The 60,948-nt window shown below is 45.8% G+C and overlaps 2 protein-coding genes across 6 annotated transcripts; both read right to left on the reverse strand.

The window, feature by feature from the left end:
* Nucleotides 1–1,285: 1,285 nt before the first annotated feature.
* Nucleotides 1,286–36,724, reverse strand: LRRC66 (leucine rich repeat containing 66). 3 transcript variants are annotated; one of them, XM_070068208.2, is made up of 5 exons: nt 36,443–36,724; nt 33,666–34,160; nt 12,228–12,397; nt 6,524–6,713; nt 1,286–4,638 (listed from the first exon to the last, which is right to left on the reverse strand). In XM_070068208.2, exons 2-5 carry the CDS (start codon nt 34,153–34,155, stop codon nt 2,891–2,893), a joined length of 2,598 nt encoding a protein of 865 aa, XP_069924309.2. In that variant the 5' UTR covers nt 34,156–34,160; nt 36,443–36,724; the 3' UTR covers nt 1,286–2,890. The 3 variants fall into 3 exon arrangements, with proteins under 3 accessions (XP_069924309.2, XP_089181548.1, XP_069924308.2); XM_089325422.1 differs by lacking the exon at nt 36,443–36,724 and adding an exon at nt 34,414–34,550; XM_070068207.2 differs by lacking the exon at nt 36,443–36,724 and adding an exon at nt 34,406–34,520 and having other exon boundaries at nt 1,287–4,638.
* Nucleotides 36,725–36,860: 136 nt separating this feature from the next.
* Nucleotides 36,861–54,283, reverse strand: SGCB (sarcoglycan beta). 3 transcript variants are annotated; one of them, XM_089324430.1, is made up of 7 exons: nt 54,221–54,283; nt 49,618–49,827; nt 45,339–45,524; nt 44,222–44,413; nt 43,773–43,904; nt 42,632–42,677; nt 36,861–40,122 (listed from the first exon to the last, which is right to left on the reverse strand). In XM_089324430.1, the coding sequence occupies exons 1-6, from the start codon at nt 54,251–54,253 to the stop codon at nt 42,660–42,662; spliced, it is 771 nt and encodes a 256-aa protein (XP_089180556.1). In that variant the 5' UTR covers nt 54,254–54,283; the 3' UTR covers nt 36,861–40,122; nt 42,632–42,659.
* Between the last annotated feature and the right edge of the window lie 6,665 nt (nt 54,284–60,948).

Consider the following 60,948-nt stretch of genomic DNA (forward strand, 5'->3'; position numbering starts at 1 on the left):
GGAAGACCTTTCTCTCTGTCTCTCTCTCTCACTATCCACTCTGCTTGTCAAAAAAAAAAAAAAGAAAAAGAAAAAAAAAAAGAACTGGGGACATAACTGAAAGGGGTGGAACTAAGGCTGGAAGTGGGACAAGGGACTCCATAGAACTGGGGTAGTTTAAAGCTGAGGGCAACTTAGGGGCAGACCTCAGATGTGAGGTATTTTGAAAATTGGGAAGCATGAGGCCTTAAATCTCACTCTTTTTAAAAAAAATTTCTTTTTTTTCTTTAAAGATTTACTTATTTATTTGAGAGGCAGAGAGAAAGAGAGAATGAGAGAGAGAGAGGTCCTCCATCTGCTGGTTCACTCTCCAGATGGCCACAATGGCCAGAGATGTGCTGATCTGAAGCCAGGAGCCAGGAGCTTTCTCTGGGTCTCCCACACCAGTGCAGGGGCCCAAGGGCTTGGGCCATCCTCTGCTGCTTTCCCAGACCACAGCAGAGAGCTGGTTCGGAAGTGGAGTAGCTAGGACTTGAACTGGCGCCCATATGGGATGCACTGTAGGTGGCGGCTTTACCTGCTATGCCACAGCACCAGCCCCTTAAATTTCACCCTTATGAGCAATTATTAGCCAAGTGTACAGCAGGCATTTTGTGAAAGGTTTTAAAAATTCATTTTTATATGAAATGAGGGGCTTACTGAGAAATAGAGCTGCTTAGCCTAACACCTGTGATGTTTATACTGTGCTACCGGAAGCTTTCTTTAAAGTCTGAATGCAGAGAAAAATATTAAAGATCATAGATGTACTTTTTTCTATACTGGAGGAAGAGAAAGTAAGTTTTCACTTTGTGAAATAACTGTCAAATGTGAGGTGACTTTCATAGTCTTGGTTACACGTTGGGACTGAATTTTACTCAAATATTGGAAGTTGGCCAATAGAAGAACGTAGTAGATCTCCACAAGCCAGGGGAAGCCCTCTCTACCTCCACAAAATACGAAGAGCACAGTGGAAGCCCGCTGCGAGGAGGAATGCTTGTTTCTACTTGCGTGGGATGAGGTAAGACGGGCTCACAAAGGAGGGGACCCTCAAACTGAGTCTTGGAAGAAGAGTAGATAATTCCAGGCAGATGAGGCTGGGCTTACTTGAGAGGTCAAATGTGCCATCCAGAAAACAGGCAGAAAGCAGTCAGCCATATGGGCCTCGGCACAGTGGAGTGGCACATTGCAATGCATCTGTAACTGCCAGCACTTCGGTATGGCTGGCTCAAACTTCGGCAGTCGGGGATGGAGCAGGGCCCAGTGCATTGCAAATTGGATATGAGCGGGGCCAGACCAGGGATGCCATTGTTTGCTGCACTAAAGGGTTTGTTCATTCATTCATTCATTTATTCAGTAAATACATGTGTTGAAAACCTAAAAATTCCAGGCCTTGAAGAGACAGACATGTTTTTTTTTCATTATATAGTATAAAAGGGACAAATAGACATCAAATCTATAATCACCCAAATTGTTTTGTAATTTGACCTGTGATAAGCTCACCCATATGAAGAGCAATGCTAAGTCATGAGAGAGTTAGGAATAGGGAACTCTAACGTAGTCTGGGGTCCAAGGAGTTTTCCCTGGGGAAAATGACAATAAAGCTAAGAGCTAAGTATGAGCGAGCCAGCTAAAAGAGGACTTGTTTGAGTGGGGTTGGAAAGAGCATCTTGGGCAGAAGCAACAGAGACAAAGACGTGGGCACAGATGTATGTGGAGCCTCCCAACAAGGCTCTCAAAGCAGCGGTCAGTGGCTTCTCTCCGTTGTCTCTGGTGCTGTGGTCAGCTGGCTCCCTATTCTTTTAAGCTGAGACAGAAGAAGTCACCAGCATCCTCCAGTTGCCACCTGCCAGGGACTCCTGTGTCTCCGTCAAAGGAAACCTCTGCAGCGTGCGGCTCTGTCTCGCCTCTCCCTGTATGTAGGTGCCATGCTTGCATTGCTTCCATCCTCTCAGTAACACTAACATAAGACCTTGGGTTTAAATGTCTGCATGATGCGGGACACAGATCATGTTCAGGCTCTGTGCTGTCTTTTAGAGGCAAGCAGAAGAGAAGCGGCAGGAAGAAAAACGAGAAACTGTCAGAAGTGGAAAGAGAGAAGAACACAGCTCCTAAGAGCCCAGGCCGGAGCGTCACACCAAGGGCCAGGCAAGGATAATGGCAGAACACCTTTTTCTTTTACAGAAAACATCACTTCTTTTCTTTAAAGTTAATGTTTAATTTTTGTTCTAGGAAATGGTCCCTCTTTTAACATAACTTATTAAAGATAGTTACAATAATTAAAAATATTTACAATTTTTCTGAACCCTTCCAATTTTGCAGTTTCACTATCAACCTCCAAAAACATTCTGCCAGTCTTTGTGCAGAATTCATTAAAATCTGTTCAGCACTTCCATACAAGGGCCTTGTAGGTATCAAAGATGTCACTTGAGCTCCTCTGATGGCAAGGTGAGCTCCTTGTCTTTGTGGTAGTAGAGTTGATCCTCACACAGAGAGCCAACTCCCTGCCAATCGCCCTGGGTCTGCGTTTGAGTGTACAAGTTAGAATCACCTTCTAAGTGCAACAGGAGATGTCCTCTGAGTATTTACCCCAGTCTCCAGCACTGAGTTGTTCCTGTGTTCTGAGTGAAATGGTTTGAGGTGGAGGCGCTTGGTTTTTGGAACTGTCTTCCCCACCTTCTACCCCGTACACACTGAGAAATACTTTATCACTGTAGGATTTTAACAACTGTTCGGGATCATAACCTTCAATGGACATACAAACCCCACATTTGCCTCAGTTTCTGTCTGGTCAGAATTCATGTCGCCCCCTTTAGGATTTTGCTGTGAGGGTCTTAAGAGGTGACCTTGAAAGGAACGTCTTTTTGAGCTGTGTTTATTCCCTGAAGGAAAGTTTCCTAGTTGCCTTTCTGTCTGAGTCTCCTTCCTGGCAATCCCTCTCATCAGGCGCTGTGGGAACCCCAGCACTTGCAAACAGCAGGTCTCTAAGCGAGCAGTGCCACTCCACTGCCTCGGGTTGAGGAGCTGTGTCATAATCGTAACTGAACGTGCCTGGAACCTCACCGCTCACACGGCCACCGCCCAGCGAGCTGGGCGAGCTGAATGGATTTTCACATTCGTGGGTGTCAGACACACTTTCCAGATGACTATCACCCAAACCAGAGTCTGGCCCGGAAATGAGAAGTTTTTCAAAATGATCCTCCCGATTCTCATATTTTCCCAGAATCCTCTGGGAGGGGGTGTTGTCCTCAAGACTTTCTTCTGATGTCATGTCCCTGCTGTGCCCCGAGTGCATGTCCTGTAGGGGCTCCCCGACCCCAGAGCATTCCTCCCCACGTGATTCTGCTTCAGTCACCTCCCTTGCACCTTCTGAGCTTGTCGAACTTAGGGTAAACAAAGACCCTTCATCGGAGTCGTAGTCACTCTCCAGCTTGTTCTGAGGGTCGGAAAGAGCAGCCTGCCAACTGCCCCATCTTGGAGGAAAGATGGGAGGGTCTGCGCCTCCTGGGTCACCGTGTGTGACCCCACCGTTATAATAGGCTGAGGGATCCGCTTCAGCACCGGCCCCCTTGACCCTTGGCTGCGGTGCGCTCGGCAAATTCAGGTGCCAGCCCGGTTGCATTCCCTGAGAGAATTCCATCGGTAAGGCTGGGGTTTCTGAAGGTGACTGGGCAGTGCCCGCTCTCTCCTGATTCTCCCCGGGCCTCTGTGCATTGGTGGATGGTAGCGTTCCAGAGACCGAAGCTGGCATTTCTTTCCAGCGTGGCGGGTCTAATGGATTCACATTCTGGGTTGAGGCAGACAGAGTCTGTAACGTGCCGGCTCCGGAAGGGACGTCCACGGAGCGCTCCCTGGGAGCGTGCTCCTCGGCCACGCTTTCGTAGTGGAAGTCTCCGAGGACGTCGTTCCCGTAGGTCGGCGCTGGTGCGGCTGAAGCGACCTGCTGGTTGCGGGCACGGGCCGAACTGCCGTTCAGAAGCACCTTGTCGTACCTGCTGCCAGCTCGGCTGTCGCCGCCGCCTTGCTCGGAGCTGCGCCAGCGGCTCCTTTGCTGGCTTCCGTCTGGAAGGACAGTGAGGTATAGGTGTGGCTCTGTCGTTGAGAGAGCGTCCTGGTTCTCATAGAGGTCTGGATCGTGAACCCCTTGGTGCACATGTGTCCTGGGGTGCTGCGTGTTCCTGGCAGCCACTGCGTCGTCGTAGAAGCCCTCGTTTGCATAGGCATTGCCTGGACCAGGAGGGCCCTTGGGGCGGCATCTTTGGAGCCACAGTCTGTCAATGTAGGGCCTTGCCAGAGCTCCCAGGGAGAAAGCCACAGCGAACGTCAGGAACACGGACAGGCAGACGGCCAGGGTCAGGTCCGGGTGCTGTTCGGCATCCTCGTCCTGTCTGTACGCAGCGTGCACGTCCCTCACCCTTCTTGGCGGCCGGCCATGCTGCTCCCAGAGATCAGAGCCCGAATGCGCCGGCCTCCCCGCGGTGGACAAGTGCATGCGCCTTCCTTCCCGGGGCCTCTCCGCCTGGCTCCTTCCGTGGTCTTCCCCGTGACTGCGATCGGTGTGAGGAAGGTGGGTCTCGCTGGAAAGTCTGCTGCGGGGAGTCTCCCTCTGGGCCGCCTCGTATCCTGCAGGTGCGGGATAAACACACACATGAACAGACTCGAAATAAGGCTCGAGGGGTTTCAAAGGCCTCCTCTGGCTATATCTCAATGTGTATGTCACGTGGTGATAGCATCTCCTCCTTGTGCGCTGCCAACAGTGTGCCTGGGGCTCCGTGCACATTCACACAGGGCTGCCAGGCCTCGGTCTGCGGAGGTGTATGGTTCTTGGGCTTCCTGCCTGCCTGCTGCCCGTGGACGAAGTGGCCAGCCTGCAGGGACAGCCACACAGCTTCTCCTTCGTGGCCTCAGCTACTTCACAGTTGCCCAGATTGCACCAGCCTCCTGCAAAACCTGGCTCGCTCCCGCGGGTTTGCAGCCTCATTCCCAGCCATTCCCTGTGCTGCGGAACACAGAACCGTCCGGTTGCCCATACTGCTTCCGGACGGTTGGCCTCCTGTGCTCAGATGCCGTTTGTGGCTTTTGTAAAGGAGTGAAACACGTGTGGCTGGCAACATTCAGACTTCTCTCTGCTCTTCACGGATTTCTTCCAAACCTCTAAGCAAGCCCATGGTCCTACTTTAAAGGTGGTCCCGAATGGAGCAGAGGCTAAGACTGACTTAAAGAAAGAAATCTGACTTATTTTTTCCTAGTTAGGAGTTTGAGATCTACCCAACATAGTTAGTAGTGCAAACAATTAAAAAAAAATTTTTTTTAATTAAAAAAAGAAACCTTCCCACCTTCAACACCAGTAACAGATTCTAGAACTTTGGGGGGCTGGTGCTGTGGCTCACTTGGTTAATCCTCAGCCTGCAGCACCAGCATCCCAAATGGGCGCTGGGTTCTGTCCTGGTTGCTCCTTTTCCAGTCCAGCTCTGTGTTGTGGCCCGGGAGGGCAGTGGTGGATGGCCCAAGTGCTTGGGCCCCTGCACCTGCCTCCTGGCTTCAGACTAGCGTAGCTCTGGCCGTGGCAGCCATTTGGGGAGTGAACCAACAGAAGGAAGACCTTTCTCTCTGTCTCTCTTTCACTGTCTAACTCTGCCTGTCAAAAAAACAAAAACAAAAACAAAAACAAAAAACAAACAAACAAAAAAAACACACAAAACTTTGGGAGAGGGGCCAGGAACAAATTGAAGGAAGGTAAGGCTTTTGATGTAACAGTGTTTGTTTTGTGTATACAGAGGACCAGACTTCCAGGGGGTGAGCAAGCATTTAAAATAATGATGTTTCAGATTTTTATAATGATTTTTAAAAAAGATTTATTTACTTATTTGAAGGGCAAAGTTACAGAGGCAGAGGCAGAAAGAGAGAGAGAAAGAGAGAGGGAGGTCTTCCATCTGCTGGTTCACTCCCCAAATGGCCGCAACAGCCAAGATTAGGCCAGGTTGAAGCCAGCAGCCAGGAGTTCCTTCCAGGTCTCCACGCAGGTGGAGGGGCCCAACTGTCTTCCCCTGCTCCCAGGCCATAGGAGAGCTGGATGGGAAGTGGAGCAGCCGGGACACGAACCAGTGCCCGTATGGGATGCTGGCACTGCAGGAGGTGGCTTTACCCGCTATGCCACAGCCCCGGCCCCTTAAGTGATTTCTTTAATCAATTGTTGGTTAAGGATAGGGATAAAATTGTGACATTTAGGGGCAACAGGGTAAAACTCTATCTAGCAAAATGTCTGTTCTTGACCAAATCCAATTGACTCTGAGTGACCGGAACTAGATTTGATTACGTGAAAAAAATCATTCATGACCTGAGGAAAACAGTGAGGCACCACCGACAGGGGAATGCCGCAGTGCCACGTGGAGCACCGCCGGGGAGGAGCACTCCTGCTCCCAGGATTTCAAACAGGACCACGGTCTTGTGGGTGTGCACTCTACTCTCAAATGAAGCCATGCAGAAAGCAGAGGCCCCGCTGGCGTACCCGTGGATCTGTTGCATATCGCACTCCACTTTTCCCTCCAGGATCCAGCAATGGAGTTTTGGAATTCCGGCACGCTGTCATCACACTGCCAGGGGTTGTCGGCCAGGTCCACGTCCAGATGCGGGAGTTCCAGGGCGATGCCCATCATCGGCAGGACAGCGGTCAGAGCGTTGCTGCTGAGGTCCACGACCTGCTTGAGAAGGCACACATTTAGGCTTCTCTGGGAATAAAGACGGTTAGAGTCTAAGTAAGAGTTACTGGAAGCTACTGTTTACATCTCTATGGAAGCAATATAGTAAGGGTAATTCAAAAAGTTGAAGCAAAAATTAATTTAAAGATACCTTTATTTTGGTGCAAAATAATTTTGAAATCCTTGCACAGTCTTCATAAAACACATTTCCCAGGAACTTTTGGAATGCCTTTTGCAAGCTTAGCATAGGTCTGAGGATCAGAGAATGCTGGGTTGAAACCTCCCCTCTTCCCCAAAACACTCTGTGAGTCTTGACCAATTGTTTCTGAAACTCCCTCCCAGGGGTGTGAAAGCTGAGTGTGGTGCCTGTATTAGATGTCCAATCATGTTCCTTTCCTTCTTTCCTGTGAGTTGTAATTTACACTATTAAATAAAACCTAGACTCTCATGTGATCAAGGCCTAGAATTGGTAACAGGTCTAGAATTTCTGGATACACTGTGATCTTGAAGACTGTCAGATACACGATGACGAGACACAGAACAGAGAATTGTGATGCGCCAGAAGCAGCAAAGAGAGATCTTTCGTATCCAATATTATCTCAAAGGTGCTAGTGCATTTCTTTGCATCCATGGTTTTCAGTACACACAAAAGGATTACTTTTTCTGGTCTAATAAGGAAGATAGGGAGAGCCAGGGAACAGATGGGGTTCCTGGTTCTAGGGTCTCGGGGCAGAGACTGTTGAGCAGGACACGGCAGGTGCAGGTGCTGCCGGGAAGTGTGGCTGTGTGGTCGGTGTTTCTCGGGGCCCACTTGCAGGCCATGGCTGGGTATCAGGGATCTGCTGGGGGCTTTAGGTATATTTTTTCTAACCCTCCCAACAACTTCATTCTCCTCCTTTTCATGGAGGAGGGAACTTGGCTAAGCCACATTAGTATAGCCCACATTAGACCCTGGCATAGGGGCCTGGGACCTAGCAGGTTCTTAGTAAATGTTGGAAAGGACTGGCAGAGTTGAGATTGGATCTGGCTTCTCAGCTGTGTGCCCTCCACTACAGAATACACCCTCTCAGAGCCTGAGCCTCCGCAGCACCAGGGTGAAGGAAGTGTTGGGTGGGGGAGTCCTGGAGTGTGCGGCAGCCAGGGTGGAGTCGTGGGGTTTAGGGCAGCATGGGAGTGGAGTTACTAAGAGGAGAGAAAATCATGAAAGAGAAAGTGCAATTCTAGCTTTTAAAAAAGAGGAATATGGATGAAAACCAGAAAGGCTGAATGTTACCAAGGCCACTCAGCTCTAAAGATTTCTGGAAAATCAGCATTTACATCTTGGGTTACATAAACTTGCAAGAAGAGCTGATGCAAACAAGTGGACAGCGGCAGAGACGACAGCACTGCACACGAAGGGCAGCTTTCTGTGAGTTCAGGTAGACAGGCGACCTTTCCAGCGCCGAGCAGCCCGTCTTCACTCTGGAAGGAAGGCAGCCAAAAATAGAAGGCAGGCGACTGTGGGGTGGGGAAGCAGAAACACTGCTTTGGCCCGGCCTTGCCTAAGATTAGTAGCTTTCTTGGGTACCCCAGTGCCTCAACTGCAGACTGGAATATTCTGATGCTTTTCTGGTAGTTATTTGGCATTTTTCTCATCCTAGCATCTTTTTCTACTACAAATCATGGAACAGAAAGCAGGACTGGAGGAAGGACAGAAAATTAATGAAATGATTCAGGAGGAATAATATCCGAGAAAAGATGAAAACAAGACAGTCCAATTTGGCTAGAGAAAGGACCCATCCACTAGCATTTGAAAGGGTGTACATCGAAGAAAGATTGGGAGAAGCATACAATACTGCTTCACAAATCACTGGATCTAGGAAGAATGGGATAAAATTAAGAGAAGAAATGCTAATTTGAAATGTCGATGAAACTTATTTCATTCCATTTAAACTCAGTGACAAATTTATGCTTTGGAAAATCATTCTGGCTTCTGAAAAGACTCCCACGTGGGAAGAAACATAGAATAGTGTAAATATTAAATTCATGTCCCAGAAGAAAGACAACATCCATTTTGATATTCAGCTTTCTGATATCAAATAGGTTCATCATATTCCAAAACTAGTTTTTTGAGTTGCTGCCAGACGTGTGGAATGGATAATAAAGAAGGAGAAGTTGTATGGTTCTGGGCACCTCCAGTGAACTGGGAATTACAGCTGGTTTTAAAACACTCGCAGAGCTGATTTTTGTTTTGCCTCTTGCATCTATTCCCTGTGAGCTGCAGAAAGTCTTGTAAAGCGTGATAAAAGAGCAAATAAAATTTTAAAAAGAAACATAGGGCAAGTGGCTTACACAAATATCCTCGGAATACAGGATCCCAAAGAGGTTTCAGACAGTTGCCAACCTATTTATGGTGAACTGGGGAGCACTTCCACCTGCTGTGACCACCACTGTGGCAGACGGACTTAAAGACAATCTCCAGTGATCCTGCCCCTGGGGGTACTCATGCCACGGAACAATCTATTCCCCTTGAGTGTGGACAAGACCAGTGATTTGTTTCTAGCCAGAAGACTCCCGCTAAAGCAATGGGATGTCTCTTCCATGACATATTTCATAAAAATCACAAAGATCTTGCCAGCCTCTGTCCCTTGTTGGCCCTGGAGCAAGCTGCCATGGTGGAGAAGCCCACAGGGCACAAAACTGAGGAGAGGCTCAAGCCAGGAGCCAGGGAGGAAGTGAGCCCTTGGTCTGACAGCCCTCCAGGGCACTGAAGTCTGCACACAACTCAGTGAGCTCGGAAGCAAGTCCTTTGCCAGCGGGGCTGAGGCTCCAGCCTTGGAAACACTTTGGCTACAGCCTCTTGAGAGACCCTGAAGCAACAGCCCCAGAGAAACCAGCCCTGGATTCCTGACCAACAGAAATTGTGGGATGATCTATGTATGTGTGATTTTTTTATTTTTTAAGATTTATTTATTTGAAAAGCAGAGTTACTATGGAGAGGCAGAGGGGGAGAGAGAGAGAGAGAGAGAGAGAGAGAGAGAGAGAGGTCTTCCCTCCGCTGGTTCACTTCCCAAATGGACACAATGGCCGGAGCTGAGCGGATCTGAAGCCAGGAGCCAGGAGCCTCTTCCAGGTCTCCCACATGGGTGCAGGGGCCCAAGGACTTGGGCCATCTTCCACTGCTTTCCCAGGTACATTAGCAGGGAGCTGGATCAGATGTGGAACAGCCGAGACTCTAACCAGTGCCCATATGGGATGTCAGCGTGGCAAGTGGTGGCTTTACCCACTCCACCACAATGCTGGCCCCTAGAGGATGATGGTTAAACAAAAGCTGGAGGGATTTATAAGCACTAGCTCTTCTCAGGCCAAGGATGAGCATAGGGGAGGGTTTGTGGTGAAAATAGAGATAGGAGAGCAGGAAGCAAAGAAGAGTGGCTCCAAATGAGACCACAGAGGCAGACAGGAACCAGGAACTGGCTGTGAACTTCCAGAAGGGTTTTCACCAAGGAATGGCATCATCAGATTTGTATATTAAAAGAGTAGGATAGCCGGTGCCGCGGCTCACTAGGCTAATCCTCTGCCTTGCAGCGCCGGCACACCGGGTTCTAGTCCCGGTCGGGGCGCCAGGTTCTGTCCCGGTTGCCCCTCTTCCAGGCCAGCTCTCTGCTGTGGCCAGGGAGTGCAGTGGAGGATGGCCCAAGTCCTTGGGCCCTGCACCCCATGGGAGACCAGGACAAGTACCTGGCTCGTGCCATCGGATCAGCACGATGCGCCGGCCGCAGCGTGCTGGCCGTGGCAGCCATTGGAGGGTGAACCAACGGCAAAAAGGAAGACCTTTCTCTCTGTCTCTCTCTCTCACTGTCCACCCTGCCTGTCAAAAAAAAAAAAAAAAAAAAAAAAAAAAGAGTAGGGTAACTGTGGACACTCTAAATTTCTATATGTAATCTACTTTTATAAGGAGCTTACTAAATTCCATGTAATGTCCTGAGCACTTTGCATAGATGAAAACATTTCTCATAAAACTCAATGAGAAAGAGGGATTGGCCCTGTGGCGCAGTGGGTTAAAGCCCAGGTCTGCAGCACCAGCATCCCATATGGGTGCCGGTTCGAGTCCTGGCTATTCATTCCTCTTCTGATCCAGCTCTCTGCTAATGCACCTGAGAAAGCAGCGGAGGATGGTCCAAGTCCTTGGGTTCCTGCACATATGTGGGAGACCTGGAAGAGGCTCCTGGCTTCTGGCTTCTGGCTTCTAGCTCCTGGCTTTGGGTCAGCTCAGCTTTAGCCGTTGTGGTTATCTGGGGAGTAAACCAGCAGTTGGAAGACCTATCTCTTTCTCTCTCTCTCTCTCAACCTCTCACTGTAACTCTATTTTTCAAATAAATAAATCTTAAAAAAAAAAACCCTCTATGAGAAAGGAACCAAGTTTTCTCCATTTTCAGATAAGCAATTAAAATGTGGGTGGTCCACACTGGAGCATGCAGGGTAAGTGTAAAACATGCATCAGAAGACAGTCTGAAATGTAAAGTATTTCATTAATAATTTCTATGCTGATTACATGTGTAACAGGTATTTCAGTATCTTGGGCTAAATAATATGTATCACCAAAATGAAATTCACCTGCTTAGTTTTAAACTTAGTTTCAAACTTTTTTAAAACTTAGCTACTAGAATATTTAAAATTCCCTGTGTGGCTCATGTTGTATTTCCACTGAAGATGTGGCCTGTATGCAGAATGTGGGGTGGTAGAGTTACAGAGACGGGGACTAATGACTGACCCCAACCACTGTTTTTGGTGCCACATTGGAGGCCCGTGGTGGGGGTCTTACAGGACCCTCCTCAAGGGAAGGGATGCACAGGAAAGCGATTGGGAGAGAAGGGGCGGCAGCTGGCCAGCCTAGGGCAGGGCTTCGCGGCTCCTTCCCCTCCCAGCTGTCAGGACTTAGGGAGATTATGCTAAGTGACAGGCAGGCACTCTGGCTCCACAGTGGGACAGGGTGCCCCCAGTTGGCGTATGGAGTTGAGAACCGTATGTGGCATGTGGTAGGTGCTATAGAAGCATGAGCTATAGTCATTGCAGGCATTCATCGGCCTGCAAAGTCCCCTGCAGTCTTGCAGAGGGACTCCTCTGCATGGGCCAGCGTGGGGCAAAGGATCTCCCCAAGTGGTCCAGCTTGCACAACAGCCCTGGGACCTCTGACTGAGCTCACAGCGCAACGAGGTGGCCTCACAAATAACTAAAATTTAATGTCTTGCTAACTGGTAAATGGAAACTTCGAGTCAGATTTAATTTGATTTAGAAAAAAATAATGTTGCCAGTTCTTGCTGCTGAGTATTATTTTTAAGTCCAATTCAGCTCCATTACTGTGGGCTTTGAATTTTGAGGGAAGAAAAACTTTTTATAGGATCTTAAAATACATTTATAGTTTTTGATTAATAGCCACTCCAACTGGACATGAAGGAACTCTGCAATGGACATATTCTTCTAATGTTGCCCATATGTTTCATACTTGAAATATTACAAAAATACTTTTAGAACCTGTAAGTTTTTGAGGTCCTTGAAGGCATCTGGGTGAATTTTGAATATCTTGTTGCTCTTTAAGTAGAGGTTTTCCAGTTGCAGGCAGTTATGGAAATCAGACAGCCCGATTTCCAATATCCCATTGAATGAAAGATCCAAACTCTGTAATGACTTCAGTCTCCATAATCCTGTGAAAAATTAAAAAGTAAATTAAAATATAAACTGGTGTTGTCTACTGCAGCATTGTTTGTAATGGTAGAACTAAAGACAACACTCATGGTTCTCCATTGGGAAACTGTTAAAGTAGGGTTTACTACAACTGTGAAATACTAGGGCAGCCTGAAAGGAAAACAGTGTAGATCAACATGTGAGCTGACTGAGCAGGAAGGAAACAGTTAAGATGCAGAGCACTAACATATTGAGCATTGCCTAAAATAGTCCCTAACAATACAGTGCCTGGCGGATGTTTGGGGGGCGTGTTTGCAGCCGCTGCGGTTAAGTCACGGGAGATCAGACCACCTGCAGGGATAGGTCCGCTTTAGTTCTGGACACGTGGACAGTACATGACCCCTATATGCCCCTGTGCGTGGTCCACCCATGCCTGCATGACCTTTTTGTTGACTGGCTCCCCTACTGCACACGTCTTTTGTAAGCCTTATAAACCTGCACACTTCCTCAATAAAGTAGTTCCCGCTTAGACAGAGCTCACGGGTGCTTGCTGCGGTGTGCTTGACCTGTCGACCTTACCTCTCCCGTTCACCTTGTTGAGGAGTGCCTGTACTGCCCCTGCTGGTCAGGGGCCAGCCTCAGGCTTAAGACCCCAACACTAACAGAGTCCAATTCCAGACTTCTTAGGAAAAAAGCACTGTACACAAACATATGCATATGTTTTGAGTGAGCAGAACGAAGGGTCTGAAAGGAGATAACAAACTACTGGAAATAGCCATACTTAAGAGTGGGATCGGGGCTAACGCTGTGGCATGGTGGATGAAGCCACTGCCAGCGGTGCTGGCACCCCTATGGGCACTGGTACGAGTCCTGGCTGCTCCACTTCTGATCCAGGTCTTTGGTATGGCCTAGGAAAGCAGTGGAGGATGGGCCAAGTCCTTCTTAGGCCCCTGCACCCACATCAGAGACCTGGAGGGGGCTCCTGGCTCCTGATTGGTCAGCTCAGGCTGTTGCAGCCATTTGGGGAGTGAACCAGCGGATGGAAGACTTCCCTCTCTCTCTGTCTCTCTCTGCCTCTGCCTTTCAAATAAATAAACAAATTAAAAAAAAAAAAGAGTGCAGTGGTCGAGGGAGGCAGGCAAGGATGTGGAAGGAAACTTTGTATGTGTGCTCTGGTTTGGATGCGGGTAGAGCATTCACAGGTTGGGGACTTGGTTCCCAGGGTGGCAGTTCTGGGAGGTGGTGTGGATCTTTGGAAGGTATGGCCCTGTGGGAGGGCCACAGATCAATTGCAGACATGCCCTCAAAGGGATTAAGGCATTTCTTGTGGGACGCTTGTTAGTTCTTCCGAGAGGATTGTTAGGAAAGCCTGAGCCTGGATCCAGGCCATCTCTGGCTTCCTGCATCAAGACGTGATCAAGATCTGTTCCCCTGTGCTCCTGCCACTGCCACCTGCCAGGAAGTGATACAGCTGAGAGGGCCCTAACCTGAGCTGAGCTGATGCAGGCACCATGCCCTTGAACCTCCAGAACTGCCAGCTAAATGAACCTCTTTTCTTCCTGAGTAGCTTGTCTCAGGTATTTCATTATGTAATGAAAAGCTGACCAATACAACACTCATTTGAATCTTTTCTTTTAATGAACATGTGCTACTTTTAGATTATAAACAGCAATGAAAGCTCTATCCTTGATTAAACAATCTGATAAGTAAATAAGTAAATATTTGATTAAACTGTAGGTAAAAATGAACACTCTTGCTATGATAATAAAGGAAAAAGTTGTTTTGATGCTTTCTTACATGGATGATTCTTCCAGTTTTAAGACTTTTCCCCTTATTTTTGTGGCCATATCCTTTATTATAATTTCTTATGTTTGATATTATGACTATTTTCTAGGCCTTATTGTATTTCTCAATGGTAATTAACTTATATCTAGGTTTTGTTTTCCAGCAAAATAATTGAATTGAGTTTTGGTCCCTGCTTTTGCATTCTACTTGATTCCACAGAGTGACCAGGAGGTCCATTTGGCACTGAAAATAAATAAATGTCGAGAGTGAGGTGCCAGTCACAGCATCGTCCCAAATCTGATTCCCACATGGTCTCTCAAGGAAGTGCCTGCATATTTACATCATCTTCTGCTGTCTCTAACCAACTACTACAAAGAAGAACCCCAGTTGGTCCCATTCCAGAAGGGTTTATTCCTACTGTCTGCAACATACTTACTGTAAGACTGATTCTGCAGAGAGGTGATGATTCAGTAGAAATTGCCACACTATTTATGTTGTCATATGGGCATTTAGTTGTATGGATTAAGCAAGAGACCATTAAAGTAATAAATCCATTGGAACACTAAGAGTAAGGCAGTTGGTGCTGGGGACAAGTAATGCACAGAATCCTCACCCTTACACGAGTTTAGCTTAGGCAGTGGTAAGACATACCCAGAAGAAAAAGTCACTCATTATACAATGCAGTTCATCATGTGCGCCATCTCATAAAATTATTTGTTATTTGCCTGCCTGCCTGTCAATAAGATGACCAAGTCTCTTCAGAGCATAATCCACATCTTGGAACTCTTGCAATGCCTGGTATAATAAAATACATTCAATATACCAGAGACCACAGTGCTTGGTTGCACAGGGATTTCAAAATCATTGACCCCCACCCCCCAATTAAAAATTCAGTACAGAAATCTGCATTTCTGGCTTCTCCTGGAAGTTCCAACTGACAGCCATGCTATTTGGTTGTAGCTGAATGCAGGCTGCCTGCTTTGGATAGGGGGCATTCGTTTGTAGAAGAGTATTGTTTTTTTGTACTCAAGTTTCTATCAAAAATAGGAAAACAAAGAATCGGCCAAGAATACTCCATGTTTTAAAAAAATGAGAGAGAACCCATGCTGATAATCAGCTGGCATGAGTAAGAGATGCTTCAATATTGGTTTTAAATAGCCATTGCCCAAGCCTCTGTGTGCCACCCCCTGCTCTGGGCAGTGCCAACTCCCAAACCCTAATCCAGTAGTATCCTGATGCAGCACCACAGCCAAGAGGTGTATAACTTGGGGTCACAGGCTGAAGGCTAATTGTTAAATACTGTGAATATAACCCTTGGATGAAATATGTTTCTTTGTAGAGAATATTCCTGTGACCACACAGGGCTATGAGAGAAAACACAACAGAACCCATCAATGAAAGAAGCTATAGTTTTCTGAACATTTTCATGGTATCTGCCTGTCCCATACAGAGATATATAACCATGGTCCTAAAATATCTTAGTGCCTAATTGAATTGAATATGTACCCCAGGAGATCAGTCCAGGGAAAGATCATGTCTAGCTTTTAAGAGAGGGAAGGAATTATTTTAAAACTCTATTATGTTCTCATTAGCTCTAAGCACTTCACAGATATCTACTTTTAATCTTCACAAAGCCCTTGGGGTTATCACCATTTTACAAATGAAAAAAACAAACAAACAAACAAAAAAAAACAAAAAACAAAAAACAAAACCTAGGCCCAGCCAAGCTAAGAACTTATCCAATGTCGTGGTAGGCGGAATGGGGATCAAATCCCACATCTCTCTCTCTCTCTTTTTTTTTTTAAGATTTTATCTTATTTGAGAGTTAGAGTTATAGACAGTGAGAGGGAGAGACAGAGAGAAAGGCCTTCCTTCCATTGGTTCACCCCCAAAATGGCCGCAATGGTCAGAGCTGTGCCGATCCAAAGCCAGGAGCCAGGAGCTTCTTCCTGGTCTCCCACGTGGATGCAGGGGCCCAAGGACTTGGCCATCTTCTACTGCTTTCCCAGGCCACAGCAGAGAGCTGGACTGGAAGAGCAGGACTAGAACCAGCACCCACATGGGATGCTGGTGCCGCAGGTGGAGGATTAACCCACTGTGCCACAGCACCAGCCCCACAAACCCCACATCACTTAACCATGACCGTTTAACCATCCCCATCTTTTTAATTGAAAAAGAAGAAGAAGAAGACATGAGCTGGGCCTTGTGAGAGCGTGAATTTAGAAAGGAGAAAAGAAGGCTGAGAGGAGGTTTTTCTAGGCACAAAGGATGGTCTGGGCCATGGGACACACAGTGCATTTGCAAAGGTATTGGTGGTAGTTAGTTATCCTGCTTGTGTTAAGGAGGCAATTAGGGTTCTGGAGATAGATTTAAAGAGACCAAGTTTCACTGCATCTTTGTGATTTTTTTATGCGAATCAGGGAATGCCACTTAAGGTTTCTATGCCTCAGTTGTCTTCCTTTAAAGTGGTTTCCCATAATTGAGATCTGCCTTTGACTATTATGATCTTCAAGACTTCTGAGCCCAGTGGAAGCTACGTCCTAGCCTGAGTTATTGTTCAGCAAATATTCACTCTCCTGTGGACAGAATACACTTCCTGTCCCACTGAGCTGAGTCTGGCCATGTGGCTTGCTTTGGCCAATGGAATGTTAGCAGAGCTGGTGTGAGCAAAGATTCAAAGCATGCATATTTGATAGGACTTGGTCTGCTGGCTTCTGGCAGGGCCTTGGAAACAGCATGGTCTGGCTGGCCTTCCAGTCCATAGGAGGGACATGCGGAACAGACTTGTACCAAATGGGCAGCCTGAGGTTACAAAAGGTGCAGTCCATTGAGGAGTCACAGCTAGCTGTGTAAGCACAGGGCTTCCACATGCTCTTGGCTCCCGAAACATTTTCCCTTCTTGCAGAATCAGTTGTTTGGTGAGAACAGCCTCAGGTGACTGTGTGTGGAATAGTAGGACTAAGTTTCGAAGGTGCTGGTGCATTATCCTGGGATGGGATGGAACGGCAAGGACAATGCTGGGATGAAGATGAAGAAAGAAACTGTTGATAGCCGGAGTCAGACATGGTTTACCAGTTCTGGTCTATGGAAAACCCAGGGCAGACTCCGCCCCGCCCTGGCGTGCTCTGGGGTCAAGGTTTCTGGAGAAGAGCTCCTGATAAAGTGATCTGACCTGGGTGAAATCCAGGGATGAACTGCACTCAGTATTCTGATCCCCACCCAGCCATTCCAGTTGGAAGAAAGGCATAATCTGCCTGAGAAATCTGAGTGTGAGACACACATAAATCAGCTTGGTGGAGCTGAACTTGGGAGAAGCTGTTTTTGAGAGTAATAGTAAAGTAAACAATGATCATTTATGACAATAATAAGGAAAATATTAATGTAGTTGACTAAAAATTCAAATTGAGTATATGTTAGGAGCACTATAAAAGGAACAAAGGTAAGGATGAGAGCAGATTTCTTGTTGGAACAGAGCAAATTGAAGATAGTGGGGTAGCATTGTAAAATGTTATTAAAAATTCTTTAGTAAGTAGAAATGTTTTTCAAATGAAACACAAATAAAGACTTTTTTCACATACCTAAGATTTAAAAGAATTTATTAGCAGTAGACCCACACTAGGAAAAATGTTGAAGGCAACCATCAATTGGAAGAAAAATGAAAACACATAGAAGTCCAGATCTACACAAAAGACATGGAGTTCTAGAAAAGGTAACTATGTAAGTTAATGCAAATAATTTTCTTATTATTCAAATCTCTTTAAAAAGGTAATCAAATGTTTAAAGACAAAATGTACTATGGAATTTATAACACATGTAAGGGTAAAATGTATGCTAATAGTTGCACAAAGTTCAGAAGAGGAAAAATGGAACAAAACTGTTTTACGTTTCTTTCATTATAGGCAAGCACTGTGATATCACATCACAATGGGCTGTGATATTAAGATATGTGTTAGATAGACCAAAGCAACCACTCAAACAATAACAAAGAAGTATGGCTGTATCAACCTACAAAGGAGATAAGGTGGATTAATAAAAAAAAATAATTACTGCAAGAAAGAAGAAGAATGAGGAAGAGAGGAACAAAGAGCAGAAATAACAAATGGAAGAAACTATTGAGATAGCAGATTTGACTAATGGCCTATAAGCTCCCAGGTAAAAGGCAAGGATTTTCAGTTTGTGGAAAAAAGCAAGAGGCAACGATATAATGCCTAAAAAAGAACCATCAGGCATAAAATCACACCTAGGATAACAGTAAAAGGACAGCAAAAGGTAGCCTTTTAAACAAATGCTGTAACCATTGGATATCCATATGCAGAAGAAAAGAAAAAGGAAAAAGAGAAAACTTGGGCCTATACCTTATATACAAAAGTTAACTTAAACCAGACTAAAAGGAATACTTACAAACTACAACACTTCTAGAATAAAACACAAAATTTGTGAGACCTTGGGATAAGCAAAAGCTTTTAGGTATGAAAACAGAACATAATCAATAAAAGAAGTGAACAAATTAGACTTCATCAAAATAGAAAACATCTGTTACTCCGGCCAGCACTGTGGCGTAGTGGGCTAAGCCTCCACCTGCGGCGCTGGAGTCCCATATGGGCACCAGTTCAAGTCCCAGCTCCAGCTCTCTGCTATGGTCTGGGAAAGCAGTAGAAGATGGCCCAAGTCCTTGGACCCCTGCACCTGTATGGGGACCTGGAAGAAGCTCCTGGCTCCTGGCTTCAGATAAGCTTAGCTCTGGCCGTTGTGGCCAGTTGGAGAATGAACCAGTGGATGGAAGACCTTTCTCTCTCTTTCCCTCTCTCTATAGTTCTACCTCTTAAATAAATGAATAAAACTTACAAAAAAATAAAAAATAAAACATCTGTTCCTCAAAAAATGCCGGAAAGAAAATAAAAATACCAACCATAGAGAGGAAGAAACACTTTTGGGAAGGATGCATCTTGAATCCAGTAAATAAATAAATCTTAAAAAAAAGAAATACAATGGAATAATATATAAACTAAACACCATGTACCCTAATGGATTAATCTCAAAACAGAAGCCAGACAGCAGAGTATATGGGTTTACTTATTTATTTATTTATTTATTTTTTGACAGGCAGAGTGAATAGTGAGAGAGAGAGACAGAGAGAGAGGTCTTCCTTTGCTGTTGGTTCACCCTCCAATGGCTGCTGCGGCCAGCATGCTGTGGCCGGCGCACCGCGCTGATCCAATGGCAGGAGCCAGGTATTCATCCTGGTCTCCCATGGGGTGCAGGGCCCAAGCACTTGGGCCATCCTCCACTGCACTCCCTGGCCGCAGCAGAGAGCTGGCCTGGAAGAGGGGCAACCAGGACAGAATCCGGCGCCCCGACGGGGACTAGAACCCGGTGTGCCGGCGCCGCCAGGCAGAGGATTAGCCTAGTGAGCTACGGTACCGGCCAATATATGGGTTTACTTATATAAACCCTAGGAAATGTGACAATCTATAGTGACATAGAGCAAATCAGTGATGGCTTGGGTCTGAGGGGATAGTAAGGGAAAAAGGGAGGGGATTGTAAAGGGGCACGAGGAAACTTGGGAGTGATGGATGCATTTACTATTCTGCACAGTGATGGTTTCACAGGTGTGTATATATATATAAACATATCAAGCTTTATATGTTATACAGTTTATTATATGTCAATTATACCTTAATAATGTTGTTTTTTTTTAAATAAATAGTGACTGCTAATGTTCATGGGGTTTATTTTTGGGGTGATAAAAATCTAAAATTAGATGATAGTTGTAACACTTTGTGAATATACTAAAGAACACTGAATTGTACACTATTGAATTTGTATTGAATGCCATTGTAAAAAGAAGTAGAAATATGGAAAAAGATATACTATGCTAACATTAATTTTTAAAAAACTAAAGTGGCTATATTAATATAAAAATACATTTCAGAGCAAAGCACATTACCAGAGATAAAGATGATTATTTCAAAATGATCAAGAAGATGATTCATTAAGAGTACATAGTAGGCCGGCACCATGGCTCACTAGGCTAATCCTCCGCCTTGAGGCGCCGGCATACCGGGTTCTAGTCCCGGTCAGGGCGCCGGTTCTGTCCCGGTGCCCCTCTTCCAGGCCAGCTCTCTGCTATGGCCAGGGAGTGCAGTGGAGGATGGCCCAAGTGCTTGAGCCCTGCACCCCATGGGAGACCAGGATGAATACCTGGCTCCTGACATTGGATCAGCGCGGTGCGCCGGCTGCAGCGCGCCAGCCGCAGCGCGCCAGCCGCAGCGCGCCAGCCGCGGCGGCCATTGGAGGGTGAACCAACGGCAAAGGAAGACCTTTCTCTCTGTCTCTCTCTCTCACTGTCCACTCTGCCTGTCAAAAAAAAAAAAAAAAAAAGTACATAGTAATTTAAACATTTATGCATATGATAGAACTTCCAAATACCTCCCCCTCCAAAAGGAAAAAAAAAATCCTGGTAAAACTGCAGAGAAATAAACAATCCACAATTGTAGTTAAAAAAAAAAAAAAAGTTGATACTCCTCTCAATAACTGATAGATGAGGCCAGCACTGTAGCACAGTAGGTTAATCCTCCACCTGTGGTGCCGGCATCCCATTTGGGCGCCAGTTCTAGTCCCAGCTGCCCCTCTTCCAATCCAGCTCTCTGCTATGGCCTGGGAAAGCAGTGGAAGATAGTCCAAGTCCTTGGGCCCCTGCACCCACATGGGAGACCAGGAAGAAGTACCTGGCTCCTGACTTCAAATTGGCACAACTCTGGCCATTGCGGCCATCTGGGGAGTGAACCAATGGAAGGAAGACCTTTCTCTCTGTCTCTCCCTCTCACTGTCTATAACTCTACCTCTCAAATAAATAAATAAATAAATCTAAAAAAAAACCTGATAGAACAAGTAAACAGAAAATTAACAAGGCAAAAGGAAACATGAATAATACTATCAACTACTATCAATAAAACATTTCACCCAACAGCAGTAAAATACATTCTTTTCAAATGCACATAGGCACACAGACTACTTTGGGCCATGAAACAAGTAATAAACTTAAAACAATTCAAGACATACAAAATAGGTTATTGGACCAAGATGACATTAAATTAGAAACCAGTAACAGAAAGATCTCTGGGAAGCCTATAAGTAAAAGGAAACTCGTAACATACTTATGGAACAAAGAAGAAATCATAAGGGAATACAACATTTTGACTTGAATGGAGATTGAAACACCACATACCACTACTTGTGGACTGCAGCTAAAGCAGATTTCTAGAGGGAAATTTATGGCAGTAAGTGCCTGTATTAGAAAAGAAAAGTCTCAAAAAGTGACCTCAATTACTCCCTTAAGAAACTTTGAAGAGTGACTGAAAGTGAAAGTAAGCAGAATAAAGGAAATAACAAAGATCAGAGAAGACATAACTGAAATAGAAAATGGAAAAATAACAGAAAATCAATGAAATTGTGCCGGTGCTTTGAGATGAACAAAAAAGGCAATTTTAAAAAATATAGCCATGCTGATCAGATAGCAGTAATGAGATAAATGGTATTACTACAGAGTCCATAGATATTTAAATTACAATGGAATATCATGAATGAATTTACGTCAATAAATTTGATAGCTTAGATGAAATGGTCAAATTTCTTGAAAGATACAAACTACCAATACTTGGCTCAAAATGCAATCAATATTCTGAATACCCCAGCAACCAGTTAAAAAACTAAACTGTAGTTAACTTCTCATAAAGAAAACTCCAGGTTTAGATGGCTTCACTGGAGAATTCTACCAAACATATATGGAAGAAATAAAACCAGCTATGAACATATCCTTCCAGAAAACTGAAGAGGAAGGAATATCTTCCAATTCATTTTATGAGAGCTGCATTACTCTGATACCAAAGCCAAATACTGATATTACAAGAAAACAACCCAATATTCTTCATAACCATAAATGCAAAATACGAACAAAATTGAAGAAAATTGAATCTGACACTGTATGAAAAAGATAATACATAATGACTAAGGAATGGAATTTTTGTTATTAATATTAGAAATTTTATGTAATTCTTCATTTTAACAGATTGAAAAGAAAAACCATCTGACAAAATCCAACATCTGTACCCAATTCGGAGCTTCTATGAAAAACCTGTAACTAACATCACAGTGGAGGAAAGGCAGATCCCCAGGGCTACAATCAGGAACAAGTCTCCTTCACTGCTCCTAGTCAGCTCTGTACTGGAGGTCCCAGTCAGTGCGACAATGTGAGAAAAAGGCACCCAGAACAGAGGAAGAAGTAAACCGCCCCTATGTACAGAAGCCACAGTCATTTTCATAGATAATCTTGTAGAATTTTAAGACCTGATGGAAACTAAGAAGTCTGGCAAGGTTTCAGGATAAAAGTTGTCAGTTGTAGTTTTATATACCAGGAATGCAAAATCTGAAATTGGGATTTTAAATATAATTTCATTTGAAACAACATCAAAAACATAAAATGCACACAAAATATGTGTGATACATGTTTACTGAAAAATCCAAGATGTCATTGAGAGAAATTAGAGATCTAAATAAGTGAAGAGATAGCCTGTGTTCAAATATCAGAACTAGCAGTTGCAATGATGCTGATTCTAGTCAAACTGATTTACAGGTTCAACACAATCCAAATTAAAAAAAAAATCCCTGAAGGACTTTCTGTAGAAATTGACCAGCTGACTCTAAAATTCATAAGGAAATGAAAACAACCTAGAAGAGTTAAAATAACCTTGAAAAAGAACAAAGTTGGAAGATTTACATACCTGGCTTCAAAACTGACTACAAATGAACAGAAATCAGGATACTACAGGGGCTGGCACTGTGGCCTAGAGGGTAAAGCCACTGCCTGCAGTGCCAGCATCCCAAATGAGTGCTGGTTCAAGTCCCAGCTACTCTACTTCGGATCCAGCTCCCTGCTGATGCCATTTGGGGAGTGTACCAGCAAATGGAAGTTCGTTCTCTCTCTCTCTCTCTCTCTCTCTCTCTCTCTCTCTCTCTCCCTCCCTCTAACTCTACCTTTCAAATAAATAAATAAATCTAAAAAAAAAGAAAAGACACTCCAGTATTGGAATCAATGTAGATACAGAACTCATTAGGAAAGAATAGAGTTCAGAAATAGCCCCTCCCATACTGGTTTTTAACAAAAGTGAAAAAGCAATTCAGTGATGAAAAGATAACCTTTTTCACAAATGGACCTGGAAAAACTGCCTACCTGTCACCCTTCTATGTGTTACTTGCACTACACACAAAAATGAACTCGTGGGGCTGGCACTGTGGCATAGCAGGTAAGCCGCCTGCAATGCTGGCATCCCATATGGATGCCAGTTCAAGTCCTGGCTGCTCCACTTCCCATCCAGCTCTCTGCTAATGTGCCTGGGAAAGCAGTAGAAGATGGCCCAAGTGCTTGGGAGACCCGCATGGGAGACCCAGAAGAAGCTCCAGGTTCCTGGCTTTGGATTGGCCCAGCTCCCGCCATTGTGGCCATTTAGGGAGTGAACTAGCAAATAGAAGACCTCTCTCTGTCTCTGTCTCTGCCTCTGTAACTCTGCCTTTCAAATAAATTAATAAATCTCTTTAAAAAAATGAACTCATAACTGATCATAAACTTATATGTAAAACCTCAACTTATAAAATGTCGATAGAGAAAACACAGTAAAATCTTTCTTTGGATTAGGCAAAGATTTCTTATAAAAGACACCAAAATGCAATCTATAAAATAGCAAGTTGATGAATCAGACTTCATAAAATTTTAAAACTTCTGATCTTTGAAAGACAGTGTTAAGATAATAAATACTAAAACTGAAGACCAGGAGAAAATATTTAGAAGCGACACTTGTATCTAGAATATGTAGAGAACTTTCAAATGTCAATAATTTGTAAAGCTTTTATATGAGCCAAGGACTTGTAAACATCATCAAAGATAGACAAATGGCAAACAGGCACACAGAGAGATGCTCAGTACCAGTATTTAGCGACCCCTCAATCGCACAGTGATCTATACCACTGTGCACTGATTAGCATGACTATCATGAAAAATTTAACCACACTTGGAATGGGTGAGGATGTAGAACAACTGAAATTTTCAGAAAATACTAACAGGAATTTAAAATGGCGCAACCACTGTGCAAAACAATTTTGCAATTTCTCAAAAAGTTAATATATATGCTCAACATATGACACAGTCATTCTAATTCTAGGTTAATTGCCCAGTTAAAATGGAAGCATATGTCGCCACAAAGATTTTATTATTTTTAAAATGTCAACGGGAACAGTGGTGATGATTATTCCTTCATCTCTGCTATCAGTCAGATTTGTGTCTTCTTTCACCAAGGGGGCAGACTAAGTCTGCTTTAATTTTTATTATTTCTTCTTGCTTTTGGTTTCCAGTGCTCTTTTTTCTCTAATTTCCTAGGGTGGAAACTTAGGTTACTGATTTTAGATCTTTCTTCTTTTTTAATATGTGCAATTTAATGCTGTAAATTTCCTTCTGAGCACTGTTTTTATTGTATCCCACAACTTTTAATAAGCTGCATTTGGATTGGCCTAACATATTTTAAATTACTCTTGAGACTTTGACCCATGTATTATTCAGCAATATGTTTTTAGTTTCCAGAGATTTCAGAGTTTCCCAGTTCTCTTTCTGTTACTAATTTCTCATTTAATTCCACTGTAACCTGAGAACTTACATTTTCTGATTTCTATTTTTATAAATATGTTAAAATGTGCTTTACTGCTCAGAATATGGTCTATCTTGGTAAATGTTCCATATGAGCTTGGGAACAGTATGTATAAGGGTATATCAAAAAGTCTGGTGAAATGGAATTAAAAAGTAAGTTTATTTTGGTGCTAATTTTTCTTTGAAATCCATGCCTGGTTTTTTAAATTTGCAATTCCCATGAACATTTCGAAGATCTCTTAGATTCTACTGTTGTTGGGTGGAGTATTCTGTACATGTGAATTTGATTAAGTTTGCTGTGTTAGTGCTATTTAAATCAATTCCATCCTTAGTGATCACTTGCCTGACAGGAAGGCTTTAAAGTCTCTAGATGCAGAGTGGACTTGCCCATTTCTTCAGTAAGTCCTATCCGTTTTTTCTCCTAACATATTCTGATGCCCTATTAGGTGCATTTATGTTTAGGATTATTATGTCTTCTTCAGTAAGTGGCAATCCTATTGTTAGGTAGTGATTTATTTACACCTGATCATTTTCCTTGTTCTGATAACAGGTTTGTCTGAAATTAATGTAACTATTCCACCTTTCTTTTCACTAGTATATATTTAATGGTTTGTCTTTCTCCATCCCTTTCGCTAATAGCTTTATTTCTAGTAGACAGGAAAAAGAAAAAAAGACTAAATGTCCTTCAACAGATTAGTAAATATCCACACAATGGAATTCTACTCAGCAATAAAAAGGAACAAACTTTTTGTATTTTTGACAATTTGGAAGAATGTCAAAATAATAACTATGCCAAAGGAACTCAACCAAAAATAAACACATATATAGATTCTCCTTAACTTATGATGGGGTTGCATTCCAATTAACCCATCATAAGTTGAAAATATCATTAAGGCAAAAGTATATTTAGTACACCTAACCCACTGAGCATCACAGCTTAGCAGCGAGTGTGCTGTAGAGTATCAGTTGTTTCCTGTTGTGATTAACAGTCATCACTGACCCACTCACCATAGCAAGAATCTGACCATGTATCACCAGCCCAGCAAAGCTCAAAATACAAAATTCAAAGTACAATTTCCACTAAATGTGGCTCACTTTCACACCACTGAAACGTTGGAAAGATGTTAATCATAGGCTGAGGGCTGGGCTGTCTGGATTGTTTGGTTCCATTTATATGTTGTAGGATACAAATGAATCTGTAGTGACAGAAAAGAGATCAGCAGTTACCTGGGATCTGAGAGAGGGCATGGGTGGGAAAGACAGATTACCAAGAGTACCAAGATTACCAAGAGGCATGAAGAAACTGATGGTGATGGGCAATTCATGACCTCGAGGTTGTGATGGCTTCAAAGATCAGTGTGTGTCAGCCAGAGGACAGATCAGAGTGCTCAGAGAGGAAGAACAGGGACCCCCAACATCATACACAAACAGGAAGAGTGATACAGAACAGCCAATGTATGTTCTGGACTTCATATAAACTCAGAATGAACACTTATCCTGTACCTTAAATCAAAGAAATGACTGTTGCTGGCGCTGCGGCTCAGTAGGCTAATCCTCCTCCTTGCAGCGCCAGCACACCAGGTTCTAGTCCCGGTCGGGGCACCCGATTCTTCCCAGTTGCCCCTCTTCCAGGCCAGCTCTCTGCTGTGGCCAGGGAGTGCAGTGGAGGATGGCCCAAGTGCTTGGGCCCTGCACCCCATGGGAGACCAGGAGAAGTACCTGGCTCCTGCCATCGGATCAGCGCAGTGCGCCGGCTGCGGCGGCCATTGGAGGGTGAACCAACGGCAAAGGAAGACCTTTCTCTCTGTCTCTCTCTCTCTCTCACTGTCCACTCTGCCTGTCAAAAAAATAAATAAATAAAAAATAAACAAAGAAGTGACTGTTAGAAATGGGGACAGGATACAGAATCAGAGACTCAGGACAATTAAATAACACTAAAGGGGAACTAATGTTTTCCGAGCACCAGTTACGGACCAGCAGCACTATGGGGGCTGGTTTCCATATATCATCTGATATCTGTTACAGTCTGTGTACATGCTATCCCTCGCCCTTACATTAACCCTGGGTATGTAATTATACCCAGCTAAAGATAATGACCAATAGCTTGTTTATGGGTTAGATGACTAGTGTAAGGTCAACAATGAGTAGAATAATACAAGAGTCCAAAAAGAAACATAAAAATAAGTAAGGGGGCCAACGCTGTGGCCTCACATAAGGGCACCAGTTCAAGTCCCAGCTGCCCCACTTCTGATCCAGCTCTCTGCTATGGCCTGGGAAAGCAGTGGAAGATGGACCAAGTCTTTGGGCCCCTGCACCTGCGTGGGAGACCTGGAAGAAGCTCCTGACTCCTGGCTTCGGATCAGCACAGCTCTGGCCATTTCTGTCATTTGGGGGGTGAACCAGTAGATGGAAGATCTCTCTCTCTCTCTCTGGCTCTACCTCTCTCTGTAACTCTTTCAAATAAATAAAATAAATCTTTTTTTTTTAAAGTAAATAAGAAGGATGGGAGCAGAACACACCTAAGCATGGGGCGGGGGTGGGGGAGGGTCCTGAATGCAGAGTTGTGAGGGAGTCCTCTTCCTTGTCTCCCCTCATAATACCAAGCAGAGGTCCCCCAGAAGAAGGCAAACTTCCGCTGAAGATGGGAATTAAGACTATGAAGTTCAAAGTCTCGTAAGTGACAATTTTTCTTCCACCTCCAATTTTAGAAAATTAAGATCCATTTTTCTGCAGGAACTAAGGGTGCAGTCCTTACAAATGAACTCATTTGTGTAGGGTTTCTTAAGATGGAATTGGGAAATTTGAGTAAACTCTTCCACGAAACTTGACTGCGTTTCTCAATGGGGGAAAAGTCTGTTTTGTTTTTCTTTTTTAAAAAAATGTGGCTGAGTGAGTCAGCATTCAGGGGCATTCACGAGTGTAAGCGACTGTGAGCTGCACTAATGGCTGAAACTTGGGCGTCAGAAGGTAGATTCTACGTTTCAAGAGGCGAGGTGAGGGTTGGGAGGAAACCACGGAGGAACTTGTGTGGAAACGGACTAACTTATTGAACAGCTCTCTGGTGGTTTCATAGGCCACAGCAGGTACCATGTGGTTAGCCTTTGCACTCAAGTGACCAGAGGCAGTTTAATTATTTCCAAGAAATGACCTCAGTGTCTGCTGGAATGCAAGCCACAGCACCAAATGCCATTGCCTGCACTGCCGGCATCCCATATGGGCGCTGGTTTGAGTCCTGGCCACTCTGCTTCCCATCCAGCTCCCTGCTAATGTGCCTGGGAAAGCAGCGGATGATGGCCCAAGTCCTTGAGCTACCGCACCCACATAGGAGACCCAGATGAAGCTCCTGGCTCCTGGCTTCAGCCTGGCCCAGCCCCAGTCATGCAGTCATTTGGGGAGTGAATGAGTAGAAGGAAGATCTCTCTCTGTCTCCTCTTCCTTCTCTCTATAAATTTGCTTTCAAATAAATAACTAAATCTTTAGAAAAAAAGAAAACAGGCCACAGAGGGTATGTCTGGGCTTTACACCACTAAATACTCTTTCTGGACTATGAACTTCTCCAATTCTCTCCCATAAAACAGTCATATCCAGGGGTTACGCTCCTAGTCCAAAGATGATTAAGAATTAGAAGCGTCTACAATTGGTCTGGATATGTTAGTCATAAGGTCAGCTCTTATTGTGGTCCAATATAGAGGTGAGCCAGATTCCTTGGCTTAATGTCCTACATACATTTATTTTCTTTTTTAAAGATTTATTTCTTTGAGAGGCAGAGTTAGACAGGGAGAAGGGGAGGGGGAGGGGAAGGGAGAGAGGGAGAGGGAGCCGAAGGGGGAGGGAAAGGGGGAGGGGGAGGGGGAGAGAGGGAAAGAGAGATGGCTGCAATAGCTAGAGCTGGGCCAATTTGAAGCCAGGGGCCAAGAGCTTCTTCCGGGTCTCCCATGTGGGTGCAGGAGCCCAAGCACTTGAGCCATCTTCTACTGTTTTCCCAGGCCATTAGCACAGAGCTGGATTGGAAGTGGGACAGCTAGGACTTGAACTGGCACCCATTTGGGATGCCGGCAATGAAGTTGGAGGCTTAACCCACTACGCCACAGCACTGGCTCCATATTTTGTTTCCTTAAAACCTGTACTGGTTGGGGACATTTTTATTATTAGTATGGTGTTCCCACAATCCACTGGCAAACAGGATGAAATAATGTATAAAAGAATACAACATACCTTTGCTTTTATAATGCACTGGTTATAGTTTTTTAAAAAAATCTATCAGTTTCAAATTTCAGATATTACATCATTGCACCTAAACACATTTGTGTCTTGGGTTCTGGAGCTTAGTGGGTTAATGTGAGCTGCTGGCATCTTGTCTGTCAAACTAACTGGATTCCCATTAAGGCTCTGGTCTTGATACATTTTGAGTCATTCTCCGGGCACTCTGATAATACTGCTTGATGAAGACGGGACAGTTTAACCAGAGACTGACTGATCTCATGTTGAAAAAATACTAAAAATTTTTTTTCAAGGGCTGGCATTGTGCCATAGCGGGGAAAGCCACTGCCTGTGATCTCTCTCCATCTGTCCCCTTCTCTCTCTGTAACTCTGCCTTTGAAGTAAGTAAAAATAAATCTTTTGAAAAAGTTATTTTTCAGTTATTAACACTATACTCTAAAAGTATGGGAGGGGGACCGGTGCTGTGGCATAGCAAGTAAAGCCGCTGCCTGCAGTGCCAGAATCCCATTTGGGCACCGGTTCTGGTCCCAGCTTCTCCACTTTTGATCCGGCTCTCTGCTGTGGCCTGGGAAAGTAGTAGAAGATTGCCCAAGTCCTTGGACCTGGGCACCCACGTGGGAGACCCAGAAGAAGTTCCTGGCTCCTGGCTTCGGATCTGTGCAGCTCCAGCCATTGTGGCCAATTGGGGAGTGAACCAGCAGATGGAAGACCTCCCTCTCTCTCTCTCTCAGCCTTTCCTTCTCTCTCTGCATAACTCTGACTTTCAAATAAATAAATAAACAATAAAAAATAAAAGTATGGGAGGAAAGCAGGACAATTATTAAGGTTGAGTTCACAGCTCGTTTGTTTTGTAAACTGTTGGCAGCACCTCCCCTGGGTGCTTTTCCAATGCAAAGCTTGTTGATGCCATCACAGCTGACTCTGAGGACAAAGACTAGCTGACATGGGGTTGGTCTGTGTGATATTTCACCTGTACAAAAGAGGACTTTCCCGAATGTGCTATAGACAGACACCCCTTACAAATACATGGGACACTCATCTAAAATCATACCAATGAGTGCTAGCCCAGATTTCTTGGCTGGTTCTCATTGATTATGATCTAGATGAGTGCCAGCACCTCTACCTAGACACACATAAGTTTCTGCTCATGAGTTACTGCATTGACTGCAATTGCTGTTTAACATTTTAAAAGCTAACTGTAGAGTTTGACAAAAACAAATTAATTAGCTGTTTTGAAGAATGATTTTTCTCAATTTATGCCAAGCAAGTTATCAAAACTAATATTTGTAAAGTACGAGTTTACAGAGTACTTTTCACACATTCTGATTGCCACACTCATTATACCAAACACTGTCATATTCTTGAGATACATTTCCATTTAGTTCTCACAATTAAGTAGATCTTGTAGTACCCAGACGTAAAGGAATCCAAGGGCAAAAAGGCCAGAAATAAAGTGGTACCCCAGGCAGCACCTCTCTCCCACCAATTATTTCCACCCAAAAAAGGATTTCAAAGACAGACATACTCATGCTCAGAAAATCATAAAATGGGAAGGGATGACCAAGGGGACTTGACCTGGCAAAAACTGACAGCCTCCAATGATTCCAGGGAAATAATTCATGTGACAAAATGCCATGGGTAAAAGACTCCAAATTATATCCAATTAGACTCATGGCTTACATTGGACATCCATCATGTATCTATCTCTTTCCTTTCACTATGGCTTCATTTGCTAAAATCCAGATAGAATTTCAGTTACAAGATTTGCTCATTTCACTTTTTTCCTTTGCAAGTTTAATATCATTTCCTGATATTTTGAGAGGCGTAAGTTTAACTTGAAACAGGAAGTTGGCCTGTATCTGCATTTACAGGGCTGTTTGGTCCGTAAGTGCACTGTATGAACCCTGACCCCAGTGAGCTCTGGGGAATTAATCAGCCAGTACTTCTCTTACTCTTCTGGAGGAATAATATTTTGACATCTGCATCTTTTACTTCCTCTTCTCCTTCCCTTTCTGCTCATAGGGCAGAAGTAGGCTGTGTGTTCACTGTCCCAGAGACAGCACAGGGCAACATGGAAGGCAGAGGAGCCTACAATTCCGCAAGTTCAACCTCTGGAAGAAAGGAATTACACACACACCCATACACATGCACAGACACACACACACCCATACACATGCACAGTCTCACATACACACACACATACACACACAGTCCCTGGTGCCTTGTCAGGGTGTAACGTATGAGAGCTTGGTACAAATGTGGGAAAAGGCAGAGGAAAGCTGATGAAAGACTGCTGTTAAGTACCCTACAAAGCAGCCCCTTAAGGGGGGACCAGAATCAGAAAGTAGTTAGTTTGTTACAGACTAAAGGCACTTATTTGCCTAGTACACTTGACTTTGTGGAGTGAGACTCATGTCTACCTTACTAGTTAGAACATGTTATGTCATATAGATATATACACTGATACTGATATTCATAAAAAGAAATGGCTTAAATGTTGTTTGATTTCACTATGATATATATATATGAAAACTCTTCAACCACTTAACATATTTATGAGATTACCTAATTATATAAATATTTACAAAATATTCTGTGATATGAAAATACAAACTATGAATTATGGACAATATGATCTAATTTGGAAGAAAACTGTACATATAGGCAAAGAGAATAAATCTGAAGTATATATACTGCATGAATAGCTTTAATTTGTTCCTTTGAATTTTTCTTCAGTTCCTGAATGTTCTATAAGTAACATGCATTCCTTTTGTAATAAGAACAGTAGAAAATAACATTTGCACTCACAGAATAAAATGCAATCAACTTACACTTTACACTGCAAATACCACATAGAACTTTTAAGGAAAAGGTCAGGGAGAGAAGACTTGCCCCTTTCTCTCACAGTTCTGCCGACATGCGGACTGCAACAGTCATTTCTTTACCGGCTTAGCTATTCTCAACAACATGATGCTTCAGGACAGAAGCCCAAGAAAGAGTAAAACTCAAAGTAAAAATGTAAAGAACTGGTAAATAAAAAAAAACTAAGTGTGTTACCTGGGATAAAGAAAGAAGACACTATCCAAATGCTTTTTTTTTTTTTTTTTTTTTTTTTTGGTAAGCATAGTGTCTTATATAAAGTAGGTGGTTAGCAAATAGTGAACAAGAGTAAAAACAAACAAGGAAAAGAAATTGTCTAGTGCTCTGGAATATAAAAAGGGCAAAGCAAATTTGCCTTGTAAACTTGAAACATTTTCAAAATAACACTTGGTATATTAGCAAAGAAACTCTAATATGTAGACCTGAATATCAGATAAGAATTTATTATAATAGGAGGACACGGTGGGTATCCTGTTAGAAACTAGGATAAGCAATTCTGATTTTGATTTGATAATAAGAAAAAGTTTACATACTTAATATATAAAATTAACCTACTTCTGATCTACAGTTGGAAGACAACTAGATAAGTAGAGGCAAAAAGCATTCTACAATGGTCAAAATTATAAATATGACAACATATTTAATTTGAATTGTTACATATTAAAAGTATCTGAGGGGCCGGCACTGTGGCACAATAGGTTAATCCTCCGCCTGCGGCGCTGGCATCCCATATAGGTGCCGGTTCTAGTCCCGGCTGCTCCTCTTCCAATCCAGCTTTCTGCTGTGGCCTGGGAAAGCAGTAGAAGATGGCCCAAGTCCTCGGGCCCCTGCACCTGCGTGGGAGACCCAGAAGAAGCTCCTGGCTCTTGGCTTCGGATTGGCACAGTTTCGGCTGTTGTGGCCATTTGGGGAGTGAACCAACAGAAGGAAGACCTTTCTCTGTCTCTCCCTCTCACTGTCAGGAAGACCCTTCTCTCTGTCTCTCCCTCTCACTGTCTGTAACTCTACCTCTCAAATAAATAAATGAAATAAAAGTATCTGAAACAGTTACTTCTCAGTGCTTTTCTATATCAACAAATATATATAATTTTGTAGATAGTTATTTAGCACTTAAATATTTCTTAATGTCTCTTGAAAAATCTATAGAACATTGATGGAAGTTATGGAAGATTAAATTTCATTGACTGTGAGTTCTATGTGTAACAACTTCCAATTCTGCTAAGAAACTCATTATTTTTGCACTGATCAAATTGCTTCCCTTTCAGTTCTTTCCTTGAAACTGAAGAAATTATATGGAATTCTTATTGACATAAAACTCTCCACATGCTCATTGTTCCTCTGTCTACTGCATCTTTTTTTTTTTTTTTTTTTTTTTTTTTTTTTTTTTTTTAAAGAAGCAGAGAAAGAGCAAGCGAGCTAGCAAGCACATACTCTCCTCCGCTGATTCTCTCCGAAATGCTTACCAAATTGGGCTAGGCCAAAGCCAGAAGCCCAAGACTTATTCTGGATCTCCTACATGGGTGGAAAGGACCAAAGTACTTGAGCCATCACTGCTGCCTCCCAGGGTGCACATTAGCAGGAAACCGGAGTCAAGAGTGGGACCAGGACTTGAACCCAGGCACCCTGATATGGGATGTGGGTGTCCCAGCTGGTGTCCTAATTGCCAGGTCCAACATCTACTCAACTTCAGCTTTTAAAGCTGTACTTACCCGTGGGAGTGTTGCTGAGCTGATTTCTTTGGAGAATTAGCACCTTTAGAAATGGAAGTCCAGCTCTGAAGCTGCTTCCGTGGTGTCTCACCCCAGAGGACGTGGGGCTGGGCAGACCCCACGAGATGGAGCGGATGGCATTGCTGCTGAGGTTTAGTATTTCCAGGGCGGGTGCACACCTGAGGGGGCTTAAGGCTGTCTTCCAGAGGAGACTGTTACTGAGGTCCAGGTGTTTTACCTTCCATTCTTCTTTTCTCCTGTGGCACTGTAAGAGAACTCTGAAGAAATTGAAGCTGACGTCCACTGTGGCCGCTGTCTGCGATCCCTCAGCAGGCAGGTGATGGTTTCCAGTAAAGGAGCAATTTGTCGGAAGATATTCATTCCACTGGCACTCAGAACTGAAAAAACTACTGCTCTTCCTGGATGGCTCTGTCTCTGTTCCAGCAACCCCAAGAACTATGACTATCACTCTGAAATAGAGGCTTTTCATAATGCCTGGAAATAGGAAAATGAATTGACTTACTCAGAATAACTTATGTAAAAACTAACAGCAAAGAATCAGAAAATTGAATTTTCAATGAGGATTTGGAAAAGTTCTCTTGTCTTGATTGCTGATTTAAGTGAATGATTTCTTAGACTCCAGCTACCCAGTTATACTATAACATTTTATTTACGTTGCACTTTAAGCAAAGTCCCTCCCCCCGCATTTTTTAGAAAACTCATTCTCACTTAGGTCTCACCTCCGCACCTGGTTTTCCTGCATCCATCCACCGTGCTGTCTGCCTCTGAGTGCCTGAAACCTCACAGGGATTACGGAGGTGTGTGTGTCTCTGCCAGTCATTAATGCTGAGCAAAGTCTGTTACGCTTATCTACAACGCTGTAATCAGTCATGTGCTTTATTGTGCGATGGCATGTATTTGCACTACACTGTGAACCTCCTGTAACTGTCTGAGTGGAAAGTTCAACTCCTAAGAGGGGCTTGTTTTTTTTTTAATGACTAGAAGAACTACAAACTTCGGCTCTGTGGCTTTTGTGACTTTTCCAATCATTTAAATATATACAGCATAAGTAAAATACTAAAAATGAGGCTCTGTCTCAGAACCAGGAAGATGTCATTACAATACAAACATCAAGTCTCTTTTTCACCAAAAATTCTTGGGAAGCAATTGTGAATTTTAAAACAACTATATGTAAATAACAATGGAAGAATGCATACACAGGGCAGATTTAAAAGCACATGGATAATGTCTCTGATCTAAATTTCATTCCAAACCAGAAAGCGTAGAAGTCATCACATTACTCTAATGTACGTTCATGACAATCGTCCCTTCCTTTCTGTTCTAACGGCACTGCCGTAGTTTTCATCACTGTAGTCTGACGCTAGGATGGCTTCACTGATCCTTCTGCCTCTGCCTCTTGCCCTTCCTTCTTCTTGACCCATCCGAGGTGATTCCAAAGGATTATTTCCCCTAATACTCCTTGCTTCAGAACCCTCCAGGGGTTCCTTATTGCCACCAGTCCCAGTCCCCAAGGGAGATAAGGTGGCACTCAAAGCCATGTGTTATCTAGCTAGCTTCATGAACTAGTGAGATAAGATGTGCCTTTGGGCACAAAACAAAACCAAAAAACTCCGTATCTGTATTTCTAATGCTAAAATTTGATTGTAGTTCACACCCAATTCCAAGTTCAATGTGTTGTTTACTCTCAGTTCAACTTGTAGATATCCCTCCAGATTCACCTCAGATCCTGGCACCTGAGACCCCTTTTCCTGCTTTAGCCTCTATTTTTTGTCTTGGTTTGCAGAACTCTTTGAGTAAAGAATAAATGAATGAATGAACACTAGTAACATTCAGTTTGAATGTGAATACTGTATCACGCACGGTTAGCACCTTGCTTTTTGTCCATTTTTTAATTCCCCCAAAGAAGATAAGGACCAGGATACATAAACTCCATGTTCTGTATTTTAATAGTCTGCAGTCTGTCATGAATAACATTTACAGTGTAAGCTTTAAACTTGTTCCTGACAAGGTCAGTTCTCCCATATTTTGAAGGGCATCTAAATTCAGGCACACACAGCCATGAACTGCAAAAGGTGCCCTACGGCGTGGAAGTTACTGGTTTTTGTAGTGTGCTCCTTACACCGTGCCAGAAATTGAATTAATTTGCCCAGTGAGAAAGATGTTTGTTTCTACACAGCTGGAATCACTTGATATGCAGTTGTACACCAAGCCAATGTAACATCAGCAACAAAAACGACAGTGTTCAGGTAACTGGAAACTAGTTTCTCTTAAAGAGACAGAAGTGAGTGATTTTAAAACTTATGCCCTGGTTCTCTTTAAGTTGAAGCAATTTATGTAGTAACTAATAGATCTGAGTTCAAACAGCTAGCTAAGGATAATCTGACACCTTATAGTGAATGGTCTCCATTGTAAAGAAAAATGATTCACATTATACACAGGTTTATATATCCTAATTAAGAAACCACGGGGAACTCCAGAAAAAGCCCCCAAGGAAACTGGAAATAATTAAGTAAATGTAAATCCCCAAATGGACATATTCAAACTCAAGTTCCAGTATGATGAAGCATGGAGTTGTTTGTCTGTCTTAGAGAGGGAGCGAGAAGGCAACAGAAGAAAAGCAGAAAGGAAACAGAGTTTATTCTTACATAAAACGAAAGGGAAATTGGCAACTCAGAAAGAAAACAGCCACAGAGGCGGTTTTTGGCGTTGACAGAATGTGTAAAGAACACAGGAATGATGCTGCATCCGAGGCGCACCTTGCGTCTGTGGGTCCCAGCAGGTGGGTCTGGATCCCAATCAATCCAGCCTGTACCTTGTGTCTGTGGGTCCCAGCAGGTGGGTCTGGATCCCAATCAATCCAGCCTGCTGGGGATTTCAGACCTTCGCCTTGGTGGCTCCACCCAGCCAGCCTTCGCCCCGCCCTGTGGCACACCTTCACCCTTTCACCTCCGGACGCCGGCCCCTGGTGCCCATTCCCCGGCGATGCGGGCAAGGGGCATTCCACAGTGCCCAGGGAGGAGCCCCAGCACACTGGGGATGCACAAGTTCTAGGATTCCAGAGAGCTTAGGCAAACACTTACAGGGTCCCATTCTTGAGCCATATTCAAATTCATCGTGTCCACACAATTGGGGAGCAACTTGTTAATATATAACCATCAAAAAATAACAGCAAACTGTTAATAGAATTTTTATTGCAAACGGAAGTCATTATTACAAATGGAATTACTGAAACTCCAGGTAGCAAGCTGGAACAGTTTCTGCATGGCATAAATCACAATCCTTGCCCCTGCTCAACACTTTTATAGAAAAGATGATCAGAGTTTCCGTGATCTCTTCTTGCCAAGTCCAGCACCGAAGAATTCTTACCCTCTTAAAGTACACTCATTCAGAACTTCCACCTTTCATCACTGGTACTATCACACAATTTATTTTTTTCACAATACATGAAAAATACAAATAAGTGTACCTTTAAATATCGCACTCTGGGCAAGCAGTCCCTGCTGTGTGTTCTGCATTTCTCCGATCTGCCCATTACACAGTCTAAAAAATGGTGCATAAACATCATTTGGCGCCATTATCACTGCAAAATCCGGCCAAAGATGGCAGCTACTTACACAAAGCACGTATGGGAGGCCCCGCTCAGGGCCCTGCCTTTGTCACCACCTCCCCCTGGCTGCTGCATGTCCTATCTGAGTTCAGGGCAAGGGAGTGCACACACCAGGAAGAGGAAACACGTTCAGCTCACAGAAAAGCACCTGTGGTGGCGGGTGGAGGAGCTGCAGCTTCCCTGCGAATCAGAGGTCCCGGGTGGGGTGGGTGGGGTGGATGGGGTGGCCGTGTGCAGCCCCAGGGCATTCTCCGGGTCCACCTTTCAGTGAGAAAAGCAAGGCCTCCCTGGCAAGGACCCTAAAATGCCATCCTGTTAACAATCAGCTCTAGAAAAACATCAAATGCCCTCTCAGGTCAGAAGCATTTAATGGAGATGCATCAAAACACAAATATTTCTCAAAAAGCAGTAAAAATAGATTATTTCATGAATGACATTCAATAAATAATACTTTATAGTGTTCTGTGGTTTTTGTAAAAATATTTATTTAAAGGAACTTTCAAAAGAAAAATCTAAAGCACAGACAAGTAACAAATGTAGATTTAAAAATAGACTGAGTTTCTAGATGAAATTTCCAACTATTTTCCTGAAGATCATTCATATATTAAGTGATACTGAATATATCCAATGGGTACAAATATCACAACTACTAACAGTCAGAAGTCACCAGTCTCTTCTCATTTAAAAACTGCACTTTGCTAGGTAGTAAGTCCATCTTTATTTCAGTATGACTTGTTGACTTCATAATTTCTAAAGCATTTGGTTTTTCTATCAGAGAGAAATGTGATAATGCTGACTATGCACTGCTGGTTTTCTTATCTACATAGTTTGAGGTGACCACGACAGAATAGCGGACAGCTGCCCGTGAACGCAGGCTGGGGCCTGGCACACATGTCTACATACACGTCCCGGATCTCGTGTGTATCTTAATGACTGTAGACAGTTGTCTTCAGATGACATATAAAATATATGAAAGAATCAACTCACTCGAGGGCTGTAAAGAATGACAATGTGACAGTGACATCAGGAGCACAGAGGAACCCTTATACGTACATAACAACATCTGGTGTCACCCTCCTGCGTTAGCACCCGTTAGTCCAGTGTTTCCTAACACCACAGCATGGCACACAAAAAGGGTGTGATTTCTGTGGGCCCTGGTGGCCCCAGCAGGCCTTGGCTGGGCCCATGGGCTCCCCACTTTGCAGTGTGTGGCCCAGAGAGCTCAGGGTATAAATATCTCCCTGTGACCAGCCAGGTACCCCATGTGCCGGGGTGCATCGTTAGGAAACTGGAGTAAGCCACAGCATGCCACTCTGACCTCTCTGGGGGGGTAAGACTTTAAATAAAATGCGCTTAATGGCCGGCGCCGTGGCTCACTAGGCTAATCCTCCGCCTGCAGCGCTAACACCCTGGGTTCTAGTCCCAGTTGGGGCGCCGGATTCTGTCCAGCTCTCTGCTGTGGCCCGGGAGTGCAGTGGAGGATGGCCCAAGTCCTTGGGCCCTGCACCCACATGGGAGACCAGGAGAGGCACCTGGCTTCTGGCTTCGGATCAGCGCAGCGCGCCGACCACAGCAGCCATTTGTGGGTTGAACCAATGGTAGGAAGACCTTTCTCTCTGTCTTTATCACTGTCTAACTCTGCCTGTCAAAAAAATAAAATAAAATGCGCTTAAAAGAGTTTAAAGTCTGAAAGCGATTGGTCATCTTTCAATCTGACATGAGATTTTTAAATTTTAACTAGAATACTAGAATCAGTGTGCCTGTTTGGTTTGATTCTCATCCGTAAACGTGAATTACTCTGTTCATCGTTCCAGAGTTTTAACAACTGAAAATCCAGTGCAGACAGCAAAAAGGACATGGCACGTGGAGTCAGGTACATTCATGCCTGAACTGCAGTCACACCTGAACTCACCATGTGATCTCAGGCAAGTTTCTTAACTTCTCTCATTCGCAGGGTCTTGGTGGGTAATGCAGGGGTAACAGCATCCTCTTAGAGTTGTGGTGGGTGTTGGCGATGGGAAACGCGATGCGCAGTAAGCGACAACTCTAGTTTCTAATGCTGGGACTGTGTCTTAATTCCTACCATGTTATGAACACTTAATAGTTACCATTACGTCAAGTAAGCAGCCTATTACAGAGGATTTTCTTCCAAGTGCAAAACTAAGAAACTGGAGTTTCTTCCCCTCTCGCACGCAAGCATATGGCTCGAGGGCGAGGCACTAGAAGCCTGTGTCGCTCCTTTGGGAAGCCCAGACACAGTGCGAGACCCCGACTGTGTGCCTTTTCAGTGGCTTCCTTGGCTTTCTCCCTGCTGCTCCCGAGAGCTTGCTGATGGCGAGCCAGCAGCTGCCGAGGCCCAGAGTGGGTTTTAAAAGCACTTCTTCAAAGATGAATGTTGACTCTGTGCATTCCTTCCATGACTTTAGGGAACTGTCATTTGAAGATGGGTGCAAGGTGATGAACTGTGAAGAATGTAGGCTCTCTGAGACCTTTGGGAATCCGGACAGAGCAGCGCTCTGTGGTTCACATTCATCACAATGAGCTCTCTCACACTCCGTGAAAACCACAGTGCGCATGCAGTCAGGTCAGTCCAGACAGGAAGGCGCGATGACGCCTGCAGGTCTTCTAGTGGGTGTTCCCGCAGGGGTTGTCCGAGACCTGGCAGCCCACGTTCTGGCCGGTCACCTGCACCTTGAAGAGGGTGCCATCGGCACACATGCAGAGCTTGTAGCGCACCCAGTCGCCGCCACCCAGCTGGTCTGCGCTGGAGGAGCTGGGCAGGCGGGTGGTGCTCACCATCACCGTCCCATTGAGGATGATGCTGTTTTCCTACCAGGAGAATAATAATACACCTGATTTACCGCCATGCGTGGTGTAGTGGGTGTAGTCAGTAAACCAAGCTTACTGCATGCTAGCAAGGAAAGGAAGGGTAGTCCTGACCAAAACAGCAGCAGCAACAACAAAACCAAAACCAACCTCAAGGCTCAAATGGCTGACTTCTCAGTTTATGCTTAACGCATCTCTATAAAACTGTAACATAATGTATTCTTCAATTATTAGTTAAAACTGCATAAGGTGGGCTGGTGCTGTGGCACAGCAGGTAAAGCTGCCGCCTGCAGCGCCAGCATCCTAAATGGGCGCTGGTTCGAGTCCCAGCTGCTCCACTTAGAATCCAGCTCTCTGCTACAGCCTGGGAAAGTGGTAGAGGATGGCTCAAGTCCTTGGGCCCCTGCATCCACGTGGGAGACCCAGAAGAAGCTCCTGGCTCCTGGCTCCAGATTGGTGCAGCTCGAGCTGTTGCAGCCAATTGGGGAGTGAACCAGCAGCTGGACAACCTTTCTCTCTCTCTTTTCTCTTTCTCTCTCTCTCTCCCTCTCTGCCTCTGCTCTCTGTATCTCTGCCTTTCAAATAAATAATTAAATACATCTTTTTAAAGAAAAACTGCATAAGGCTTCCTACGAGCATAATGAAACTGATAGTGATAAAATTTCAAATCATTTTCCTTTGTTAACTCCTAAGTGAGTTATAACAGAGTTAAAGATTGATAAGCTGGTGATGATGAGAAGGGACCATTTTTCTCTTGGACAATACACAATACATTTTCAAAATTTTCAAAACCACATACATTTTCAAGAGCAGGCACTCAAAGGAGACTCCCTGGAGATTTGCAGAGTCAGCCCATTGGCCCAGGAACATTCTTGTACCATGGGCTCTTAACCCCCTTCTTTTTAGGGATACCTACACCTCCCTCATTTGCTCATTCAACAAATAAGCATTAAGTGCCTACTGTATGCCAGTCGCTCTTTAGTGCTGGAGATACGGAAGTAAGTAGCACAGGCAGAGGCCGGGTTCCCATAGGGTTGGTATTTTCACGAGGTGGGGTAACCCGCAGGTGGGACATGTGCTGTAGGGAAATCAAGCAGGCCACATACACAGTGGCCAGGCAGGGACTAAGGTCGCATTCCAAGAGAGACTGGAAGACGTGAGGAGTGAGCTGAGAAGTACCTGGGAAGGGCACTCCGGGTGTACATGGCGTGCAGAGAGGAAAAAGTGCCTGGTGTTTAGGGATAGCAAGGAGGCCACTGCGGACGAAGGGCAGAGCCGAAGGAAGCACTGGGCGGAGATGAAGCAAAGAAATAACCAGGGACCAGACACAGACACCCAGGGAGGGGACTTGGGATTGCATGCCAAATGAGACGGGAAGCCATGCAGAGGGCTCCAGACAGGGAAGCAACATGGGCATTTTAAAAAGTTCACTTTGGCTGCTGGGGAGAAAGCAGACACCGTTCCTGCAGTCCAGGCCGGAAATGGTGGATTACACCATGGTGCAATGGTGGTGGTGCGTGGAGGAGGTGAGAAACTGACTCGGTGCATCTTCTGAAGGTGCAGCCAGAGGGCTGATGGGCACCAGTGCACAGGACGGGGGACATGGGAGGGGTGCATGCTGGGAGGAAAGACTTGGTACGTTTGACGTGCCTATCATGCAAAGTAGAGAAGGCAGGTGGGCAGTTGGATGTGTGAATCCTGGTTCAGGGGTTAAAGCAGCTTAGAGTGTTTAAAGCAATAACAGAAACTTGGCTGTAAAGTTATGGCAGTGGCTAACTGATTATGTAGCAGTCCCACATGGGATAAACACAATGCTCAAGGGACTAGTTTTCCAATTTTGTTCCCATGCTGCCACCTGGTGGTCACTTAACTTACTTTCATTAAATTGTTTCTCAAGCAGTGTTTACCAAAGAGGAGTTTCATTGATAAGAAACACTCTTTCTGGTGTGTATGTGTGTACATTTCAAAGTATCTAAATATTTGTGATTAACAAGGTATAATGGGGGGAAAATTTCAAAGGGAAAAAAACGAAAGATTTAGGAAATGAGTAATGCTTTCTATAAAAAAAATCTCTCCTATATCTCACTGCTCATTCTAGTGTCAAGAACACAGACCCACTGTGCCCTTTCCTCAGGGGCTTCCTACCACAAAGGAGTCCAGGCAAAAATGCTCACTAAGGCTACCGAGCTTCTGGCAACTTCTACACCATATGCTCATCTCCACTATTCAGAGATGGGTTATATGATTAGGGGACAAAGCTGTTACTGGGAATGAAACTGCCACTTAATTTTTTAGAGTTTACTTTTTCTGAAGTATGAAATCGGATTTTTTTTTTAAAGGAAAGAACTATTTACAAGCCCATAGGTTTAAGTTTGCTGTTGTCAAATACAGCAGGGTTGCTAAGACCAGCTTAATTAGCGTTAGCTTAACAGCCTACAGCAGGCACCCAGAGGCATTCTGAACAAAAAAGCTTTAGCCAGAGGTGTAAGCTGGTAGAACATTCTGGACTCACAGATCCTTTATATGAAAACTGACACCTGTCAAAGCTCAGATACAATCTGTGAAGCACAAAGAAAATGTCACTTCCAACAGCCACAACATAGGCAGACACCTTTTTCCTTTCTTTTTAATCGATGTCTAAATAAAAATACATTTTATACATTAGCTAAGTCTTTTTCATATCGCCAGATATGAAACTCAGAAGGGTTATGTAAAATCTCTAACTAAAGACAACTTCAGGGCCTGGGTACTTCCTGGGCTCTTTCAGAACTCTTGGTTTTGCTTTTTAAAATCCAGTGGTTCCCCTATGCATAATTTCACATTCCTTGGTTTCAGTTGCCCATGGTTAATTGCTGTTTGAAAAGTTAAATGGAAAATTCCAGCTAGAAACAATTCGTAAGCTTTAAATTGCCCTCTGTTCATCCCAGCTGGGACAAGTCACCCTTCATCCAGAGGATCTGCACTCTACATGCTACCTGTCCGTTAGCTACTCGGCGGCCATCTTGGTCATCAGATCCCCTCTCCTCGTATGACAGTGTGTGTGTTCAGGAAGCCTTTGTTTTACTTAATGATGGCCCAAAGCAGAAGAACAGCGACAATGGCAATTTTATCACACTATATGGTTAGAATTATTCTTATTAATAGTTATTATTGTTCATCTCTTCCTGTGCCTAACTTATAAATTAAAGTTTATTATACATATGTATGCACAGGTGTAGGAAAACACAGCATATGTTAGGTTGGGTACTCTCTGTGGTTTCCGGCACCCGCTGGGGGTCCTGGAACACACCCAGCTTGGATAAAGGGGACCTGAGCAACACATGTGCTCATTATGGCCTCCCTCAAATTTAGAAAACACAAGTTAGTGGAAACAAAAACAAAATGAAATCATCTGTGGTCTTGCTACTGCCAGCCGAATGCTGTTGACACTTTAGTCTACGCTTCCAGGTTTTCATACACATAAATGTGTTCTGAAAAATAAGCATGAGGTCTCTCACAAACTGCCCTGTAGCCTTCTTTCACTTTATAATGCATTTTTAGCCTCTTTCCCAGTCACCAAATACACAACTGCGTCATCATTTTTGATAACTGTATATTCCACATGTGGATTTATGTATGTGAAGAGCTAACAATTCTCTTAAGGTCATACTCACAGCCTTCAACTCCATGTTACCGCCCATGTGAAATTCAATGGTTTTGCCCATGATGAAAACACCTTCGTTTCCACGCACGATTGCACGCCCATCGACTTTGATGTTTAAGTCACTGGTGGCATTGCTGGTGATCTGAAAATTAAAAAAAAATAAATTACTGAAAATAGCTCTAAATTAAGGTGAATATCATTACCGTAGATATAGAAATAAGAGTTTCAATCATAACATATGAAAGGCAAGTCTTTTTATTTACATTTTATAGATGTGGAGATCGAGATAAGGAGAGATGACTTGTGATTTGATCAACAAGCTAAGGACAGTTCTAGAAGCAAAGCTTAGCAATGCTCTGGAAAATATGCCTCATACCACTTCAAACAGGAAAGCTGCCTCCCACTTAGTAACTTTACACAATTCTCTCCCATTAGTAAGGCAGAGAAAATAAATCATACCCTTTCAGTGGATGCCTTTTGAACATTCAAACTTTTCACACCACTTGGCAAGTGAAACTCATGAGTTTCGTAGTCTGTGCTGAATAAGATATTCTGAGTCCTCGGGTCGAAGAACTGCATACCGATGTCACTTGTAATGGACGTTTTGTTCTTTTCGACACTGAGCTTTGTTGTCCCTTGCTGAAAAACAATCTTTAGAAAAACATCTTATTGTGACTCTGTTGTCAAAGAATACGGCAACTATCAATCACGAAGAATATTATAAAAAAATACGAGCCACTATTTTTAAAAACCACATTAATGGACTAAGTTCAAATACTGATTGTGTGCATCCCCCTCCACCTACTGTAGTGGGAAGAAAATCCTTTACAAGTGAAGGCTCAGAGGCGGGGCTGCGGTCCCCGTGCCTGGGCTGCCTGGGCTGCAGTCCTCGCTCTGCTCCCAGTTCCAGCTTCCTGCTAATACGCACCCTGACACTGCAGGGGATGGCCCAAGCTTTGGGTCCCTGACCCTGTGTTCTCTCACTTGAGTTCCTGGCTCCTGGCTGTCTGCCTCTCACTTTTCTGTTTTTATTTATTTATTTATTTATTTATTTATTTTGACAGGCAGAGTGGACAGTGAGAGAGAGAGAGACAGAGAAAGGTCTTCCTTTTCCATTGGTTCATCCCCCAACGGTCACTGCTGATCCAAAGCCAGGAGCCAGGTGCTTCTCCTGGTCTCCCATGTGGGTGCAGGGCCCAAGGACTTGGGCCATCCTCCACTGCACTCCCGGGCCACAGCAGATTCTAACAAGGGGAGGTTGTTCTTTAGTGCTTCCCCATAAGAGAGAGAAGAGAGTGGCCTCTATGACACTAATTACAGCTACCGCCAAAAATATTACTGTGGACCAAAGTCTACCACAGTAAGAAGGCATCTTTTATTGATTATAAAACAATATTACTAAATATTGATGATTTAATTATTACAAAATAATTAGTATTGAATGTTTATGAATATATTAATTTTATCTAAAGGAAAAGGTCTATTTCCAATTAATCAACTCTAGGTCTCTGCACATTCTTTTCCTCTAAAGTCTCTCTCCCACCCGCACTGCATTTCAGGTACCAGAGTAACTCACGGGCTGGTTGTTGCCGGTGATGACCAGATTTTCATTCCGCCTTCCTCCTACTGTGCTCTTATACAGAGGGTGGATGACTCCCATGTCAGACACCTGCTTGAACCGGAGCAGACCGCTTTCGTGAAATTCCATGCTGTCACAGCCATTCGGCCCAATGCGGATCACAGCCCAAATAACGAGTGTTATCTGAAAAACAGCACAAGCCCACTGTTGCTAGACAGCACACAGTTAACACAATTGGAAAACAAACAGAAAACATCACTGCCAAATTAAACACTTCCTGAAATGTTTAATCAGCGAGATGAACATAACAATTAGTTTCCTACTTAAATGTAAAACCAATTTTATTTGCATTGAAGTATCAAACACAAATAGCTCTAAGTCAAAATGTGCCAGGTCTATAGTAAGATTTCTACCCTCTCCACATCTCCCCAGACACCCACTGTCAAGAATTCTAAGGGCTGGCGCTGCGGCATAGCAGGTAAAGCCGCAGCCTTCAGCACCGGCATCCCATATGGGCGCCGATTCCAGTCCAGGCTACTTACTCCTCTGTTGATCTAGCTCCCTGCTAATGTGTCTGGGAAAGCAGCAGAAGATGTCCCAAGTGCTCAGGCCCCTGCACCCACATGGGAGACCCGGATGAAGCTATTGACCTCTGGCTTCAGATCGGCCCAATTCCAGCGATTGCAGCCATTTGTAAAGTGAACAGTGGATGGAAGACCTCTCTCTCTCTCTGCCTTTCAAATAAATAACACTGCCTTTCAAAAAATACATAAATCTTCTAAAAAAAAAAAGAATTCTAGCTATTCTAGAAATTTTTCTGTTTCTAAATGTTTGTACAGTGCTATTTCTTCACTTGTCAACTTTAGATTCCAACTAGTCCCTTCCAATTTTAGCAGAGGAGTTTTAGGACATTTATACCCCTTTTCTCTCCTAAGTCCAGTCTCAAGTTTGAGTTAAATCCACACGCAGTATTATGACCCAGTGAAGGCTGCCTGGCCCTAAAGCAAACCCTGCACTTAAACAGCAGCATGCTTTGTGTTTCTCAGGGCGCAACACTTCTTTAATTTGCTTAGTTTCTTGGAAAATCTAACAATATCAAACCCTCTGGTATTTACATAAGATCTTCAATGGGGGCTGGTGCTGAGCAGTAGTAGGCTAAGCCTCCACATGAGGCCCCGACATCCCATATCCAGCTCTCTGCTGTGCCCTGGGAAAGCAGTAGAAGATGGCCCAAGTGCTTGGGCCCCTGCACCCACACAGGAGACCCAGAAGAAGCTCCTGGCTCCTCGCTTCAGGTCAGCCCAGCTCCAGCTGTTGTGACCATTGGGGAGTGAACCAGTGGATGGAAGATCAACCTCTCTGTCTCTCCCTTTGTCTGTCTGTAACTCTGCCTCTCAAATAAATAAATAAAATTGTTAAAAACAAGATCCCTCAATGAGATGTCCTGTAAGTCCACACTCCTCCAACATGGAGTTAGTTCTACTTTTGCTTGCAGCATATTTTCCTGGTGCCTCTGTGTTCCAGCCCCAGTGTGCACTGGTTACCTCCCGGGCTTCCTGCACAGCCCAAATCATTAACTTGTCCTTCACGCTCGTGTCCTCCTGCGGGGCTGACCCCCTGTTTCCTGTATCCTTTTCCTCACCTCTCTTGGTTTAGTGCTTTCTTTCTGGATAACACTCCAGTGGTTTGCTCAGAAGCAATGTATGAGCAGGTGGATGTTGCAGATGGCAAAGATGCCTTTATAATCCCTCATCCAGGTTGACAGGCTGGCTAGGAAGACACTTCTAGACTTGAAATGGTTTTTTCTGGAACTGGAAAGTTACAGCTTTACTGCCTCCCAGTTTTCAATGCTGCTTTAGCAAGATCCAGTGACACCTGATTTAGTAACTCGTCATACATAATCCATTTCTCCCCTGTTAAAGAATTTCAGGGTCTTTTATTGATTCCCAATTTTCTTTAAATAAATTTTTAAAATTTATTTATTTGAGAGTTAGAGAATGAGAGAGAGGAAAATGGAGAGGGGAGAGATAGAGAGAGGGGGGAGAGAGAGAGAGGGAGAGGGGAAGGGGGGGCGGGAAACAGGGAAACAGAGAGAGAGTTTTCATTTGCTGATTCACCCCCCAAATGCCTGTAAATGCCAGGGGGTCAAAGCCAGGATCTCAATCCACATTTCCCATGTGGGCGGCAGGTACTCAATTGAGCCATCACCACTGCCTCCCAAGATCAGTACCAGCTGGAAGCTGCAGTTGGGAGCGGAGCTGTGAATCCAACCAACTCAGGTACTGCCAGGCCAGATCCCACCCCCATTCCTGATTTTCTCAGCTTTCACAGTAACAGCCTTGGTGGGAGTCTTTTTTATGCATCACGCTGGAGTCAGAATGATGGTTTTCTGGGAACTTTTCTTACTCAATAACCTCCCCAATATTTTCTCTTTCTGAAGTGGCAGGTTAGAGCTCCTGAACGGATTCTTTAATTTTGCGTTACTTTCTGGAAAAGTTCATTTTCTTTCTCTGTCTCTCCATCCATCCACCCATACAGCTGGATCCGTTCATTTGTATGTCTGCCCATCCAACTCTACCTACCTATCACCGCTGAACGTATGCATATATTTCTATGAGTTCTTCTTATTACTTAATTGTTCTTTATAAAGGGCATGTTACTCTTGTTTCATGGATGTAATATCCTTGTTTCTCTGAAGATGTTTAATTTCTGTGCTGGCTTCGGGCAAAAGGAACCCTGTGTGGTCCAGGGCAGCTTTTTTTTTTTTTTTTTTGGCAGGAAGCGGGGGGGTTGCTGGAAGGGGAACAGCCTCTCTGCTGCAGACCTCTGTTCCCGACAGGGTCTGCCGTCAGTGCCTGCCCTCGCCTCATGGCCGAAGCGCCACCCCCGAGATGATCAGGGGTTGTGCAGGTGTACGGCCAGCAGCTGTCCTTGCTGCGGTGTGATTCGCCATCCTGCCCCTTCCTCTTGGTCTTCACAAATTATGTGTAGACTTTCAGGTGTCTCCAACGCTCTTCTAAGATATTTCTGTCACTCTGAGATGAGCTTTGTAGAGAGGATAGAAAAATAGCTTTGTTCTGCCATCTTAACCAGGAGTCTCCAATAAAGTAAATCCGTAAGTTAAATTCAGAAGATGTGCCCCTAGGAAAGCCACTGCAGCACGCCCTAAATTTAGCACTGACATTAGTGAAGAACTGTGTTGGGTGCACATCAGTTACAACAGCCTGGTTAGGAGTGTTCGCAGTCAGACACGGCAGGAGCAGAATTCCTTTAGTGCTGGCGCGGAACAGGCCTGTGGTGGGCCTCTGCAGCAGCCCAGTGGGAACTTTCTCTGAAATGTCTGACTGCCCGGCCGAGGGTTTCACACAGCCCTGGCACAGTCTCCGCCGCAGGGTAGGGACCCGCTTTCCGTAAAACAGCAAAGACCCTGGGAAAGGCAGGCTGCCCGGGCCTTGGTGCCACGGTGTGTGGCGTGCGGCAGACTCCCAGACTCGTCCACTCTTCTACACCAGGCCGTCAGCACTACAGAAAGAGCCCTCCACAGCATCAGAGGGTTTGCCAGAATGAAGTCTAGCTGAGGAGGCGACAGTAAAAGCAGAAGTAGAATGAAAACAGAAAGGACTGTATTTTTTTTTTAGGAAAGGCCAGGGCAATAAAATCACAGCAAGTTTTCTTCTAGTGAGTTAACTCTGTCCTCATTAAAATGTGAGCCTTGGGGCCAGTGCTGTGGCATAGCGGGTAAAGCTGCTACCTGCAGCATCCCATATGGGTGCCAGTTTGAGTCCTGGATGCTCCTCTTCTGATCCAGCTCTCTCTGCTATGGCCTGGGAAAGCAGTGGAAGATGGCCCAAGTCCTTGGGCTCCTGCACCCATGTGGGAGACCCGGAGGAAGCTCTAGGCTCCTGGCTTTGGATCAGCACAGCTCTGGCTGTTGCAGAAATGGGGAGTGAACCAGCAGATAGAAGACCTCTCTCTCTCCCTGTCTCTCCTTCTCTCTCTGTGTAACTCTGCCTTTCAGATAAATAAATAAATCTTTTTTTTAAAAAAAGTGAGCTCTTTAAAAGGAAGGTTATTGTCTTGTTATTCTAAATGATTGGACTACAGGGAAATATTTTACCACAGTTTTCAAGTGTGCAGCCAACCCAACAGGAAATAAAACACATATGGAAAAGCAGAAAATATGCAGGTCCCAACAGAAATGATGGAGCCAGAGTGCCCAATTTCACTGTCAAACAGATGGAAATCACAAAGGCGGTGTTGTGCATCATGGACTCACAATTAAGTTGATGACGGCCAGGAGAAAGAGCAGGACGATCACACAGATGGCCAAGTTGCCCTTCCTGCCCCGCAGCCCGGTCTTATGGAGGCGGTCCTCATCGATCGGGATGTACCCGGCCTTGAAGTTGCTGTTGTGCTCCTTGTTGACGTTCCTCCTCTCCACGGCCTTCTCGCGCATGGACTTCTTGACGGGGCCATTGGAACTTTGCTGAGAATGAAACACAGCACGATGGGACGGCCATCCTGCCCCTTTCTCATATACCTGTTTCCTAAGTGCAGAAACACACCTCCAGAGGAGCCTTAACCCAATCTGTAGTGAGGTTCAAAAAAACACCCCCCACTCTCATGTTTGCTGACCGAGGAATGAAGGAGAAGATCCCACACGTGTCACCTTTGAACCGGATGAGAAATATCACTGCTGGGCCATTCAGGACCAGCAAGACAGATTCGAGAGTCCTCTGCCTGGAGGAGTGAGAGCTGAGAGAACAATGCAGCTCACTGTGCACAATATCCAGGGCTGGAACACAGAAGCGGGGAGGCAGGGCAGGCCTGGGACACAGAAGTGTGCAGGCACGCCCGATGGGAAACCCAGTGGACGGCCAGAACACCGGGACGCACGCACTCCCTCAGCCCCACTTGTCAAGAAGTGCCTTCGTGATCTCCAGAGACGCACCCTGAGTAGCAGATTGGTAAGGATTGGCCAGGCTGTTCCCCGAAGGTGTCACCTGTTCTCATATGTTTTCAAGCCCGGAAGAAGACAAACAGAGAACTGCAGAGGAACTATGAACTGTCAGAGGAAAGCTGTGTTTTGGGCTCTCTCCTCTTAATCTGGGGGGAGACTTGGCTATTTGATGGTACAAGGCGGAGCCAAGCGTGATAAAGACCAGTGGTCTTGGGGCCAGCGCTGTGGTGTAGCAGGTAAAGCACCACCTGCAGCGCTGTCATCCCATATGGGCACCGGGGTTCGAGTCCTGACTGCTCCACTTCCGATCCAGCTCTCTGCTATGGCCTGGGAAAGCAGCAGAAGATGGCCCAAGTCCTTGGGTCCCTGCACCCACATGGGAGACCCGGAAGAAGCTCCTGGCTCCTGGCTTCATTCAGATCAACACAGCTCCAGCCGTTGTGGCCAATTGGGGAGTGAACCAGCGGATGGAAGACCTCTCTCTCTCTCTCTCTCTCTCTTTTTCTCTCTCTCTCTCCCTTTCAAATAAATACACAAATCTTAAAAAAAAAAAAAAAAAAAAAAAAGACCAGTGGTCTCAGCCAGCGCAGGACAAGATCTTTCAAGGGAACGAGATCTTTCAAGAACCAGAAAATAACAGCTTGAAAGGGCAGGACTCGCTTCATTTGAACTCGATGCCACGGTTCACACCAAGAAGGGAACGGATTCTTCCCAGGGATGGACAGAGTGGAGAGGGCAACTAGAATTTTTGCCTTAATGTATTTACTTGAGAAGCAGAGACAGAGACAGAAAGAGGGATATAAAAATGGCACTCCCATCTGCTGATTCACTCCGCAAGTGCCCACAACAGCCAGGAACACAACGCAGGTCTCCCATGTGGGTGGCGGGAACCTGACTCCTTAATCCCTCTCTGCTGACTCCCAGAGTCAGCCTTAGCAGGGAGCAGGAGCCGGAACTGGGGGGACACTGGCATCTTCACTGCAAGGCTAAATGCCCGCTCTGCAACCACAATCCTACTGTGGCGGCAGGGGTGGCAGGCTGGCTGAAGGCCTATGGAAAAGGGAAAAACACAGGAAGAGTTATGTGAAGGATTAAACGTTTAAAAGAGGTAGTGAGGAAGACTCTGTAGAAGGCACTATAATCTAAAAGATTTAGTAACAAGGTAAGTTGCTGAACGCAGTTGTGCAGGTTGTGCACTGCACGAGGCTACAGCATCTAAGAGGAAGGACTGACACTGAAAATGTGCTGGAGCTGAATGTGCATTTCCGTGGAGTTTCAGCTGATGGCAGTGAGGGAACAGTGCTCGCTGCTAAGGGGCACTCAGCGCGGGCTGTGATGGCCTTCGTTAACACATGGACAACACAGACACCTCAGCTGCATTTTGAATACAGGAACACATAAAATAGAGAAAGGGCAAAACCAGGCCTCTGGGATGCATTTGTTACTTTTCTCTGCCTAGTCATGTACATTATGATCCTCAACTTGATGCATTTGACATTTACTGAATAATTACCACACGCAAGGTGCTCCAAACTACCAAGCTGAGCAAGACAGAGAGGCATCCTCCAGGGAGCTCAGCTACAGGCCAGCAGAGTGGACAGACAGGTCACCAGCAGGTGTGGTCAACGCAGAAAGTGCCACAGGACGGCCACACAGCCAGCACTGTAGGGGCACGGAGGACGGCACCTCTACTAGGGGACGGGGGAGGCAGCAACGGTTGCTAACACAAGCTGAGCTTGGAGATGAATCTGGGAGGACAGGTAGGAGTTAGCCAGGTGCAGGAGCAGAAATGGGCATTCGAGGCTGACAGAACAGTTTGGGAACTTTGGGTACAAGTCACCTCTGGGGGAACTAATTTTCTAGGTATGGGAAGGAGACAGAAAACGAGGGGAGAGATGTGGATAAGGGCCAGTAAAAGCCGGAAGTACTGTGGTGAGGAGCGACGGATTTCACCCTGTAGACGATGGGGATTACTGCAGATTTAAAACAGTGAGTGAAACACTCAGCTTCACACAGGAGCAAAATCACAGCAAAAGAAAGATGGCCTGTGACACAGGAGACCAGGGCGTAATCGCAGCTTCCTCTAAATCCACACGGGCGCCTGACCCAGCTTCGGCACTGGAGGTGAAAAGAACATCGGTGAAAGGCAGTAAGAGACAGATTGACAGGACTTGGTGACTGGATGTGAGTGGGACACAGAAGGGGCCAGGACAGGGGTGGGGAATGTCCAGCCCCTGGGCCACATAAGGCCCGTGAAATCATTCGGTCTGGCTCTGCCAAGGCAACCGCGGGTGCGGCTCAAAATTCAATACATCATTAGCAGACAAAGCTGAGCATTTTGTATGGCCCACATGTGATGTTATAAATACCCACATGGCCCTTGGCAGAGGGAAGGTTCCCTGCTCCTGGTCTAGGGCACCTCCCAGGCAAGACTGGCAACTCCATTTGTAGAGTCCAGAGCCAACAGGAACCACGAGGCTCCTTGTTCCAGTGTCACCCCGACACGCAGAGCAGCACCCCAAGCGTGAGTCCCCCTGAGCTCCCACGCTGCCCTGCCCTGGTTTCTGCCTGGGTTCACCACGGGTGCTCCTTGCCGTAGCCCTTCCAAACACACCGGATGTGACGCGGCCCAGCTCCGAACGTTCCCAAGGCTGAGATCTCCCATGGAAAACTCAGTTCAAGGCTGGAGACATCAGGACGTGAAGCCTGAACCAGGGAAGCGGGAAAGGCCAAGCCTGCACATCCAAGTGAGGAGCGAACAGAACCTCCAGAGAGCCCACAGGCAGGGCGCAGACGCAAACCGGTCATCTCGGGCCTGGAGCTGCTCAACTACAAAGGGAGCTGGCAAAGTCCAGGACCAAGGTTCACCTCCACAACTCAGAGAGGTTTTGACTCTTTCCAGGTCCTATTTCTTTACAGGTTACTGTTCCCAAGCTGCATCTTGCCTACTGCCTGCCTGATTATTTCTGCAATTTGGGGGCACTTGACTTTAAGCTCCTCGAAGGCAGGTTCATAACTTTCTATTTCTCATGCCCTTTTGGTACGCGGCCTCCCAGTGACATCCATCTAAAAGGACTCCAAAGAGTTCATTACCTGCCAAAGAAAATTTCTGCAAAGGCCCCACAGAAGGTTGCCAAGCTGGCTCGTTGATTTTTTTGTCAACAGTGGTGAAAAAGGAGACTTTCACGAGAAACTATCATATCATGGTTACTTTGAAGTGACTATGAAATTACACCTTGCATGTATACACTGTGTATCCATATTTACACACACACACACAGTACAGGCAAGTACTTGTATGCACAAGTATACTTTGATTTTGTGGAATTGGAAGCCTTTAAACTTGTAAACTCCAGTTACAAGTTCACCAAGTAGATCAGGAAATACTTTATAAAGCATTTTTAAAACTGATTTTCAACCCACTGGACAGGAGGTAATTTTATGCTGGTGACTAAACTCCCGAAACCCAGGACAGGGAGGGAACCCTGGGCTGCCTGCGTGCCAGGGACCGCAGCGAAGAGACGTGGCCACCCGCTGTCACCCGGCCAACAGCTGCCGGTTCTTGGCCGGGACTGGGGTTATTTTTATCCGCATCTTTGCTGGCAGCTGGGCCGGGCACGGCCCAGGGTAGGCTCCGGGCTGGCGTGGTGGCCCTCGGGCCCTTGTGGGGCGACTCCTCTTACCCTCGCCGAGAGACCCCAGGAGGCTGAGGGCTGCGGCCGCTCCCCGTTCCCGGCCCCGGAGCCCCTGGCCAGAGTCCCGCCCAGCTTTTGCCAGCATCCCCGGGGCGGACAGCTCCTCCTGCCCCGCCCCAAGGCCCTCGCACCCGGGCCCCGGCGGATCGGCGCTGCCGCGGGCCCGGCCGGCAGGACCTGGCCTCCCCGCCCCTGCAGCCCCCGGCGCCGCGGGGCTCACAGACCTGCTCTGCCGCCGCCGCCGCTGCAGCCGCCATCTTCCCGCGCCGGCCGCCGCCTCGCTCCGCGCCGGGTCGTGCCCGCCGCCGCCGTGCGGCGCGAGCCTGCGCCTGCGCCTGCGCCTGCGCCCTGGCAGAGGCGGGGGCTGCGGCTCACACCCTCGCCCCCGCCCTGGGAGGGAGGTGCGGAGCCGGGTCCGCCAGCTCCGCTCGGGCCGCGCCGCCGCACCCGGGCCGAGCGCTCCGAGCGCGCTTTCCCGCGCGCGAGCCCGAAAGGGCCTGACTCGGGTGCCGCGGGACCTCGGATTCCTCCGGAAGGGCGCCCTCCGTGCTCCGTCACCCGCCGGCCGGTGCCATCCCGAGCTGCGACGGCCTCCGTGCTTCGGGGGCCGGCGTCTCCCGAGGATCAGGGCGGCGGCAGTGTGGACAGAAGGTAGCAGTTGCCAAGGAGGCGGCAAAAATCTTGAAAACGGGGAGCCCCCAGAGAAGACCTGGAGCCACTTCAGAAAGGCTTAGCGCTGGAGGGCCGATGCGGTCTGATGCATCTTTACTGCGGTGTTGGGGCTGAGTTTTACACTTCGTACTGGGGATAATGTTAACCGTGTATGTCCTTGGGAAACTAATTTAACAGGCATGAACTGCACGCTGGAAGCCACCCAGATGTCACCTTGGTCACACGGTTGTTCCCTGTTGTCCCTACAATCCAGTAATCCTGCTAGATTAAAAAAAAATGCAGTGGAGTCAGAAGCAACCAAGATGCAGGAACTGTTCCTCGGGTGCCGAATTGCTTCTCTAAGCACCGCAGGGCCCCGCCTCCCTAACTGAGCAGCAAGAGGCACCCGGCCCAGCTGGCAAAGGCTTCGTCTTTTCTCTAGGAACCACGTTGGTTTTGCTTGTTGATGAGTGGTTATTTTGCTGCCTTTTTAACTTCTAAATCAGAGGATTACTGTGAAGCTCAAATTAGATGGTCTGTCATGTGGTAGTGCCTCCTAATCTCCCTGTGTTTTTCTGTCCTGATTTTGGCTGATGTCAGGAGTACCTGTCATTGATCTGTGTATCTTCTTCTTCTTCTTTTTATGATTTATTTATTTGTTTGAAAGGCAGAGTTACAGACACGGGTGGAGGGCCTTCCATCTGCTGTTTTCTTTTTAAAGATTTACTTATTTTATTTGAAAGAGTTACAGAGAGGCTGAGGCAGAGAGAGACAGACAGACAAAGAGAGAGAGGGCTTCCATCCACTGGTTCACTCCCCAGATGACCACAGTGGCCGGAGCTGTGCCAGTCCAGAGCCAGGAGCCAGGAGCTTTTTCAAGTCTCCCCAGGGTGCAGGGACCCAAGGACTTGGGCCATCTTCTACTGCTTTCCCGGGCCATAGCAGAGAGCTGAATCGGAAGTGGAGCAGGACTCAAACCCACGCCCATATGGGATGCCAGCACTGCAGGCGGTGACTTTACTGGCTACACCACAGCGCTACTCCCCCCCCCCCCCCATTTGCTGTTTCACTCCCCAAAGGCTGAAATGGCCAGGGCTGGGCCAGAAGCCAGGAACTTCATCTGGATCTCCCATGTGGGTGCAGGGGCACAAGCACTTGGACCATCCTCTGCTGCTTTCCAGGCGCATTAGCAGGGAGCTGGATCAGAAGTGGAACAGCCAAGATTCCAACCAGAGCCCACGTGAGATGCCGGTGGTTTAACCTGTTATTCCCAGTGCTAGCGCTTGTATCTTCTTTTCCCACCTGACTCATATCTCTAGGCTCACTCCTGCTGCCATCTTTAGGACAAACCTGCATTTAGGCAGGGAGACTATATAAATGGTACCCCAACACGGTGGGAGTCAGCAGTAAGCCTCTATGTGAGACGTGTGTGTAGGATGCGGTTTATCAATTCAGGTAACTGGGCTGCTGACTGATCCTGAGTTCCTGTCTCCAGATCTGGTAGCGTAGCTCTTGATTCCTGTGCTGGGCCTCTTTTTCCTCTGCCTGGAAAACCCTTCTCTATCTCGTAAATATTCATCCTCCGGGAATCCATGCAAATGTCACATTCTCTTCAAAGCCTTCAGAGGCTGTCACGGGCAGTTTTGGATAGTTCTGTTCCTTAACTCTGCTCCTATCCTGTATCTTGTGGTTTTCCTTCAATGCCTAGCACAGTCATGAAACTCAGTGTGTTAGAAATGTGCTTTCTATCCCCATTTCTTTTTTATTTATTTATTTATTTATTTATTTTTTGACAGGCAGAGTGGACAGTGAGAGAGACAGACAGAGAGAAAGGTCTTCCTTTGCCGTTGGTTCACCCTCCAATGGCCGCCGCGGCCGGCGCGCTGCGGCCGGCGCACCACGGCCGGCGCACCGCGCTGATCCGATGGCAGGAGCCAGGAGCCAGGTGCTTTTCCTGGTCTCCCATGGGGTGCAGGGCCCAAGCACCTGGGCCATCCTCCACTGCACTCCCTGGCCACAGCAGAGAGCTGGCCTGGAAGAGGGGCAACCGGGACAGAATCCGGCGCCCCAACCGGGACTAGAACCCAGTGTGCGGGGACTAGAACCCGCTAGGCGGAGGATTAGCCTAGTGAGCCGCGGCACCGGCCCTCTATCCCCATTTCTAATACCTCAAGCCCAGTCTTGATTCTGCCAACCTCTCTTGCGCCAGGGCAGGGAGATACCTGGTAACTGATTTTCCCCAAAGCCGATGCCCTTTGGCTGTTCTCCTTCCTACCAATTTCTGTCCTTTTAGACCCAGTTCACTCACAAGGCCACATCTTTAATGTGGGTCCTTCCCAAATGCGTTATCTTCAGAGTGTTTCTCTGTGAACCAATGGGATTTAGAGGCCATTGGATGTCTAGCAGTGTTTCTTTCATGTTCCCAGTTTTAGAAACAAACAAATCAAGGCTCAAGGAGGTGAAATAACTAAGTTTTCAGCTACTAGTCAGGAGTGGGGGGCCGGTGCCGCAGCTCACTAGGCTAATCCTCCACCTTGTGGCGCCGGCACACTGGGTTCTAGTCCCGGTCGGGGTGCCGGATTCTGTCCCGGTTGCCCCTCTTCCAGGCCAGCTCTCTGCTGTGGCCAGGGAGTGCAGTGGGGGATGGCCCAAGTGCTTGGGCCCTGCACCCCATGGGAGACCAAGAGAAGTACCTGGCTCTTGCCATCGGATCAGCGCGGTGCGCCGGCCGCAGTGCGCCGGCCACGGCGGCCATTGGAGGGTGAACCAACGGCAAAGGAAGACCTTTCTCTCTGTCTCTCTCTCTCACTGTCCACTCTGTCAAAAAAAAAAAAAGAGTGGGGATAGGAATTCAGTGCAGGGGTTAAGATGCTGCTGGAGACGCCCACATCCCATGTAGGAGTGTCTGGATTAGAGTCCATGATCCACTTCTCATCCAGCTTCCTGCTAATGCACACCCTTGGGAGACAGCATTTGATGGCTCAAGTACCTGGGTCCCTGTCCCCAACGTGAGAGACCTGGATAGAGGTATAGGATCCTAGCTTTGGCCTGGCCAGGCCCTGTCTGTTGCAGTCATTTGGGAAGTGAACAAGGGGATGAAAGATCCCTCTCTCTCACTCTCTCTTTCTCTCTCTTTCAAATAAACAAAACTTAAAAAAAAAAAAAACTATTGAATCTAAGTCCACCTGTCTAAAGTCTTTGCTCTTTCTGCCCCCAACACAGCCTTTACGTCTGCATTTCCTTTTGCCCAGTGCATATTGCTAGCACTTGGAAGCCCAAAGCAGAGCTCCTGGAGCTATAGTACTAGTGAGATAATGAAGACATGTACCCCTTTATTCACTTGGTGGTAGGTAAAATAGTGTCCTTGCAAAGGATATATGCAAATACCATTGGGGCCAGCACTGTGGCATAGCAGGTAAAGCCGCTGCTGTCTGCAGTGCCGGCATCCTGTACAGGCACCAGTTCAAGTCCCAGCTGCTCCACTTCCAATCCAGCTCTCTGCTATGGCCTGGGAAAGCAGTGGAAGATGGCCCAAGTCCTTAGACTCCTGCACCCGCACAGGAGACCTGGAAGAACCTCCTGGCTCCTGGCTTCATTTCGGTGTGGCTCCAACCGTTGCAGTCATCTGGGGAGTGAACTAATAGATGGAAGACTTCTCTCTCTCTCTCTGTCTCTCTCTGCCTCTCTCTAACTATGCCTTTCAAAGAAATAAATAAATCCCTAAAAAAAAGATATATGCAAATGCCAATCTCTAGTTTCTGTGAAGGTGATAGTATTTGGCAGTAGAGTCTTTGCCAATTGCTATATTCGTGCCACCTCCTCCCTCATTTCATATGTTGAAATTGGGAGCTGAGGCCTTTGGGGTGATGATCTCTGCCCTCATGAATGGGATCAGGGCTTCTATGAAACAGGCCCAAGAGAGTTCACTCATCCTCTCCACCTTGTGAGGAGACAGCAAGAAGACGCCATCCATGAGGAAGGAAACATGTCCTCACCAGCAGGGAGCCTGCCTGCGCGTTCATTTGAACTTATCAGTGTCGGGGACTGTGAGAAGTAAATGCCTGCTGCTTGTAAGTCCCTGTCTTTGGAATTCTGTGATGGACTGGATTGTAAATGTTTATTAAATGCATCAAAGAGGACCTATTTCAATGTCACTCCTCCCAGGCAGAGCCCTCATGCATCCCATGTTCTTCTGAGGTACTTACAGGTATTTTTGCAGGGTAGACCACAACCCCTGTTCCTCTGCAAATAGCTTAGTGTCCTGAACTCATTCCTTCAATGGCCATTTCCACAGAGCCACATACTGGCCATTGCATTTAGTTAGAAGAACAAAAAAGGTTGGGGGCTGGGATGCCTTTATTCTTGAATCACGACAGAAACCTGAATTGAGATAGGAGGGGTATTTTGTGACTTTCAAAAATCTACCTTTTCCCCTTCTGATCTGTATTTGCTGTAAATGTTCTATAGTTTACTTAGCTATTAAGATGTTAATACCTCGTTTTAAGGTGAAAAATCTCCTCCTGTTTTTACAGTCTAGTCAATTCTGAACTGCTGCTCTGAGCAGGGCTGGCTTATCAGCACTACACAGGAAACAGCATCCATGCTTCTGCTCACTAGGAAAATCTACCTTGACCTCAGATCCCAGTGAGTCAACTAGTTCTTCAATAGGTGGGCTTTTTTTTTTTTTTTTTTTTTTTTTTTTTTTTTTTTAAAGAAAGCTGTTTTCCCTTCAATACAGCAGACACCAAAATGGACAAAATGAGAATACAGAGCACTCCGGTTAGAGAACATGAGATCGACCAAGTGTTTTGCTACCTGCAAGACTAAAGTACCTTTGAGCATGAAGTGCCTCAGCAATGACACTGACAAACACTCCAGGTAAAGATAGCCTTATGCCGGTGGTCAGCCAAGGCCCTGATGCCCAGAAATAAGACCCTGACAGGCAGCAGGAGGGGAGAAAAGCGTGGCACACACAGAAGAGGATCAGGTGGGAGCACACACTATTTTCTAAAAGCCACATTGGCTGAGAGTTTGCAACCGTCCTCAGTAAAGAACTGGAACTCAAGATGAGGATCCCATTAGTCCTATTAGATATCCTTGTAGATTACTGAAATATTTTTTTTCCTAAAGATTTATTTTATTTGAAAGGCAAAGTCACAGAGAGGCAGAGGCAGAGAGAGAGAGAGAGAGAGAGAGAGAGAGAGAGGTCTTCCATCCACTGGCTCACTCCCCACATGGCCACAATGGCGGGACCTGTACAGATCTGAAGCCATAAGCCAAGAGCTTCTTTGGGTCTCCCACATGGGTACAAGGGCCCAAAGACTTGGGCCATCCTCCATGGCTTTTCCCAGGCCATAGCAGAGGGCTGGAGTGGAAGTGCAACCGCCAGGACTCAAACCGGTGCCCATATGGGTTGCTGGCACTGCAGGCGGTGGCTTTACCTGCTATGCCACAGAGCTGGCCCCCATAAGTGGCATTTATAAGGATATCTACTTATTCCTGCAGGCCTAAACTTGTGTCATCTGGAAGCTCAGAAATGGGGCATCAATTTCTTGGCTTGTTCTTTAATGATGTGTGTTCTAGTGTTACCCTGTTGGCATCCAAAGTGGCTTCAATAACAGTCATATCAACATTGCTTTGGTTAGATATATTGGAAGTGGAAGCAAGATGGTGGTGAATAAGATACTCTGGTGACCACTCCCTCTGAGTTCACAATGTTCACAATGTGAACAGCTATACACACACCAAGCCACCTTCATAAGAGGCACAGAAACCAGGCCAGCACCTGTGGGCAGTCTCTGGACTTGCCCAGTGTCAGGTGGAGAACTGTGCCCTGGTGAGAGACTGATTTTGGCCTGCATCACCACCACTCTGTCATGATGGTGTGTACCCCCAAGATTGCACAGAGCCTGTAACTGTGAGACCCAGAATGAGCAACCTAGGGTCTTCCTAAATATTGAGGGGCTGCTTCTGTCACCCCTGCAACAACCATGGGCACAGCAATGAATCACAGGACTGTTTTGGAACTCAATGCCAGGATAACAAAAGCCAGCGTGTAGTATTCTATTGGTCTCTGTCCACAGGCCAATGCCTGTAGACAGTTCCCTGGAGCTGCTTCCATGTCCAGTAGACTTTTTTGATCCTGGTTGAGCAGTCTAATAACCCTAGCCAGCATTGCCAGTGGCAGACAGGAGCAGTATCAAGCAGTGAGTCACCTCAGCAGTAGATAGACCATAGTGCAGCTAGCTTCGGTCCTGCCCCCAGGCTGCACTGGTCTTGGTGGGCTGTAGGCTCCAGATGT

Source organism: Oryctolagus cuniculus, chromosome 2, assembly GCF_051225735.1.
Source record: "Oryctolagus cuniculus isolate XC-2025 breed Fujian yellow rabbit chromosome 2, ASM5122573v1, whole genome shotgun sequence".
In the NCBI taxonomy this organism is placed as follows: domain Eukaryota; kingdom Metazoa; phylum Chordata; class Mammalia; order Lagomorpha; family Leporidae; genus Oryctolagus; species Oryctolagus cuniculus.

Excerpts from the sequence above, each read along its gene's own strand:
- SGCB (XM_089324430.1), bottom strand. The coding sequence starts at position 54,253 with ATGGCGGCTGCAGCGGCGGCGGCGGCAGAGCAG. Across the intron at positions 49,828-54,220 it reads CGGCGGCGGCGGCAGAGCAG|CAAAGTTCCAATGGCCCCGT; the intron begins GTCTGTGAGCCC and ends TTTCATTCTCAG. Across the intron at positions 44,414-45,338 it reads TCACCGGCAACAACCAGCCC|ATTGTTTTTCAGCAAGGGAC; the intron begins GTGAGTTACTCT and ends GTTTTTCTAAAG.
- LRRC66 (XM_089325422.1), bottom strand. Across the intron at positions 12,398-33,665 it reads GCTCAGCAACACTCCCACGG|GATTATGGAGACTGAAGTCA; the intron begins GTAAGTACAGCT and ends AATTTTTCACAG. Across the intron at positions 6,714-12,227 it reads AGGACCTCAAAAACTTACAG|GTCGTGGACCTCAGCAGCAA; the intron begins GTTCTAAAAGTA and ends CTTCTCAAGCAG.